The sequence below is a fragment of the Manis pentadactyla genome, chromosome 1, assembly GCF_030020395.1.
Source record: "Manis pentadactyla isolate mManPen7 chromosome 1, mManPen7.hap1, whole genome shotgun sequence".
Taxonomy (NCBI): domain Eukaryota; kingdom Metazoa; phylum Chordata; class Mammalia; order Pholidota; family Manidae; genus Manis; species Manis pentadactyla.
This window is the reverse complement of record NC_080019.1, coordinates 182,827,367-182,899,455: the sequence shown is the minus strand read 5'-3', so window position 1 is coordinate 182,899,455 and position 72,089 is coordinate 182,827,367. Positions and strand designations below refer to the sequence as shown.

At 36.6% G+C, this 72,089-nt stretch overlaps 5 protein-coding genes across 5 annotated transcripts; 4 read left to right on the top strand and 1 right to left on the bottom strand.

Annotated features, from left to right (window-relative positions):
- Positions 1-16,723: 16,723 nt before the first annotated feature.
- Positions 16,724-17,458, bottom strand: LOC118932670 (keratin-associated protein 13-1-like). The gene has a single exon (XM_036926336.2). It carries the CDS (start codon positions 17,420-17,422, stop codon positions 16,979-16,981), a length of 444 nt encoding a protein of 147 aa, XP_036782231.2. The 5' UTR covers positions 17,423-17,458; the 3' UTR covers positions 16,724-16,978.
- Positions 17,459-36,337: 18,879 nt separating this feature from the next.
- Positions 36,338-37,130, top strand: LOC118932666 (keratin-associated protein 13-1-like). The gene has a single exon (XM_036926333.2). It carries the CDS (start codon positions 36,373-36,375, stop codon positions 36,796-36,798), a length of 426 nt encoding a protein of 141 aa, XP_036782228.1. The 5' UTR covers positions 36,338-36,372; the 3' UTR covers positions 36,799-37,130.
- Positions 37,131-42,858: 5,728 nt separating this feature from the next.
- LOC118932663 (keratin-associated protein 13-2-like) lies at positions 42,859-43,709 on the top strand. Its single transcript, XM_036926329.2, has one exon. It carries the CDS (start codon positions 42,895-42,897, stop codon positions 43,420-43,422), a length of 528 nt encoding a protein of 175 aa, XP_036782224.2. The 5' UTR covers positions 42,859-42,894; the 3' UTR covers positions 43,423-43,709.
- A 15,400-nt stretch (positions 43,710-59,109) lies between these two features.
- LOC118932637 (keratin-associated protein 13-1-like) lies at positions 59,110-59,622 on the top strand. Its single transcript, XM_036926258.2, has one exon. The coding sequence runs from the start codon at positions 59,125-59,127 to the stop codon at positions 59,620-59,622; it is 498 nt and encodes a 165-aa protein (XP_036782153.1). The 5' UTR covers positions 59,110-59,124.
- A 6,956-nt stretch (positions 59,623-66,578) lies between these two features.
- Positions 66,579-67,568, top strand: LOC118932673 (keratin-associated protein 27-1). Its single transcript, XM_036926339.2, has one exon. The coding sequence runs from the start codon at positions 66,589-66,591 to the stop codon at positions 67,234-67,236; it is 648 nt and encodes a 215-aa protein (XP_036782234.2). The 5' UTR covers positions 66,579-66,588; the 3' UTR covers positions 67,237-67,568.
- The last annotated feature ends 4,521 nt before the right edge of the window (positions 67,569-72,089 follow it).

Below are 72,089 nucleotides of genomic sequence, written 5' to 3'. Positions count from 1 at the left end.
GGGGTATTGGGGGGGGACTTGATAATATGGGTAAATGTAGTAACCACATTGTTTTTTCATGTGAAACCCTCATAAGAGTGTATATCAATCATACCTTAATAAAAATTAAATAACAACAACAAAAAACAAAGTTGAGATCACATGTCAAAATTTAAGTTGCATGAAAATGAAACTTAAGAACTGAGTTCTCTCCCTAGCCTTATCATTAAACCACTGTTAGACCCAGAAACTAACTCTTCTAGGTGTCAAGTTCCACAGATATGCAATAAGCAAGTTTAGGTCAGTGATATACATAGTCACATCTCTCGTATACAATGCATTTAAGAAGAGAGTGGGACATTTTCATTTCCTTAAAGAAAGGACACTTTTGGCAAGTCTACGAATATCTGTGAGCCTCTATTTTTGCATCTGTTAAAATGCCCTCAGAATATAATGAATAAATACCTCCCAGCTCTGCTTGAGAGTATGATGAAATAATGCATAAGAAATTTCTTTAAAGATTCTTTGGCTCTATGCAAAGATATTATTTGTTTTTATGTCTAGCTCACATACAGTAATACATATTTTTTAACAACCTTCTCTTGAAATACTATATTTATTAGTGTTTAGAAAGTAGCCATTAAACAAATCAAAGCATATCCAATTTAATGATGAGATGCAACTCAAATGGACATATGAGTTGCTCTAGAAACTCATTTTCAGTAACAATGAGTTTTGTCCTTGGGAAGGCACCAAGACGGACCCCATGCCTTCTGGACCCAGGTAAGAGTCTTAGCCTTCCCCCATTCTTCCTGTCTTCAAAACAGACATCATGGGAAACTTAAGAGGAACCATACAACAAATTGGATACAGAACTACTGTTTGACAAAAGGAGAAAGTTAATAAATTTGTTTTTGGAGTATAGAATCCTCCTTATTATCATCCGCACAAATCAAACAAGCTTGTAACCTTTCTCTTCCAGCTTTTCATTAGATGTTACATTTGTATTGTAGTGAATGGTGGGGGTGTCAGTTGAAGAAAACTTTGCATGCACTCAGATACTGCTCAACCCAGCCCCATCTTTGCATTTCTTATTACTATTGCCCTGTATGTAGTCTCTATTTTTCTCTAAAGATTTTCTTTCTATCTTTGTTTTCCACCAATGAACTAATGTATCTAAATCTGTATTTTTTTGTTGTTGTTTATTCTGATTCAAGTACCCTAAGATTTTTGGATTTGTGACTTGGAGGACTTTTTTTGTTTGTTCGTTTTTGTTTTTATTGTTGTTTGCTTTTTTTTGGTCAAATGTACAAATTTTTGCGATAGTTTTTCTTTCCTTCTCTTTTTTTTCTGTCCAATATTTTTTTCTGAGACTTTTGTTCCATTGTTTTAATACTGTTTGATGTGTTTCAACAAGTTTCCAAATCTTTAGGGTTTTTTTCAATCTTTATTTCTCTGTATTGCTTACATTTGAAACAGTTTTTCTTTAAAATCCATCTCCAAGTTCATCTTTACTTCTGTTTTGTCAGATACTCTCTTCATCCTATTTTAATTTTAAATCTTTAATTTTCTGTTTGAGGATATCCATTAGGTTTTTTTAAATTTCTGTATCTCTTAAAATTCTCCATGTTAATCAATTATATTGATTGATTTTTTTCTTAAATTATTCACATATTCTATTCATCACAGTCATTTCAAAGTCCATGTCAACTATTTTTAGTATTTGTCCTAAAAGTGAACTTGCTTCTATTGTTTTTCTTTTTTACTGGGAAACTATTTATGTGGTTTTGAAATTTTTGTAATGTTTCATTGCTTTATAAAAACAACAGTAGATTTTAGAGTATAAATACTTATTTTATATAGACATATAATTGTATATATATGCACATATGATTATACAATTGATACACATGTACACACAGATATACATATGCACATATTTTGGTTTGTTATTTTCTAGAGACTGTAAGTCCTTCCTTCTGCATGTTAGAAAGGTGAAGGGCTTATTAGTAAGATTCCTCAAAGAAATTGAGTTAAGCAGGCACTGTCCCCAATTTTCATCAGCTTTATTACACCTCCAGTTTGCCTATACCCTGGCAAGATATGCTTCCACATTCTGATCTGAGCTCATTATTACATTCTGTATGTCAGCTGGGAGGAAGGACAGTCTGAGATTTTAGACTGTTTTCGTTTGCTTTTAATTTATTTAAATTTTGTTCAAGTTAGCTATTGTATCTTACAGTGTTAGCTTTTTTGTGTACATTTTTGTATATTCTAGCACTCTGTCAAAATCCTTGAATTTGTCTTTAATTTCTTAAGGGTAATAACCACAGTTATTTTACTGTACATTTCCATTTTGTCCATTATCTGGATCTCCTATAGGTTTGTTTATACTCTGGTTGTCTTATAGTTTACTCTTATCTTGCGTTTTTGTAGCACTGGTAATTTTTATTCAACTACTGTAAGTAACTTGAGCTCCAAATGGGTCTATTTCCAGAGAAATTTACTTTGAATGTGCCAAGCTGGGGTAAAATTACTAACACTCTTAAATCATCAAGACTGTTGCAATTCAGATTGGCTTCAGTTCTTATATATTCTTTGCTTGTTTACCCTTAATATTCTAATAGAGTATTTAAAAGCCAGAATGTTCCAAAAGCCTAGAAATGCTTACCTGTATTCCCACCTCCCTAAGAAGGCCCTGAATTCCATGGGCATTCTGATTCAACTCATTCATAACCACGAGCCCATTAACATTTTTGGAATTAGGACAACTCTAGGAAGAAAACAACCCAAACACCAACATTTCATTTCACTTAAAACCTGTCCTAATTTAAATCTAGCAGTTCTCAACCAGATAGTGCTCCAGTGTTTGTGCAGATTATTTTATCTAGTTTTGCTAGGATTCTTATTGATAAGAATGATTTGAACTACCCAGTATGATGCTCTTAAAGATTATATTTAGTAAATAATATCATGTTAAATTTCTGTATATAAGAATGGCTGGTAAAATATTTGTGATATATGCAAATTGATTAGCACAGACCAAAGATCTGGAGTGAAGATTGTCCCTAAAAATCTGGCTCAGTAACTTTAATAGGTGGATATGAAACCTAGGATTATTGTCATCCAAACATTTTTTAAATATACCTGGTAAATTTATATCTCTCTGCTCTGTTCATTCCATTTATCTTCTCAAACTTCCTCTATTACATCTTATACTGCTTCGATTTCTTTCTTTCCATAGTAGGCTACATTTTTCAGGAAATTGTAGACAATAATTTCTCTCTAAGACTTGGAACTTCGGCTAGACCTTGACTTACTTTGAGCCTCCACTGCGTCATGTTTAAAAGAAATGTAGCACAAAATATATTTTCCTCTGGGTGCTAAGATTCTAAAGAAATTATGACTTGAAAAACTCTTTGAACATTTATTTAGTTCAACACAAAGATAACAGCTTTTTATTATTGGATATGCCTCTTTATCAAACTGTGTCTTGACATAGCAACATATTGTCTTCTGGAATACATGGCCTATAAAAGATTAGCACACAACTATAAAATATAAAAACAAAGAGTCTCCATTTTTGCTGACATAAAAGCTGTGGTTCTCAGTCATATGTAATTTGAGGCATTGGAGAGCATAGGAGTAAATAGCCACAGGTCCTGAACCAAAATTCTTTATACCAAGAATAATCAACTTCCTCCTTACACACCATAAAGAAATGAATTCCATGGGAAAGTACTTACTGGAATTCAGGAATTTGGTCACTTTTACCAACTAACACTGCATAAACTTAATGGAAGTTATTCAAGCTTTATATTTAATATTTCCTGAAAATAAACAGCCACAAGTTAGATTTACATTTAATTCTTATTTCAAGTGTAAACCTAGCAATGTATCTAAATTTTATTCTTTCTCTCTGCATTCCATATATATCTACCAACTTTGTGCTTTTCTTCTTCTATGAAGAGAAATATATAAAAGCTACTGATTTAAATGATTAGACTTATGTAGCTATCGTGAGTTTTACTTATACAAAGGCAAAAAAGATCTAAAGACCAAAAATTTAATTTCAAATTCTTCCACCCCTTGGGTTCCAAAACTTGCTTTCTGAAGCAAATTAACATTATTCATATATAAACCCAACAAATAGTGAAAGAAATTCCTAGTCAGTAAAAAGCAAATAACAACAACAACATATATGGGTGCCAGAATAAATGTGTTTAATTACTTAAGATAATTAGATTTTCTTAAGTTTTGAAGGATATCTAATAACCGGATGATTCCCATCACCAGTGCAGCTCTATGATTTCAGGTTTAGATTTGTGAGTTTTACATTCTGCAAAAACCAATCTGTAAGCTAGGCTAGTGGCCATAGAGTGGGTGAGCAATTAGTCTTTGAAGACCCTCAAGAGAGTTGTTTCTTGAGAGAATGAAATAGTTGACATGCTGCAAAAAGATCTGGACATTCAACAAGTTAATCTGTAGAAGCCATATCCACAGATTGGCTGGTAACAAAATGACTGGAGACACGGAAAACCAAAATAGGTGGGAGGGCAGAATCTGGATCCATAGCTCTAAGTAGGGAAGCCACTGATTCCGTAAGTCAAGGGCCTGAAGCCCTGGGATCCATAGCCCAGGGAGTAGCAGTGTGTGGATCTGTAGCCCAGAGACCCACCATAAGTTGACTGGCAGGGACTGCAGAACATGGAGGTCCTTGGGTGGTAGCAGGACACCTGGCAGGGGCTGGACACCTCACAGGACGTCTGGCACCTGGTGGGCTCACAGCAGGTCATCTGAAAGCCCTTGTAGGCAGAGAAGCCCAGCTGTATATACTGACAGCGGTAGGTGTGGTAACCTACAGGGTCATCCTTTGCATATTTGTGCTCCCTCACTTATGTAACTCAGTAATCTCTGTAATTGCGGTTTCATAGTTTTCCACACATAGTTTTTATGGGTGCTATAATATTTTGTGTTATAACACAAAGCCAATGAATTACTCTCATGTTACAAATTCTATGACCGTTTTGCATTAATGACAATGCCATCATGGCCAGGAATGTGCCTCCTGTTCTTCCTGAATACACTGCTTGTGTATCTGATTCTCGCCTTGCTGGGATATGCGTTCTTTCTAAGGGTGGAGATTGAAATGACATCACCTTTCTTTTTATTTGATTAGAGGCATAGCTTCGCCCTTGCCAAAAAGCCTTCTTAAAGACTGAATCTGTTTGTGACCATTCACTCCTATTCTTATAAAGTATTGTCCAAAAATAAAGTATTAATGCAGAATATCCCATATCTAATGGAGGAGGCCCAACGATGAATGAGGAATCCTAGGCACAGAGGGAATCCTGGACAAGGGTTTGGAAGCAAGATACAAGAACATTGGCAAAGAGTAACCAATAGAGATCAGTTTTAGCCCAAGAGAACAGAATCAAACGGTAGGACTCCGTTGAGGTGACTGGAAGAAGTGAATGATGGGGGACACAGCGAACATCAGGTTTCTCCTCTGCCTTATTTTAAACTTACAATTTCTTGAATTTAAATGTTACTCACATCAAAACAGTTCAAAATGAATGAAATTTATTAATTTTTAAATATATGTTGCTGTTTTGCCATTGTGTATACATCCAGACATCTCATTCTTAGAACAGCTCCTGTCAGTCATTGCAGCCCCATCAGATCCACTCCTACATTTTTCTCCCTTATTGTAAACATCTCTTTTCCCTCTAAACAATCTCCTTAAGATTATTTCTCCAGTGCAGGACACCTGAATGTCTACTTCTAATCAGTTCTCTATGCTATATACTAAGGACTTTCTTCAAGTTCAAAGAAACTATTCTCAGAGACAAACATGGAAATGTAGGAAGAAATAAAAGGTAAATATATGGCTAAGTATAAATTACACTTGGATACAAAATTCACAAAACAAAATGTGAAATATTTAGTTTTAAAATGTACGTAGAAATTAAAATGCATGAGAACAATACCTGAAAAGAGAGCAATTGAATTTAAGGTGTTTGACGATTTAGTATTAAATGCAAAATTGTAAAATAATAACTTTTATTAAGCAGAGATAAATCAAGAGTATACATTGAAATTCCTCAGAAATTCTAAAATCAGTAAAATAATGCAATTATTACACTAAAATGGAGGAAAATGAGAATATTGAAGTTTTTTACTAATCCTAAAAAATCAGAAAAGAAATGAAAAGTAACTTAAAAGATAGAGCAAATAACAACAAAATTATAAATTGGTATGCTGTAAACTCATATATACACATATACATATATACAGATATATGTGTGTATATGGAACAGAAAAGGATGAAAGAGTCCAATATGCACTCAGAATGCCAGATTGAGTTAAAAACAGAGGAGCTACAACATTCTGCTTTCAAGACCAAGAAGTAAAAATAAAAGCGCATGTGGAATTTCTATTTCGAGTTTTATGATGGTAGTGCAGCATGGAGAATATAGCCAATGATTCTGTAACATCTTCCTATGTTGACAAAGAGTAACTGTACTAGTTGGGGTGAGGATTTAATAATGTGGGTAACTACTGAACCATTATGTTGTATACTTGAAACCAATATAATATTATATATCAACTTTATTTCAATAAAAAATAAGACAAAATAAAAACCCATAGTAATATTGAAAGAAATGTCATGTATCATTTAAAACAACCCGAAGGAAGCTAGCTTTATTAGTATCACAGAAGATTTACTAGTGATAAAGAAGGATGGTCATAATTTTTAAAAGACATGAGTCTTCCCATGACTATCACACTCACAATGCTTAGAGATGTAAAAGAAGACAAAAATTACTTAGGGTATAGAACATTTGACCAACTCATTTAAAATATTTTATCAAATCAACACATTGGATGCATTGCACTTAACAAACACAAGATTTAACAAATTTACATGATCATAATAATTCATAGTATGTTCTTTGGTCATAGAGGAAACATTAGTAGACATTAAGAAATTCTTTGATCTGAATGATATTGAAGACAAAGCACCAAAACTTATCAATTTCAGCCAATTCAGTGCTTTGAGGGAATTTTATTCATTAAGTATATAAAATTGATTCCAAAGAAGAAATATAGACTGCTAACAGGCAAATGACAAGATGTTCCACATCGCTAATAATCAGGGAAATGCAATCAAAACCACAATGAGCTATCACCCCACACAAGTTAGAATGTCCACTATCCAAAAGACAGGAAGTAACAAGTGTTGTCAAGGCTGTGGAGGAAGGACACCCTCTTACACTGTTGGTGGGAATGTAAATTGGTACAGTCACTATGGAAAGCAGTATGGAGGTCCCTCAAAAAACTAAAAATAGAAATACTATATGATACAATAATTCCACTTTTAAGAATTTGCCCAAAGAAAACAAAATCCCTGATTTGAAAAGATATATGCACCCCTATGTTTATTGCTGCATTATTTACAATAACAAATATAAATAGCCAATATATAGAAGCAACTAAAGTTTCCATTAATAGATGAATGGATAAAGAAGAGGTGGTACATATACACAATGGAATATTATTCAGCCTTAAAAAAGAAAGAAATCCTGCCATTTGTGACTACATGGATGGGCCTAAAGGGTATCATGCTAAGTGAAATATGCCAGGAAGAGAAAGACAAATACCATATGATTTCATTTATTTGTGGAATATGAAAAAGAAGCAAAATAAACAAAACAGCAGTAGACTCACAGACACTGAGAAGTGACTGGTGGTTACTATTGGGAGAGGTTGGGGCAGGTGGGTGGGGATGGCTTGGAGAATAAAGAGGAACAAAAATCTTAATCATAATATAAGTTGGTGATGAGGATGGTAGTGCAGCATGGAGAACATTGCCAATGATTCTGCAACATCTTCCTATGTTGACAGAGAGTAACTGCACTAGTCGGGGTGAGGATTTAATAATATGGGTAACTGTTGAACCATGTGTTGTATTCTTGAAACTTATATAATATTGTATATCAACTATACTTCAATAAAAATATGTACATATTTCAATAGAAGAATGGCTTTAGATCAAGAAGTTAGAATACAGAACAATAAATCAAGACAAAAGAAAATAAAAAGAAGAACCAAAGGTAAAAAACAATGTAAGAGTAAAAAAGTACTTTGTGTAAAATATAATAAAGCCTGATGTTGGTTCTTTAAAAATATTAATAAAAGTTGCATTCAAACTGAAAAGCAAACATAAATCAGGGCTCCTACAAGAAAAAGCAAAGTAAGGAAATAACTGCTCCTAATGTAAGTAACTCTCACAAATATTTTATTTACTGATAATCCCAAATAACAATTTGAATCTTATACTTTCTTGCCCATAAAGCCTGGAAAATGTTCCCCTTAGTATGATAGTCCGCATCCATCTTCCCCATTTTCTTTTTTTTGCCAAACACTTTCAAAGTGTTGAAGGAACAATGTAAGGGTTTATGAATGGAGGGCAAGGTCATTTTCAAGCAAAACCTTGAAGTTGGTGTATTTTCCTCAAGAATTCTTCCTTCTGTGGAAGGATCTTTTTCTGTACTGATCCACAAGCCCAGCAGGTTCCTCCTTTTTGTCTCCTTTTCTACTCCTTCTTTCATAGTAAGATGTAAATATCAAGTATAATTTTAATGACCATGTACCAAATGCAGCCCAGGTATTATATTTCCACAGTGTATGCCTCCATAGTTTGTTTTTCAAGTAGAATTATTTATCTTCATTTTTAAATATTAGGAGATTTCATATTAAAATGTTGGCTCTGAGCTGTGAAACTAATAGCTTCAAAACATGTATCTGTGGATTTCCATCTCTGTGTTTCCTCATTTTTTGCAGCCTGTGATTCGTGGAACCAGCAGATTCCCATTGTATATTTTAGACCATGCTTTTGCCACAGATCGAATTATTTCATGAAAGTTGCTCTTCAGCTTCTTACTAATAATCCAAAGGATTCAACTTTGATTAATCATCTTAATGAGGAGCCAGGCACTCAAAAGCCATGACTTGAAATATTAAGATTGATGCCATTAAATGACATCTTGTCTATTTTGTTATCCAGAAAAGAATTCTATTTTATTTACCTAACGTGGAGTAAGAGTCATTTGTATCCCAGAAAATGGTAACTATGTCCATTAGAGAGGCACACTGTGACCAAGAAAGGGTAACATTTTTAGTCATGAAGAATGCAGTTCATATCTTAATGTCAGACGTTTTCTTATTGGCAGGTAAAGATATTATCCTTGTCACTAACAGACAACTTTTAGTATATATTCTTTTTTAAGTCTGTTGTTGAGACATTCTCTCAATGTTTTGTTGTCTGAAATTATCTTCAATGCTGAAACACATATTTACTGAACACAGTATTTTAGTAAGGCATCTGTGTTCTTTTCAGGATTTTGACTATTTCATTCAATAATATTTATAAATAATTCATATTTCTGTTCTATTGTCACCTTTTTAAAAGGTAATCAGCTTTCTTCCTCAGGTTACTTAGAAAAGTTTCTCTGTCATTGGTGTTTATTTATTTGTGTGTAGATATGATAGTCTCCTTATTTATTATGTGTGTAGGTAAGGTATTCTCTGTATTTATCCAAATTTTAGTTTGCAGCACTTACGGACTTTGTTTCGGAAAATTCTTAATATCATCCTGAATATATTTTCTCTCCCATTCTCTGTCTTATCTATTTTAAGGATTCCAAATACAAATATGTTAACTCTTTTGACTTTGATCCATATTCTCTTAGGCTCTCTTTCTATTTTTCACCTCCTTTTCTCTCCATGCATTAGTTTAGATAAATGGTTCTCAAACCAGGAGTGATTTTACCTTCCATCCACAAGGAAATATTTGGCAATATCTGGAAGGACTATTCAGTTGTTATGGCCAGGGAAGCCTCTCACCTGCTTTAAGCATCCTTTCCTCTTGTTTAACATAACCTGAATTTTAAAAATATATCTTTGTCACAGATCTATTTGAAGGCCTAAAGAAATAATGAATAGCATATTCTTTGAAACTTGATTGCAGCACTATTCAGGGATAATGTTTTATAATTTATTTGCATTCCTTAGTATCCCACTATTTATATTAGTCTCACATGAGCTCCTTAAATTCCTGGCCTGAGAAAGCTAATAATGTTCCCAAATGAATGACACATAATGTCCCCAACTTTATGTTGAGATCCAAAGGAAATAGTCAAACCTGATGACATAAAGGGCTTCTGTTTTTGTATATGTTTAGTTTGGGATTTACAAAAGCACTGATGTGGACTCATAGGCATTCTGAAGCTACACTCTTCCTACTTAAAATCATTTCCTATGTCTTTCCATACATATGGAAAAGTAACTTATGTTGGAAACTCACCATTGGATGCATGAGTCTAGTTATTTTTACCAATAAGTATTGGGTAAACTCATTAAAATTTATTTAAGGCCCACATGTATTTTCAATTGGTCTTTTATTTAGTTTTTCTTTCCTTTAGTATCCAACCATGTAAACCTAAATGTTACTCTTATTTATAAAATTCCCAATGAATCTGTTAACTTAGTTACATTCCCTGTGTCCACATAGATAAAACCCATGTTCTTTGAAAAAATGAAAATATATCCTGATTCTGAGACTTTCATTCTTAAAATTCTAAAACTACACAACATGGATATTTTATAACTGTAGTTTAAATAAGAAAAATACCCTCAGTACAAAGAAATTAGATTAAACCCACAACTTTTTAGGCTTCCAAAAGTTACTCCCAGATGAATGTTGAGCTTTTATTTAACCTGCCAAATTTAACTCAACACAAACTCTGGTCAATAATATATAAACAATAATATAAAAGTATTTCAATACCAGAATGAATTAGCTTACTGGATTTATATTGTTTAACTTTTAATTCATTTTGGGCAGAAGATAAGTTAGCATGAGTTGCTTCAGTAATACTGGTATTACTTTTATTTTGAGGTTAAATAATCAAATTCAGAGGAATCAGGAATCAGTCTGTCAGCCTGTGCTTGATGGAAGAGATTGCACAAGGAACTGGTGATCAGAGAATAGGAAGATAGTTAACACTGGAAATAATGAGTATGATGGAACTCTGAGTTAACCTTTTGATGACTTTGCTTAAAGAGTTCTGAAACAAGCTGATTGGTAAAAGCCAGATAGATAGATAGCTTGGTAGCAAGATAGCTGGAGGCTCCTCAGAGCAAACTAAATTGAACATCAGACACTGGGTCCAGAGCCCAGGGAAGGGAAACCACAGATTCCTTAACCCAGGGGTCTGAAGTCACTGAGTCCACAGCTCAGGCAGTAGGATCCCTTAGATCCACAGTCCAAGGAGCAGCTTCTTTCTGCTGGAATCACAACCCAGAGACACAGTGTGAGTTGACCACCAGGGACTACAGAGTGTGGAGGTCCTTGGGTGGTAGCAGGACACCTGGCAGGGGCTGGATACCACATGGGACGTCTGGCACCTGGTGGGCTCACAACAGGCCTCCTGACATCCACGTAGACAAAGAAGCCCAGCTGGCAGGTGCTGGGAGAGCAGAGGTCAGGGCTGTAGACCAGGTTGCTGGGGTAGGAAAGGGCCACAGGGGGAGCCTGGCCCTTAATGCAGATGGCCCTCCAAAGGACAGTAGGAGAACTTTCCAAAGCAACAGTTGTAGGACATGTTGACAGATGTGAGTTTAGCTGAGCAGGGATGGGAAGATTCTGAGGGTTGAGTTGTCTTGTGGACAGGTTAATCCTTTCTCTCATATCATTTAGTGTGGCACAATACAGATGCAGTCCTCACATTTTCACATCCTCTTCTGCATATGTGTATTTCATTAATTTCTCTGTAATTGCAGTTGACCAGCTTCCTACCTATTAATGAGTGTTATAATTTGTTATTACAGCACAAAGCCAATGATGATTCTTATATCAGAAATTCTAGGAATATGTGTCAGTAGTCCTTATGCTATTACAGACAAGAAAGCCCCTTCTTTCTCTCTGGCCATGCATGACTCCACATATATTCCTGCTTTGCTCTGAGATTCTATCTGTCACTTTTCTATTGTGTCAAGTGATCAGTGGCATAGCTTTGTTTTTTATATAAGGCTGCTTCTAATGATTAATTTTACTTGTCATCTCTGATCACACTCTCCAAATTTATTTTCCATCTATCACGTATTATTATACAGTGCTTCTCACATCCAATGGAGGGAAGAAAAATAGCACATGATGACAAATGGCTAGAAACAGAAAGGAACCAGACACACATTTAAAGACAAAGTGACTCAAGAAGACCTGGGCTCTGGACCCAGTGTCTGATGTTCAATTTAGTTTGCTCCGAGGAGACTCAAGAAGACTGAATTGAGATGGAGTCACAGGAAGAAGTTGATTTGAGCCTTGTGGAGCGGGAGTAATTATGTTTATGTGAGTAACGGGGAAGAGGGAATAAAGGGACAAGGATTTAAGATATGTCTTCTACTTACTTCAGCCTGGGGATCTTTTCATTTACGTCATCCACATTTTAAATCCTGGGGTGTGCACCCTACGACAACTCAGGCTTTCTACAGCTCAGACTGTGAATGAGCCTTATGCATTTTTCAGTCAGTTCCTTTCCTACAAAAATATATAAAATACCTTCTTTTATCACCCTTATTCTTCCCTTTATTTTTCCTTTGAATAATATAATAACTGAGTGTTACGTTCCAAAGGGCTCCTTATGTCAGATAAATTTTCCCTGCAATACATTCTTTAGGCTGAAGGAAAATAACCTTAGAAGGAAATACTAAATTCCAAGAAAGAAAAGAGAGAACATTTTCCAGTTGGATTTTCTAGGAGACAGGCACTGAGACAGGGAAAGAATAAAATATTTGTAAGAGAGTAACACCTGTGAAAGAAAAAAGCAGTTTTACCAGTTTGTTCAGTCACTGACCAGGAGCTTCCAGAGAAAACTTGACCTTGGCTTCAAAGCTGAGGCAGACCCCAAAGCAGCCACGGGAGAGAGGCTCTCAGCTAACTTTACTCATCACAGCTGGACAGTTCTTCCTTTTTTGAAGCCATGTGACCTGAGTTCCAGTGCTTACCTGGAGTTGGCCCAGTCCACTGCTTGCACCTTGGGGACCAACTTGTCAGGGAGAGCTTCTCTGTGGCTCTGGTAGGCCTCTCTTCCTGCAACATGGTTCCTGCCCCTGCATTTGATCTGGGAGCTGCAGTTGGTGCTCATCATCTCCCTCTTTCACGGTCCATTATAAATGTACCTCATCTTCAGTGACCACCTTTATTGGTGTTGGTGGATTACTTGGTGGTACACCTAAGCTCTCATTCCTGAGAAGAATGAACCCTGATGTCAACACCAATACAGAGGAGCTGTATTTGACAAATCATATCCACCACTGCTCAGGAGGTTCCAAGAGCCATCCCAATAGATCAGGGGAGCGTCACTCATTTACCCCACTGCTCTCATGGTGTAACAATAACTCTACCGCTTTGTACTAATCAGTCATCCACCCTTGGGTAGATGGTAATTTTGTTTATTTGGCCTTCTTGTTCATGAGTCAAAGCAACCCACAGTGCTCAGGTAGCTGTTACAGCTGTAGTTCAGTGAGACCTTTGCTCTGTCCCTTAGCAAGTCTGCCCTTAAGGAGCAGGTCTCTATGTTTGCAAATTCCAGCTGCAGAAACAGGAAGCACAAAGTTCTTAAGTAGGTCATTGGGAGTGAGAGTAAGTGTATATTTGGCTCCAAATTTTTGAGAGCATTGCCTCAAGCTAACAACTCAACTTTGCTGTCTGTAGGTTAATCCGATGCACTATCAGACTTCAGTACGGTGTGGTTTTGATAAAACCTATAGAAACACTTCGCATTGTCTCTACTGTTCTGGACCCTTTTCACACCATCTCTTCTGAGAGGAGGTTTTCCTGATTGGATGCTGCCCTGTGAGGAATTTCATGCGGGAGGCCTAGGCCATGTTCAACTGGCAACCAAGTAATCAGGTGGTCTTGTTGAAGAATAATGTCATACTGGGAGCTTAGTATTAGTCTCTTTTGCTGACAGATTGGGCATTCACAGGTGGCATTAATTATATCAGCCTTGTGAGTAGCAGCTTATGCTGTTGGACCCTCTCACAGCCTCTGTAGTCACTTTGCCCACTTGCTCGTCTTGCCAGCATTGCAGAGATCGCTGACAAAGGTGGGCTAGCATCCACTTTCAGAGTCATTCTTTCTACCAACTGTCTATTTTCCCTTCAGTGTTGGAAGTATTCTGTGGGCATTAAGAAGAAATACAAAGATCTTCGCACTTTGCGCTCACCTACATATGTCCATCCACATGTCTCTACAACAGATTTCCTTGCATCAGTATTTTAATATTCGCCCTTTCAGGTCCCTAACTAGCTGGTCAGGTCAGTTGCTGCCATCCAAGAATCTAGATGTACTATCAACTAGGGCCACTTTTTCCTTCTACACACAGGGCATAACCAGGTACAAGACAAAGTTGTGCCCACAGAGGAGATATTTTCCTCCTCCTATGTGGTGTTTAAAAACATCCACATAATGATTAATCCATCTACAAACCTAGCTACGGCTTTTCCCTCCTCCTTCAGCTGCCCTTTGAGGCACCCACCCAACATGATCTGAGGAAAGGGTGGTGGTGCAGTCCTTATCAGCGCCATGGAGGTCTGGGTTTCTGTTCAGCAGACTGCTGTCTTGCTCTGTTATGCTCAGTCCTGTTTGAACTTTTCCATTTTTACAGTGGATTACTACTGAGACTATCTGACTTTATGGCTTGAAGGGCTCAGCAGGACCCAGCTCATGATGGACAGCTATAGTCATATAGTCATTTGTCCCACAGTCTAGTTTTGTGTTGTAATGAGGGCCAAATAATATCCAAGAAGCCGATTATCCAAAGATATGTTAATTCCACTTCAGAGTACAAGGCCTTGTTCTATAATTTTGTTTGCCTGTATTGTGATTCTCCCGTAAGAACTTGCCACAAAGTCCACACTGCAGGTTATTTTTGTTTGTTTTTTGTACCACAGATGCCACCAACAGCATATGTCTGCCAGATTGTTATTACTTTCATCACGACTAATAGGGCTGCTTACATCTGAACCTAGACCTGCAGAATCCTTTCCTGCTCCTGGCCTAACTTAAACTGGGTATAAAGGCCAGTTAGTATTTCTAGGTGTGGATGCATTCATTCCAGAACCCAAAAGGCCTGTCAGGTGATGTTCTACTTCTGTTTAATATATATCTTCTATTATATTAAATTGTGTATTTAACATGAATATGTTTATGTAAAATAAATAAATATAACAATATATTATTTTTACATGAAAATGGGCAAAAGCTTTACTGTTTAAAGTATTTAAGAATGTTTAGGGAGGTAAGAAAATAGAGTGAGAGCAACCAAGAAGAAAGCTGTCTTCACAATATGAAGAAGAGATGCAGTCTAAGATTAATGTGATACAAAACTCTAGATATCCGAACAATAAAGTGATAGATACCATGATATATCTCTACCCTGATTTTCCACTGTTATGCTATATAAATTGTAATGTGATTTCCCATAATTCCCTGAACACAAGTACTTTTATGCCTCTCTGCTTCTTTGTTCATTTTATTGTGTCTTCTCAAAATTCTCCTTATTCTCTCCCACACTGCTTGTGTCTTTGCTTCTTATGTTAGTCCCCATCAGTCATGAAATCTTGGATCTTGGTTTCCCTACAGAGCCAGGACCTGTAGTGAACCCAGGATCCACACTGAGTCTTCATTTCCTTAAGTATAGAATAACTGGAGTTTCTAAAATCTGAGTTTCTCATGATTCTTGTAGGGATCTGAAAATTAATGGATAGGAAAATTCTTTGAACATTATTCTTTACCTCTGTACAGAGACACTATCTTTTTGTTACTAACTTTAGACCTTATCAACAAGCTACCTATCTTCATGCTTTATTATTTTCTTGAATATTTGGCCTATAAAATGTCATAGTGGGCAACACAAAACATAAAAACAAGTGGTCTGCAAGTGTATTCTGATCTATGAATGAAATAATAGTTTCTGATTACATGAAAGGTTTTTTTTTTTCCCCAGCCATGTTTAGTTTGAATCTTGGATACAAAAAGGTGAAACCCCACATCTCAAGGATCTAATTAATTCTCACCAGGGGTAATTGGCTTTCTCCTTACACATGTAAAGAATTAATTACATAAAAAGTACTCAGTGAGATGAAGGGATATGATTCTCTTCACCACCCAACACTGACTGAATCAAAGAAAGCTATTTAAGCTAATGTGCAAAACTTTCCATATAAACTAATTTTCCCCCCACTCAGTTATATATTCCAAGTGCCTATTGTTTTTTTCATTTTGTCAGCAAATATCAAGGTCCTACATCCTTTGAGGGGAATATGTTCTATAATTCCTCCTGATATATAAAGTCAATGAATGTAATGTAAGGATACTAGAAAATAGCAGCTTTGAAGAAGGAAATATTTAAAGCCCAAAACAAATTAGTTCAAATCCATTAATCTAATAGGTTTTCAAAGTTTTCTCCCAGAGGCATAGTCAAGTTTAACCTAAATATCTCCTAATAAAGCCAACTTAGCCAATAAAACTAATAATAAAATTAACAGCATATCTGGAAGCCAGAATGGAAAAGTTTATTAGATTATATTTATTTTTGTCTCTTGTGAATAAAATGCATGAACAAAAAAACATTAATTCATTAACATTAATTCATATTCATTAACATGAATTCCATTAATTGATTTAGTAGTTTATTTCATTAATTCCACTAATTTCAGTAATTCATCCAATAGAATTGATCATTAAGTTGAATACATACTAGAGACAGTTTTTTGGACAGCACATTGCAGCTAATCAGCAAATTTTTTCTGAAGCTCATGAAGATGGTAAACTCTGTTTAGTGGTTGGATACATTGCTCAAAAGGATCTGGAGCCTCAACAAGTTAATCTATAGAAACAAGATCCATAGGTTGGCCTGTAACACAATGATTAGCAGAACATGGGGGCAAAGTAGGTTGGGCGGCACAATCTGGATCCGTGGCTCAGAGAAGGGAAACCACAGACTCCATAACCCAGGGGTCTGAAGGCACTGGGTCCACAGCCCTGGGAGCAGAAGCTGCTGGACCCACAGCCCAGAGACCCAGAGTAAGTTGACAGGGAGGGACTGCAGAGCATGGAGGTCCTCGGGCGGTAGCAGGACACCTGGCAGGGGCTGGACACCACACGGGACGTCTGGCACCTGGCGGGCTCACAGCGGGTCTTCTGACAGCCCCTGTAGACAGAGGAGCCCAGCTGGCAGGGTCTGGGAGAGCAGAGGTCGGTGCTGTAGACCAGGCTGCTGGGGTAGGAAGAGCCACAGGAGGAGCCTGGGTAGCGCAGGTAGCCCCTGAGGGAGCAGGAGGAGAAGTTTCTGGAGCAGCAGTTGTAGGACATGTTGACAGGAGATGTGAGTTCAGCTGAGTGACAAGGAGATGCTCTGAGTTTCAATATCATGGTCTGGATTCCAAGGTATATATACTCTTACACCTGGGTGTGTCACCATCCAGAAGCTCTCTCTTCCTTCCTACAATTTTATACAAGAATGTGCCTCTAGGTTATTGCTTAGCTCTAATTTATTACACATTCACACACTTTATTGTATTTTAATCACTCTAGTCCATTTAAGAAGAAGCCACTCAGTTCTTTCCCCAGGAATTCTCTGTGGTTTGAACTTCAAAGTTGTAAGTCATCAAATTTCCAAATATCCTCCCCTTTACCATTCACGTGTACTGTGAGTCCTTGTCCTACCATACAGAATTACATAAACCTTTTCTTCACTTCCAGTAAGTCATCAGGAGCATCAGGAGCTACTCTTCCAAATAGTTTGTCTTTTTCTTCACAAGCATGTTACAATGGATTTCCAAATATTAACTACATTTGGAAGTCTCAACAGTCTATCAGTTGAACCTTTTATTCCTTTTGTATTTGAAGTAATCCATGTAATTCCCAATATCCATTAATTCAGTTAAATTGTGGATTTATTTGCAAAACATTCAGCTTGCCTTTTCTGTGCTGTGCTCGGCTTTCTTATTTCTTGAGTTCGTGATCAGAATAAAGGGGTGCAAGACATCATCCTTGGTGTTTGCGCCAGTGGACTTTCTAAAAGGGAATGGAAGTCTAAACCATTTCCTTGGAGGATGTTCTTTTAAGAAACAATAAACGCAACCCTTCGAGTGAGACTTGTAATTATTTAAAAATTTTTTATTGGAATAGAGTTGATATGCAATGTTATATTGGTTTCAAGTATACCCTACAGTGACATGATAATTATATACATTACTGGATGGTTTCCACAGTTAAGTGTAGTTCCCCCTGTTACTATACCAAGATATTATAATATTATTGGTTTTATTATCTCTGTTGAACTTCCATTGCTATGAATTACTTTATAATTTGAAATTTGTACCTCTTTATTCCTTTCAACTTCTTCACCCAACCCCTAAGCCCTCTCCCTCTGGTAACCAACAATCTGTTGTTCATATTTATGGGTCTATTTCTTTTTTTTTGTTTGCTTGTTTTGTTTTTTAGATTCCACATATAAGTGAAATTGTATGATATTTGTCTTTTTCTGCCTGGCTTATTTCACTTAGCTTAATACCCTTTAGATCCATCCATGTTGTCACAAATAGAAATATTAAAAATAAAAATACCATACAACCCATCAATTCTACTTGTGGGAATTTACCCAAAGTAAGCAAAATCACTAATCTGAAATGATATATGCACACCTGTGTTCACTGCAGCACTATTTATAATAGCCAAATATGGAAGCAACCCAAATTTCCATTGATAGGTGAATGGATAAAGAAGATGTGGTACATATACACAATGTAATATTACTCAGCCATAAAAAAGAAGGAAATCTTGCCATTTGAGTGAGACTTTAAATAGGAGTGTTTGGTAGAACTGAGTTTCTCCATTTATTTTCTGGTGAACCTGTCTTAAAGTAGGCATTATTCTCTGCTTATGCTCTAGGTCATCTCCTAATTTTTTGTTTTGTTTTATTTCTTGGTGGAAGGACATATTCTTAGGTACAATTATTAATTTATACCTAAATATTTTTGGAATGGTTAACATTTTCTGAGGCAACTAACTTGAAGTATTAGAGCTACATGGGTCTTTAATGTCCTCTAGTCAATCCACACATAGAAACATTATGTCTCAAAGAGGTTCAATAAATTCCTCCTAATTGCTTAGTAAGACAGAAGTGAAATTGAAGCTTGCACTATGGTCTTCTTGTGCAGAGTCAAGATTCAAATATTCTGCAAGGATAAAAGCAAATTCAACTTCAACTAGTCTCAGGAAAGAATCTATTAAACTTATTTATACTGAGATATAAAAGCCTCATAAAGCCTTATTTACCTTGTCTAAGAATACTTGCATTGAGTAGTGTTCAGTAGAATTCCATGCATCTCTGATCTTTATACATTTAAGTGTATTTTGCTTTCTAGCCCAAGAAAGGGAAAATCATCTGGATAACCCATATGTAGATTAATGAGAAAACAAAACAAGGAGAAGAAAAAAAGGCTTATTCTTATCTGGTTTGTGCCCATTTGTCTTCTTTTGCATCCGACATTTTACTTGGCATAAGTAAGGGAAATGGCATTCACAGTTGTCATTGAAAGGAGAATTCCTTAACTATCTGAAAATTAACTTGCTGTATTCCAAAACACGCTGCTTCAACACTCTTAGTTACTTTGTTTTATGATTATCTCTCCCATGCAGAATCCAAAGTGTGGCATGCATCAAATGAAGTGCCCTTGTGCAACACTTAAACCGTCACTCTGATTCACTGAAGTAAAATAAGCTAGGCTTTATGAATGGACATCTATTAAATTTACTAAGGAAGTATGTGCTATCACCAACATATGGGATTCTTTGTAACGCCAGCCTTTAGCTCCTAGCATAATATTTCTTTCTTCCTATTAATAGTTGATCGTGATTAAAAAACAAACAAACAGGCTTTCTAATATCCAGAAGTTCTTCCTCTCCAAGCTAGAAACCTTTGACTGGGAATTAGTTTTAAAATAGCTTGGGAATAAGTAAATTCCAATTAGCACTCCCCTGACCTGCCCATGCCTAATTAAGTTAGCACTTTTCATTAGTCATCTGGGCACTTTGTACAAATGCCAGAGAATAACTCATAAATGCTAGTAAGTATGTTCCTCTTAAAGAAGTTAAAGCAAAATGAAACTTGAGTAGCTTTTATAGCTCAGGAGTGGATCCTGGAAAGAATAAAATACTCTCTGTGCTCTCTATACACAGGCAGTGTTTAAGAAAAAAAAAATCACTCTCTGGATACATCAGAAGAAAAATGTGATATTCGAAATCCTTTCTTTTTTTTTAAGAAATGGAGGAATACCAATACTACATAGAATAAAACAAGCTTTAGAATACCCAGTAGCCACAGGTAGTTTTAAGATGTGAATTATTTGAGCAGTGAGTGTTTTTCCAGGTCATCGTATTATCACCATATTAATGTAACTCAGTCTTCAAGTTGGCAATCTTCTTTTGCAAGGTTTTCAGACATTCTTGAATGCCTTTTAAATTAGGCACATGTTAAGTAGTAGTAGAAATAGTAGAAATCTGTATGCTCCAGCCCATACCTTTTTTCCTTCCCTGCTCACTTTTCTCTTATATCATGAAAACTGTCATCTCCAGACCTACAAGGGCCTTTTATTGACTTGTCCCCAAAAGGACTTCTACATAACAACTATCCCTCACTGAGATTTTACTTTCCAAAATTCTCACCCAAGGGTGGGGATCTATGTATTAAATGTCATTGGTATGCATGGGCTGAAAGAGCCATTTCTGGGTAAAGGACTTGAGGAGAACCCCCGCAACCCCTCTGCTCTGGGCTCTCTTCCAGGGGTCCAGGGCAGCTCAGCCAGGCTGCTGCTTTCCTTTGGCCATCCTGCCTCCTGTCAGAGATTCTTCTCGGCCCTGGGAGCTCCTCTTGTGTCACTGCAGCTTTGTCCTGCTTCAAACTGACCTATTTTATGTCTTCAGAAATGCACCATCCATAACTTTTACTTTAAATGAAAAGGCCAGTATAGCTGATTTCCAAAGGATCTCTCTTACAGGCCTCACTGATCTGACACTTGCGTTTACCCAATTTATTTCAAAAATGGAAAAAGTAAGGAAAATGGCATAGAGGTAAAACAAATTCTAAAGTAGTTTCTGGAATGCCTTAATTCACAATCGTTACCATTTTATTATATTTATTTTTCCTTTTTTTCCCTTTCTCTCTTTCCTCCTCTCTCTTTCTCTCTCAAAATAAACACTGCAGATATAATCCTTTTGTGGAACAACTTAGTCTGATTTTCCTTCCCATCTTTCCAAAATCATTCCATTAATACATTCAGTTTTGTCCAGTCTTCTAAGGAGTTTTTTTACATACATTTATGTTTCTACAGTTTATTATTTTTTTGTTGTTGTTGTAAGTTATAAAGCAATCTTATTGAACATATTTTATTTTTATATTAAAATTATTTTTAAAATACAGTCATGTTGATTTATATATACATATGTGTCTATTTTATTGAGGCATACTTGAAGTACAATATTATATTGGTTTCAAGTATACAACACAATAGATTTTTATTTATTTGTGTTTTGAGTTTTTTTAATCATCATTTCAGTAGCACTTTTAAGTGCCAGGCACTGTTGTTAGCACTTTAATACAAATATTAATTCATTGAATCTTCAAAATAATCCTCTTTAGTACATACTGTTATTATTATCTGATAGATGATGCAGCTGAGATACAAAAAGTTGAGTTACTTGCCCATGGTCACTCATGTAGCAAGTAGCAGAAACGGGATTTGAACTCAAATATTGAAACCATTGTCAGAGTTGTACAAATAACCATTTGATTATGATATAATGACCTGTTTTCTTCTTTGTGAATACTTTATAGAATTCTCCTGTGTAAAAAAAAGGAGTTTTATTTATATATTTCCTTACTATTTTTGATTTTCCACTATCACAAATCACATGACAAGGAATATACGTGCACTAATGACTAGATCCAGGGCTTCTGTGAGGTGTACATTGAGAGATGGAATTGCTAGGTATGTGCAACTTCAGTTTTAGAAAGTAAGTAGGGTCATGGCCCTTGGATTCAGTCTGGTTGGGTTTGAATCCTGACTTCATCACTTACTCATTATGTAACCTGGACTCATTCAAGTTTATTCTTTTATAATTATCTCTTACCTATTAGCCTATAGAGCAATTTCTCCTTCTAAGTTTATATTTAGGAGTTCTTTGTGTATTCTTTATTTCAAGATTTTGCTTTCCATATACTGCAGCTGTAGTTCTCCAGTTGTTTGTTATGTGAGTTTTTAGGTCATCTCTATTGAGCTATAATTTACATATAATGAAATTCACCCCTTTTAGACGTACAGTTAGATGAACATACAGAATCATGTAAGCACCAAAACAACTGAGATGCAGAACATTTCCATTATCACCCAAAGTTTCCTTGTGCAACTTTGTGTCAGTTTCTACCACCTCATATCTGATTTCTATCCCTATAGTCTTTCCTTTTCTGAAATGCACTGTAATTGGAATTGTATATTATATAACTTTTTATGTCAAGTTTCCTTTATAGAGCATACTGCTTTTGAGATTCATCCATGCTTTTGTAGTATATTTCAACATTGCGTTCTTTTTTATTGCTAAGCGGTATTTCACTGTATGTATGTGATTCATTCACCAGGTAATAGACATTTAGGTGATTTCCAGTTTGGGGTTATCATAGATAAAGCTCCCATAAACATGTACATGCGAGTCTTTTTGTGGACATATGTTTTCATTTTTCTTAGATAAATACTTGTGAGTGAGTTTGCTGGTTCATATAGAAACTTCATGGTTAGCTTTATAATAAACTGCTAAACTGTTTACCACAGTGGTTGTACCACTTTTTATTCTCAACTGCAATGTATAAAAATTCCAGTTGTTCCACATTCTTAAAAGCACTGTGCATATTAGTATCAGTATTTAGCCTACTCTTGTAGGCATGTGCTGGTGTCCTATGTGATTCTAATTTTCGTTTCCCTAATGATTAGTATTATTGGACATCTTTCCATGTGCTATTTACCTTCTATATCTCTCCTTCAGGGATATCTGTACAAGTCTTTTGACAATTTTTGAATTGTGCTCCTTTTAGTAATTGAGTTGTATGAGTCCTTTGTAGATCCCAGATCCAAATCCTCTATTTAATACGTTTTTTGCAAATATTGTCTCCAAGTTTGTGGCTTCTAACTTCATTTTCCTATTAAAGTTTTTTGAAGAGCAGATGCTTTTACTTTTGATTAAGTCCAATTTATCAAAGAAAATTTAGTATACAGTGCAATGTTTGAGTCAAAGATTTTTTTTTTTTGGCATATAGATGTCCAATTATCTCAGTACTGTTTATTGAAAAGACGGCCCTTTCCCTGAATCACCACGACACCTTTGTCAAAAGTCAATTAATCATGTATATACCGACCTATTTCTGGAGTCAGTCTTCTGTTCCATTAATATATATCTCTTTCCTTAGGACAATACCACAGTGTCTTAATTATTATAACTTTATAATAAAGCTTGAAATCACATTATAAAACCTCAAACTTTGTTCTTTATTTTCAATATCATTTGCCTGAGTTCCTTGGTATGTCCATATAAATTTTAAAATGAGTTTTCCAGTTTCTACAAAACCTTTTGATTGATGTTACAATGAATCTACATTCAGTCTGGGGAGAACTGTCATCTTAACAGTACTGAACTTCTGTTCTGTGAATATGATGGAGCATTTAAATATTCCTTAATATCTTTCAGCAAAATACTGCAGTTTTCATTATACAAATCCCGCATATGTTTTGCTAGATTTATAGTTAGCATTTTGTGTGTTTTGGTACTATTTTAAATGGTATTTTAAAATTTCAATTTCTATTGTTCATCACTGTTTACACAGAATTACATTTGTTTTTCTGTATGTGACTTTGTATCCTGTAATCTTCGTAAATTTATTTATGGGTCCTCGTAAATTTTTATTATAAATTAGTTCAGATAGTTTGTCTGTTGGCTATCATGTCACCTGCAAATAAAGGCAATATTTTTACTTCATTTAAAATATGTACGACTGTTTTCTTTTGGCTTCATTGTACTGGGTAAGAATCTCTAGGACAGTGCTGGATGGAAGTGGCCAAAGCAGATAGCCTTACCCTGCTCCTGCTATTAGTGGGAAGGAGCATTTAGACTTTACTATGATGCTACTTGTATGGTTTTGTAGATGCTAATTATCAGGCTGAAGAAGTTATCTTCTAAACCTTGTTTGCTGAGAGTTTTTACCATGACTGCATGTATGTTGATTTTTTCCAAATGCTTTTTATGCATTTATTGAGATGATTGTATAATTGGGTTTTTTCTATACTGTTGATATGATCAATTGTACTGAGTGATTGAATATTGAACCAACTTTACCTTCCCGGGAAAAACATCCTTGATCATGATGTATTATATTTTTAATACATTACTGGATTAGATTCAGTGATGTTCTCTAAGTCTTATTCTTTATGCCTATGTTGATGAGAGATATTGATTTGTTACTTTCTTATAACATGTATTGTCTTTGTCTTAATTTCTCTCAGGGTAATGTTGACCTTTTGAAATTTGTTGGAAAGTATTTATACTTGTTTTTTCTGAAATATACTATGTAGAATTGATTTGTTTCCAAATATTTTGAATAATTATCCAGGAAACCATGACCGTTTGGAATTTTCTCTATTGGAAGGGGTTTTTTATTGTCAATTTAATTTCTTTTATAGGTATTGGGCAATCCAGGCTGTCTAATAATTCTTGATTGAACTGTTAGCTTGTATCTCTCAAGGAATTTTTCTATTTCATGCATTGTGTCCTTGTAAGTGACCTCAGAATACAGCACAGTGGTCTTATGAATGTGCTTGAGCTGTAGAAAAGGCAGAAATCACAACAACCTGTCTCATGCCCACAGGGCAGCATAAATCATTGATTGCTAGGGCCATTCTGGCCAGAAAAAAGGAAGGCAAATTCAATGACACAGGTTGGAGCAAAAACTGACTCTGAAAGAAATGAAACCCACAATCTTATATTTATTATCACACCTTATTTTATTTTGTTTTCATGTTAATCTCATGTACCATGCTACTCATAAACCTGTCCTCTCTCAAGTGTTCATTCAAATGAAATTTCATTCTTTATCTTTATTTAAAGTATTTTTAAGAAACCAGGTATCTTTTGAATGCTACTGAACTTGATTGCCTCCAAATGGAATGCATGAACAGATGGCTCAGTTCCTTTCTCACCATCATTCTTCATGGACATGCATGGCCAATTTTCTACCTTCCTCCCCCTCAGCACCTCACTGGGCAGTGTGTTACTAAGGTGACAGAATATAGTGATAGGTTTTACCATGCATTTGAGGGAGGATCATTCACTGGGTACTGGATGGATCGTTTGCCTGGTGGAGGCCAGTGTAATTCCTCAAGCTTCAGTTCACTTGTCACTTGGTAAACATTGCTGGTTCTTCTATGAGAATTAGGAAATACCCACTTCCTCTTCTTTTTCCATGTATTTATGATAGTATATACGTGAGTCTGTGTATGTACAGCAGAGACAGTGTATAATCCAGCTCCAATACTCATCTTGAAAATTTTCAAAGATGTGTATAATCTAAGGAAAAAAAATTTAGGGGGCCAGAAAGGGAGTCCAATATTATGTTCAAATCCCATGTTCCTTATTGTTGTGTTTGTCTGAATTCAGCACTGAAGACAAAACCAGAACACAGCTTAACTAGGGATTGAATGAAGCACAGGCGTATTTCACAGAATTAGGTATTACTAGCCCTACCAAGGAAAGGCTAGTGTGTGAAAGTATGGATTACAATATCTGATTTCTTACACTGATAAAGATGAACTTTTGTGTGTTATGATGGAAACAACACTGAATTATAGCAGTTTACTTTAGTCTATTACATATATCAGAGACAGGAGTAGGTGCCTGCTGAAGGCCCTGACAATTGCAAAATTCTATGAATTCTAAGGTAGAATTCACTCCTGAGAATTCAGTTTCCACTATGAGTTTCCATATGACCACATTCTGTTATGAAGAAAAAGGTATATTTCCTCCCTAGTGAAGTTCAAGCAAGATTCAAGAAGCACATGATCAATTTAGTTAGAAAGGATTCTGATAGCAAACAGTAAGGAAACCATCTATTTCTTGGAGTGTATTAGAGTTCTCCAGAAAAGCATAAGCAATTATATATATATATAGGGGATATATATATAATTGTATACACACACACATATACATATACATCCAGTAATATATCTATCTATACATACATGAAATATATAAAACATATATTTATATAAGATATGTTTGTATATACATATATACACACATAATATATACATATATATGATAGTATGTATGTGAGTATATGTGTGTACAGCAGAGACAGAGAGAGATTTATTTTTTAAAATTGGCTCATGTTGTGGAGGCTGGCAAACCTGGAATCTACAAAACAGGCCAACAGGCTGGAAATCCATGCTGATGTGGCAATCTTGAATCTGAATTCCATAGAACAGCAGGCTGGAAACTCAGGTAAGGTTTCTGCGTTGCAGTTTTGAGAATTCCTTCTTCTTTAAGAAACCTCAGTCTTTGCTATTAAGGTCTTCAATTGACTGGATGAAGTTCACTCACATTGCAGAAGGTAATCTGCTTTATTCAAAATCTACTGATTTATATGGTAATCTCAGCAACATTCAGATTAGTGTTTGAGAAACAAATGGACCCCATAGCCTAATCTGGTGGAAACACTAAAGTTAACCATTACAGATGGTTATTAATTCATTAAACATTATCAGCAAATTAGGCATTACCAGGCCTTTAACACTGTTAGCAAACAATTCTGTCATGGAAAAATATAATTATTTGTCATTCTATTTGCTTCTTTGGTTTATTAATCATTTCTTCTTTTGTTTCAATAATATTAATAGTATGGAACTTGTGGATGTCTCCGTATCTTTGAGTCATTTTGGTCTAAGTTATATTTAAAGTCACAAGCTTTTATGTTTCAACAGCACTAAAAGGAAAAAAGGAAGAAGAAGCCCTTGACATAATTATTTGAAAAAGTAAAGTCATCTGGAAAACATTAGTCTTGTTTATACATATAAGAAAGAATGTTCAAAAATATTCACAAATCATTGCTATTAAATGTAAACTAAGCCTATGTATACTCTATACCTCATCATAATAATGAGGTTCTATGTATTTATTTACCATACTATATATTTATGTACAAACTGCATTCCTAAAATACTGAAATGTTTATTATAATAGCTTTAAGAAGCTTGACTTTGAAATCTGAGACTATGAATCCTGGTTATAGGAAGCCACATTTGTAAAGAAGTATTTGTTCACTTAAAATTGTAAACTGTGTGTGATTTGATGTTGTAGAACATGAATTTTCACTCACTGTACTTGTATAATTATCTTTACTATACCTGTGATTGTTATCTTGACTATAACATCACTGATTTAGCTATCATTAACTCACTCGAGAAGTGTGAAAGTCCTGAAGAGTTTTTGAAACTAGAAACATTGCCTAAAAGCATTCTTAGCTCTTAAAAATTTGCAGGTAAGACAGATTAGAGAGTCTAATGATTGACTTTGAAAGGTGTTGCAGAAACTCAACTTTCTTAATAAAATAATAGTGGATAATATTTAATAAACATTTTACATGGAGCAGACATGCTAGACATTATACATGGTATTTAAGTTATCCTATTTAACTCATAGTAGTTCAACAGTGATTTCTATTCTCTTAGAGATGAGCTACAACATAGCAGAGACTATGTGACACCATAGCTGTATCTGAGTCTATACTGTTTAATGCCTCAGTAATAGGGAAGATGGATAAGCATGGTGGGAAAGTAAGAGAGTGAGAGATTGGACACAGGGTAAGGAATGAAGAAGTATTAGGAGAAAAAGTGATAAATACTGGAATAATTAGGGTTGGAGCATGCACAGGATCTGTCTTTGGCCACAGTTACCCAATTCTGTTGCAAGTAAAATTTAATTAGACTTTTGTCTAAGCATTATTAATTAAAACCAGAAAAATCAATGCTTAAGATTTATCACAACTTCATGGCACCGCCCTTCAATGATACAAAAATGTTCCATATCCCCTAAAGGGAAAAACAAATCTTCATCCTGATTCTCTAACCCTTTACAAATCTTTGGATCTTTCCTGAATATCTCCCCCTTTTGATTCAACTCAACTCCAGAGAGTTGAACTTTAGATTCACTTCAACTAGTAGTTCCTATGAAGCCTTTTCTAGCTTTTCACTGAGAAGATCCCCTTGGTTCAAATATATTCATCAACTTCACACTTTTTTGTGAGTGGACCCTGAAAATGACTTCATTTTAATTTCTAATTTACATGCCATAGACCATGTGCATACGAAGTCATGAAAAGACAGGACTACTAATAATTAAAAGCAAACTTTTTTGGAGAAAGCATGGACACAAATTCTAAGAAGCTGGGAAAGTTTCATCCAAAATCTTCCTGAGTAAAAAGAGATTTCCTGGAAGAGTGATCAGAACAAAGGGAAATGGAGTAACATAGACATTGGATGGAAAGGAAAAACAGTGAGATCAATATGTATTTTTTAAAAACCAGGAATATATGTAAACCAGGTATTTTACATATGCAAACTAATTTAATTATCCTAAGAAATATATGCCATTATTATTCACATTTTCCAGATGTGGAAGCAGAGGCAAATAAAACCTTTGTAAGGTCACATCTCATAAGTAATGGCATTAAGATTCAGATTCAAAATTTGTCTTACTCCAAATTCCATTCTTTTCATTCATTTACTTATTCATTCTATTCATTTTCTCTCATAACTATGAGTGTCCTTCACATTTATTAATTTGAAACAGAAGAGTTGATGTAGAGATACATACATGAATGACCAAATGAATAGTCTACGAGGTCACTACTGTCTGAATTATTAGTACAAAATCCATTGCCAGATTCTCCTAAATTCTGACTCTGTTTGAAGCTTGAAATATGATTCAGGATGACAAGAACTGTATTCTGGCCTTAGGTTGAATTTGAATTCTGCTTCTTTGGGATAACGCTTAGGTCTCAAATGGAACAGCTAGCACAAAAGAAGATCTTTTCTCAGGCACATTTTTTTAAGTTGTACTCTTTGCTTTATCTCATGAGGGGTGGGGAGAACATAAATACTGTTTAGACTTTTTTAAAAAAAATCTTGCTTGGGGATCCAAGTTTAAATAGAGACCAAGAGTAGAAAAAAAAGAGGAAAAGAGGACATAATAAAGACTCCAACTATAGCAATGACTTCATTAACTGGGGCACCTGGCTTTGTCAATTCTCTAGAAACTACACTTTGCGGTTAAACAGTGTTCCTTTGGGGAAGTAGGGCCAATGCATTTTCATGCCAAAGAAAACTGACTAAAGACACACAAAACACACTGAACTAAATAAGTAAAACCTGAGCCTGATTTCTATGTTAAGTTAAGCAAATTATTGTAGAATAAACTCACATCTTTCAATTCCTTTGTGATATACTAGAAAGAGATGACTCAGAAAGTAGGTAAAATAAAATGTGCTCTAAGAAAGGGAGAAGAAGAGAGGGGAGGAATGGGGTGGGGAGGAGAAAAAGGGAGATAATTTCAGAAGAAACATTGGTAGATTTCTAGCTGTAGCATAAGTTATTGAATTAAAAATGTGTAGTTAATGATAGAAGATGATTTTGAAGTTTTCATTTCTTGAAAATTGATAGGCAGCCCCTGAATTAACGGGTATAGAATTTCCTTAGTAACAAAGTTATAAAAAAATGAGTTGTTTTGAGATTGCAGAAATGCAGCATGCAGATTTGAGACCTCTGAACACATATTGGTTGGGAATAAGGGCGACTGACCTCTCCTGGAGGGACGATGGGAGTGTCAAAAAAGCCCAGTCTATCAAGAGAGTTGGGGAAGATCCCAGATTCACAGCTCAAGGACTGGAAAGCAGAGTCCACAGTGCCAAGCTCACAATCTCACCCTCTGGATAGACTGATGAGGGAGGGTGCTCATGCATGGGCACAAGATGTGTGTAACATTCCCTGGTGGTCAGCAGAAACTTGGTACACACTGGGCAAGTGAAATCACTGTAGTCACGAAGTTCCTAGGAAGGGGGACTTTCCTTTGACAGAGGATGTATTTATTTTCTAGGACTTCTATGACAAAGTACCACAGCTGGGTGGCTTAAAAAACAAAAATACGTTGTCTCATGGTTCTGGAGGCTGGAAGTCCCAGTCAAGGGGTCAGTAGGGTTGGTTCCTTCTGAGGGCTGTGAGGCAAGGGTCTCTCCATGGCTTGTAGATGGCCATCTTCTCACTGTATCTTTCAATACCTCCTTCCTTCTGTGCATGTCTGTCTCTTTGCTCAAATTTTCCCTTTTTATGACACCAGTCATATATGATTAGAGTTCATCATAATGAACTCACTGTTACCTGATTAACTCTGTAAAGATCCTATCTCCCAATAAAGGCACATTCTGAGGTACTGTGGTTTAGGACTTCAGCATATAAATTTGGAGGTGACACAATTCAACTTATTTAGAGTGGAAAAAGAGGCACTTTTGAATCTTAGGTAGATATTGCCTCCCAACTTCAGTTCCTTTGGGCTTAATTAGGAATTGGCGTGAATTTTCTCCTAAAGAACTTTATACAACCTTGCCATTGGATATGGTGTATGCTGAAAACATCCTGGTAGAGTCCTCTGGGCCTTCACTAATCAGTGATCTAATTAAAATGAAATTGGTTTTCTCCCGCCCAAACAGGGCTGAATATATTTTATTCATTTGCTTGAGAGACACATCTCATCTATAGGATTAGGTGGCTATTTTCATGACCAGTAATCCAGTAATCACCATGCAACAGTGCAGGGCCCCTGCCACCCCCGACTCCCTGCCATCTCATCCTGTCCATCATGCTCTTTGATTTCTGTTTCCTGAAGAACTAAGCAGAAAAACTGCAATGCACAGAGCAACAATCTCGTATGTTCAGTTGTCAAAAATAAAAACAATAAAGTCAATACTCAGAGAGTGCCTGTATTTTTCTTTTTAAGAAACATTACTGCAAGTCCATTGTAAACCAGTAAGCAGGAAAGGATGCCATACTTTCTAGGTCCTTTTAATCTGGTAGATTAATGAGATATACAAAACTGGGGATTCTTAAAGCACTTTGTAGGAACATCAGACTAAGATCTAGGCAGGCCACACTACACAGTTGTGAATGTTTCATCAAAGGCGCAGTAGCAGATCATCTTGAAATGGTTTGCCCTTGGGAATATTCTATTACAAAGGCATTATGATATTGGGATTTCAAAATTTAAAACGTGAACTGGGAACTTTACATTCAGTGGTGTCTAATCAAAAATTAAATAAAATGCCAATAAAAGTAATTCAATTTCAAGCATTTAAAGAGAAATGAGTAGAAACGCTTAATTATTCTTGAAAATAAACATAGAGGAGAGTCAACTTTAATCAATGATACAAATAGAAACATTTCCTTAGCTTGAGAAGATTATCCATTTAGAAAGGTAGCCAAGATGAATGGTGCATGAAATAAATATAAAGAACAGGGAAAAGGAAAGAAGGAAAAAGGGAGAAAGTAAAGGATGGATGGAAATAAGAAAGGGAAATTAGAGAAGCAGGGTAAGAGAAGAAAGAGTGTATGAACACATTTAGTCATTAAGTTGGGAGATCATTTATTACTAGTTTTGAAATGCTGGTTAGTCCCATAAAGGTTTAAACAGTGTTTTTGATATGGGGTTGCAGTTGCTCTTACTGTTAAACAAGTGTGTTTTGGACATCTCAACTTTCTTATTTACTTATAAACATTTTGCTATTTTGGCAAGGAATGACTCAGGCAATAAAAATATATTCAAAATACTTACAGCAGTGATTCTCAAATTCGATAACTCAGAGTCACTTAGAAAGTATTTTCTTTGTTTATTTGAGCAAAGATTAACATATATTCCTTACTAATTGCCAGGCAGTACTCTGGGTGTTTTACAGATATTATCTCATTTAATTCTCATAATAAACCAATGAAAGAGGTATTATTATACTCGTGTCACAGAGGAGAAAAGTGAGGCACAGAGAGCTCAAGTCAGTGGCACAAGATCACTGTGCTGGAAAAGGTAGTGCCAGGGTCTGCCTCTCAGGCATTCTCATTAGCCTTTATGGTACATTGCCCCTCAGTGGGAACGGCGGGCCCCTTCCCTCAGCTACTCACTGTGGTGGTGGGATTCTGACATCTATATTTTAATAGGCACTACTTAAACTCACCAGAGTTTAAGATCCTGGATGAGCAAAACAGCCCATTCCACAAGGCTAGATTACCTTATTTATTTGCTTTAAATTCTAGGTCTTAAAAAATAAAAATCAAACCCTGGTATTAGGATAAGTTAAAAAGTCAATATCAAGAATGGTAACAGGAAAGAAAGAAGGAATCCTATGCACAACACTCGCCAGGAACAGACCCGCTGAACTATGTCTCATGGCTCCTTAACGGCGCCCACCCAAACCTTAGTCTACTTTGACTGGGACAGACCTCTCAAAGGAATTACTCTCTGGGCACCATGGATGTTGCCAAGTCATATTTTAACATCATAGAATTTGATAACTGGAATGGGAAAAGAAGAACACGGAGTTAAGCAGTGTGCACTGTTAGTAAATGACACCAAAACAAGGACCCTAGATGACAGGTGTCCCAGATGTTGGGGCTCTCACCAGGTGTCTCCAACAGACACTGGGATATCATCACCTCTGCTCTTCCTGTTCTTCCAATTGTCCACTCACCACTGTGCTTGGCCAACTATACAATACTAAACAAGGGCCACTCCAGGAAAAATCAGGTTCTATTCCTCTTTAGGGCTCCTGCTTAATTCCAAGGGACAGCGAGCCTAGGAAACAAAGAAACCTCAAGTACCCTCTGCTTTTAAGCTTTTGAAAATGCAAAAGTACCTTGTAATAACCTCTTCCTCTTTAGCTTTCTTTTTCCCCCTCTCCTCTCTCCAGCATCCTCACCCATGCCCTGCACTCTGCCCCTCCATGAGGAGACTTCCTGAACAGAAAACTCACCCAGTTCTCCTTTACCTTTCAGAAGCCAGATGAGTAAATGCCGTCTTACGGAGTGAACTTCTGCAGGGTACTCAGTGTGCTTTTGGTCAGCAAAACTTTAGAAAGAACAAAATAGGGCCATGGATGGTGACACCCTAGGATCAGGAAGAGGCCAGACCTCCTCATAGTGGGAGGAGAGGAAAGGTGTTCACACACATGTACACACACACACACACACACACACACACACACACACACACACATACATCTTCTAGCATGTGCACTTTCCCCTTTACTCACTACTTTCCACTAAGCCAGGACATGATACCTGCTGGAAAAATGTAAACCCAACTTTATCTGACCAATGACTTCTGGAAAAGTTTCCAAATCTGTTAATAGATAGAATCAACCTTTGCTCACTTACCCTATCAAAGAAAGAACAAAAAGTAGTCCATATTAACATAACCTTCTTACATGCCCCATGTCATTTCAGACCTCTACTATCTAAGTTCCCTTTTCATTCAATCAACATATATCTGTGGATTGCCTTCTATGTGCCATGGACCTATATGTAGCATTTCAATTCCACTAGTATGTTCACTATACCATTCCTCTGATTCCTAATTCTAAAACCTTTTTTATTCTGCTTTCTAATTTTAGCTACCATGGTCTGTCAAAATTGCTAGTCCTCTCTCCCGTATTTATAGTGAGTCATTACTAGTCATCATGAGGCCATCTGCAGTGCACTCAGTAGTGACACGCAGCCCTTGTTCAAACCATAAGATGCTGCATCTTGCAGGATGGACATTAATGTTACTAAACATTAAACATTCATAACAGCTACTATATCCGTGCAGGAGCAAGAAGAGGGAGTGAGGGATAATGTTAGTAGGAACTTACCATTACAATAGAATTATAATGTTATAGACAGAAAATAGATCTCCTTTTCTCTCTTATTAATGCTGTACTTTATATTCTTGGGATGACAATCCTTGCACAGAGGTGGTTACAGTTGTCAGGAATGTAGTATGATTTCATGCACTGTGAACATTGCTGGCAAGCTCTTGCTAACCTTTTAATTTAAGGGAGGGATCTGTACAATCGTGGTACATCAGAATCACAGGTGGAGCAGCCTGTGGGGGGCGCGGTCAAATACCTGGGTTTAAAAAAAATTTTATTTATTTTCTGGTTGATTTGTATGCTCTATAACGATCCATTGTTAGTTCTGTTGCATGTTTAGAAACAAAACACCACTGGTTTAAGCCTTTGCCCAATGTATAAAACCAACTCAAATTCTGATGTTCCGTGAAGTATTTTAAGTCAGAGGATCATAAACATACATGAGGTGGTACAGTTGACCTGTAACGTTTCATGATTGATGTTGTATATTCCAGTCTGTCAACACAGACACATTATATATTCTATAAAACATAGAAGAAGAGCCTTCCAGTGCACAAGAGGGTTTGCTTTCACATCATGTCTTAAAACTCAAAGCCCCCAATTCATCTCTCACTCCCACATTTGTGATAGAGTCATTAACTAACAGAACAAAATAATAGCAGAGGCTTGATGGCTAATGGCAACTGAAATCTGGCCTCAGAGTTGGGAAAAAAGAGGAGTAGTTGGCGTTGTAGGGACTTATAGGAAGCATACTCCATGGCCTGTATTCAGTTCTAGGCAAGTGCATGAAAGGGAGCCTAGTTAGCAAGATTTTCAGAATTTTTAAAGGAAGTCAGGAATCTATATTTTATGTGAGTCCTTTTGATTTTTAAATACTGGCCACCAATTTGAAGCTGGGATCCTACAGTTGTGCAATAAACAAACCTATGGTGTGGGCTGGATTTGACAGAGACCCTGAAAGTGTGTGTTCTATCATTTCAACTGGAATCATTCACTCCGCATTGCTGTCGGGAGGGTTAGACACATACAGGAAGAGAAGGGCATCACTGAGGGCGGGGAGGGCAGCCAGGAGGCTGAGCCAGTGTAGACAGGTTGCTGACTTTATTCTTTGATTAACACTGGTTCTGCCTCTAGTCATCAAAAAGTTACTCTTACTTGTGAGAAGACTACTATTTTCAAGAAGTTCTTTGGAAAACACAGATTTGAGAAAGGCCTAGTCTTCATAGCACTGCGTGGACTAGGGTTTTTATCCCAATGGCTAGAAGCCCATAGGAAAAATAAATTCAGAAACTTAAATTACAGTAAGATAAGTTTTCAATAATTAGCTTTTCAATAATTAGTTTGATGTGAGGTCAACTACTTCAACATTCCTTTGACTTATAAAAGTCCTATATTGGGCTTCCTTTTCCAGAGTTACAATTAAACATACTTTTACATTGAGGAAAAGTTGATTATTTCAGCAAATACAGTACCTGACTGTATTAAGACCAGCCAGGTTGTCTGGGGGCTAAAAAGACAGTCTTGCCCTTCTCTCTACTACTGGGCCTGGTTTCTTCACCTCATCTCAATAGTGCCCCCACTTTATTTTTCTTCACATGTGTGCATATTGGTTTCTTTTTGCTTTAGATTTGATCTCATTCTTCTAAAGACTAAACTTTTAAAATACACTGGTTCAGGATTACGCCATTCCTCATCATCTCTCTCAATCCCTTTTATATGGCACTGAGATAGTCAGTGTTGCTAATAGTAAACATAAGATGGAAAATTGTATTAGAGAATGTGAATCATTAGTTTGATGCAGACACAGTCTTTAGGTTCCTCATCAAGATCATACTGTTGCTTCTCAGCCACTGACATAAAAGGGAGATGACGGCACTGCAACCCATACCCCAGGAAGAAAGCGTCCCGCAGCCACAACAGGAGCACATACACAAATAGTCATGGCCAGAAAAAATCAGAGGGGCTTTTCTTGTCATGATGGGGTAGGCATTAACTACACATCATCATAGCATTTAGATGAAAGTCATTGACATGGAGCTATAAAAACAAAATGAGTTCACACTTAAATATAAGATGAAGAGAGTTAGTTAACTGCAATTACAAAGAGGATTACTGGTGACGTGTATGCCAGTGAGGAACTCCAAGAGTGGGAAAGATGACACTCTAAGGCACCACACCCACTGCTGAGAGTGTATAAATGCCACAGCCCAAGAGCAACATTCAAACTCAAGAGTCTTTTCCCTGTAACTCAGCTGAACTCACGTCACCTGTCAACATGTCCTACAACTGCTGCTCCAGAAACTTCTCCTCCTGCTCCCTCGGGGGCTACCTGCGCTACCCAGGCTCCTCCTGTGGCTCTTCCTACCCCAGCAGCCTGGTCTACAGCACCAACCTCTGCTCTCCCAGACCCTGCCAGCTGGGCTCCTCTGTCTACAGGGGCTGTCAGACGACCCGCTGTGAGCCTGCCAGGTGCCAGACGTCCCGTGTGGTCTCCAGCCCCTGCCAGGTGTCCTGCTACCGCCCGAGGACCTCCACGCTCTGCAGTCCCTCCCTGTCAACTTACTCTGGGTCTCTGGGCTGTGGGTCCAGCAGAGGCTACTCCCTGGGCTGTGGATCCCTCGGCTTCAGAACCCTGGCTTGCGGAGTCCGTGGTTTCCCTTCTCTGAGCTATGGCTCTCGATTCTGCCTTCCATCCTACTAGATTTCCAAGACCTTCCAGTCTTCTTGCTACAGATCAACCTGTGGATCTGGCTTCTACTGATCATAGTAAATTTTTAATCTTGTCCGATATCATCAATGTCTCTCCTCATCATTATCTGCAGAAAGGATTACTCTCTTATTCTCTGATTATCAAATTCTTACCTTGTCTCTGGCCCCAAATACTGGCTGAAAGACTATCTGAAAAATTATGTAATTCATGTAGTAATTCAAACAAAGTCTGAAGTCTGAATTGGAGATGGAATTCATGTTATTGGATTTTTTTTTCCAAAATTGTATCAAAAATCAAATCACTAATAAATTTATTGGTTCTGATATCCAGCTTTGTTTGTTGTTCTTATATTGACCAGGGTTTTGATTATCATAAGTAAAAGATACAGTATGAAAAAGATAATTATGCACATGGAAATAGGTTTTGAAATCCTAAGAAATTAGCAATTTGAACTAGTTTCTAGGGACCTCAGATATTTTTCTTACCCAAATTATAGGTAGTGGAAGACTATTGTTTGAATATATAGACTTCTATAAATTAAAATCTCATAATCAGGAATTTAACTGATTCCCTGGTAAGATGCAGATCCTCATGTGAACAGCAACAGGTATAAGGTAGCAGACTAGTTAATAGGATGCAGAGAACAAAAATAATATTTAGATTTATATGGCTAGGGTTATATATGAAAGAAAAATTGAATAGAAGACAAATGAAAATGATTGTGTGTGAATTTTAAGTAACTTTGAAATCATTTGTTGGTAAAAGTGATCAAATATATGCATCTCACTGATGAGTATTCAATATGATCTTCTTACGTGTAGTGAGCAATACCATGAAATTTGAATGAAGAATCTAAAACCATAAGGTTGATTTCCACCTTAGTGTTTAAGTGTTTAATCATGCTTCAAACTAAATGATAATAAGCATTTGAAATCATCAGAAGTGATGATTTAATGTGTATCTTAGCAAAAAAATGTTATTTCTATTTTTCATGGTAATATTCTCTGCTTTTTCTCAAAGTTTTTCCAGAAATAGTAAAATGACAAGATAGGTAGCTTTTGATAAGGAACCTAAAACTGAGAAGGCAGAGCTAAAACATGTTCAGTAAATACTTCCATCCCTTATCTCTTAAGGCAATAGGATAGCCCTTAGAGAAAGATTCTCATTTTAAATTTGTTGTAGTAAAGGTAAGAAAATGGAGAAACAAAGAGAATTAAGAACTTATAAGCAAAACCTGTCCCATGACATCTCAAAAGATGGAACCTACTTGGAATTGCAAAGACACAGTAGTATTGGAGGGAGCAAAGGAGATGTCTAGGAAGATAAAATGGGATAAACCAGGCAGAGAAGATGGAAAATGCCTCGTATATTCAAGGAATGATTGGAAACATTGCTAACTTACCATTTAAGAAGTGTTTATATGGAATGGCAATGACAAATATGATAAAAAATAGTTGATGAGTAACCACCACTCTACCATCTAGAGGTATTACATTTTAGATTGCACTAATTCATGTTTTCATCCCTTCCCATTCAAACCACTAAAAATAGTTTTGTGATTGGACACTCTTACTCCATTTCTCTCCTACTATAATCACTTTTTCATATTTTATAAAATAAGTCTTCCATCTAATGATTAGTTATGAATTTTAAGTTTATTTCGAAGGGAGAATAAGGTAAAAATCAATATGCTTACAAATGAAAAAAATATATTTGGAACCAATGTCTTGTTTAGAAAATCTAGACAAAGAAAACTATGTGAAAATGTCCATAGATTACCAGAGCCAAAATGTCAGGGAGGTCTTAACAACTACAACAAAAAGTCATAATATTTGTGACTACTTTTAGATTAGGAATGTGGTTGAGTCCAAAAGAGAGGCTGATGAGATTCATGAGCTGAGGTAAACAAAATTGAAGGTTAGAAATTTCCAATGATTTGGGCCAAAATTGTCTAGTACTCTTAACAATACCTTTGGAATAGGGTGAAGCATAAGTATTTACCCCTTCCTTTGAAATAAAATTCAGGTCCAAACTTTACATTTCCCTGTATGGCCCTGGAAGATGACTGGTTAGCCAGAGACGGGTAAGATTCCTCAAGGGAGGAACAACCTAAGACAGGCACAGTCACAGGGGGGCCATCAGGTGAGAAATTGGGGATCAACAGAGGTGAGGCTTAGAACCTCACCCCCCCTGTTTTGAGAGAAATCTTCTGCATCCGTGGATGTTTTGTTGCCCTTATCTAGCTTGGATTAATACTTAGTCTATAGGCACACACCTGATCATCTACATTTGCCCTCTTACAGCACTAAACTATGTTTTCTACCTTTATCTTGCATCTACCTACCACTTCAGCATTTTATTAAAATAATAATAATAGTAATAATAATAATAATAAGGGAGAAATGTGGAAAAAAATAAAAATAAAAAATAAAAATGTAAAGTGTTTAGCACACTGCCAGATCACCTGTAAATTGTAGCTGCAGTATTAAATTAAGCAAAGTGGAAAAAAAAAAATTCAGGTCCAACTCTTCAATACTTGATTAGTTTAACATGGTAGATGGATGAGCCTTAATTTACTTCTTTATATATACATGCATACATATATATATATGTGTGTGTGTGTGTGTGTGAATGCAGATACTAATTTATAGATAGCTATAGGTATAATTGTAGATGTAGTTTTCTATAGACACAGATGAATATACAGTTTATATAAATATACAGCTATAAACAACTATAGAGATGAGATAGACATAGACATAATAGAGATATAGTTGTAAGGTCTGATATACCAGGAAAATTAACCAGACTTCAAGAAGTTAAGAAATGACTAAATATATATATATATATACACACACATACACACACACACACACACACACACACACACATATATATATATATACATACATATACATGCCATATTTTTGAAACAGACTCACAAGAGATTCAGTAAATGGAAATATTGGATTGCACATAGATGTTAAAATAACTGCAACTGATACGCTTATGAAATAAAAGCAGAGATTTAAAATTTTGACAGAGCACTGAAGCATATTTAGAGGACCATGTAGATTTCACCCTGAAAAACACAATAAATTAAATGTAGATTTAAAATTAAAAGGGATTAAAAAGAAGTTGGACACAGCTGGAGAGAGAACTAGAGATTTTTCAGTAGAATATATTTAAATTAACAAAAAAGAAAAATATAAAAATATTGTTCTATATTCAGAGAATATGGAGCATGGAGACTATGGAAAGGTTTAACATACTGTAACTGAAGTCTTAGAACAAGACTGTGTGTGTGTGTGTGTGTGTGTGTGTCTGTGTCTATGTATGTATATAATAGCAGTCAATGAAAAATTAACAGCTATTGACCAGTCAAGATATCACCTAATTCCAAGAGAAGTAACATGCAATAGAAAAAATCCAGGCAGAATTTTCCAAATAGCAAAACACTATCAATTCACAAGTTCCAAAAATATTACAAACCCCATGCATGGTAACCCATGAGAACACCAAGGTATATTGGAGTCAAACTGATGAAGAAAAAGAAAAAGAAAAAGAAAAAAGTTAAAGCAATGAGAGGGACAAAAGTGCCAGTTGCCTTCAAAAAAGCAACAATAAGATTGACAATTAAATTCTAAACAGAAAAAAATAAGGAAGGAAAGCAATGACATTTCCTCAAGCTTTTGAAAAAAGAAAACTTTTTAGCTAGAATGCTTGACTCGTTGGTATCTGTTGCAAAAATGGAGGGGAAGTAGAGACATTTTCAGATAAAAACATAGAGAATTTGTCACTAGCGTTCCAGAATTAAAATATATAGGAAAAATTATATATAGTCAAAAACAAAGTGATCCCAAAGTATACCGAAAAGATGTAAGAAGGAATGAAGAATAAAGAAAAGCTATATATTGGGTAAATTTAAGGAAATATTGCCCATAAATACATGGAGGGAAATTCTTATCAATATATATAAGCATAACATGAAATTAAACTACAGAAAATCCTAACATAGTAGGACATAAATTGGGTTAAGTATAACTGGTTAAGATTTCTAACATTCTTGCATGGTATAGGAACAGGAAAAAAATTAACATTGTTAATTTATATTAACCAATTAAGGATGCATGGTGTGGTCTCAAAAGCAGTACTGTCCCACAGAACTTTCTAAGATGCTGAAACTCTTTTTATCTGCACTTTCTAATATATGCCATCCAAAAGCCACACATACCTATTGGGCATCTTGGCATGTGGTTAATATAACTGAGTAACTGAATTTTTAACTTAATTCTAATTAATGTTAATTGAACTTTGTGTATGTGGCAAGTGGCTATTCTATTGGATGGTGTGGCTTTAAGTAACTTCTAAATGAATATCAACCAAACATGTATCATTTTAGAAGGCTGGCAGAATGATTATTGAGAAATATCTTGCTTTACATCTAATAAAGATGCTTTAGATCTCATCATATAGCAAACTTTAAGTTAATAAAGCAGAACTAGCCTTTTTTGTTTGTTTGTTTCTTTGGCCTGATACATCTTTTTACTTTCCCTTCTCTGTTTCCTTATATTTAAGACAATCTATTTTAAGTAGAAAATAGTTTTGATTTTTAGTCCAGCCTGATACTTTCTTATATGGCTTATTTAGTCATTATGTTTATTTTAATTGTTTGCACTTTCAGACTTTTATCTATATTTTTATTATTTTGTAATTTGCTTCATCTTCTATGTTCCTTATCTCCTTTCATGCCTTTTAGGGGAGAGTAATAAAATAGTTTAATGCTACAACTTTGCCCTTTTAAGTTATAAATTTTTTCTAACCTTTTAATTTTTTAGTAATTTCTTAAAGAGATTTTGATGATCATTCTTAATTATTACTGTTTACTTCTACCTATATATTAAGAACCACAAACCATTTTATTAGTGTTGAGCATAATGAGCATTTCGACCTAAGTTACTTATATTTCAGACCCTCTTATTCTTCCCTGCAATTCCAAGTTTCCCTCTGAAATTATTTTCCTTCTAACTGGAGAAAATGCCTCAACATTCATTTTAATACAGGTTTGCCTGACATGCAGAGCTCTATAAAAGAAAATAGGTAGATATTTTACAATGGAAAAATAATCTTAAAGAAGTAAAGTAGGGAAAAATACGTTTTACAATGAAGGAAAATATCGTAAGAGAGGATATGAAGTAAAAACATCTACATGGTACTGTCTGACGTAAGGTGTTCTAGAAGATCAGGATCCCTGAACAAACTGTAACTTTAGATGACAAAAGGGACGATGCATACATGAGAACCATGAATTATATTGATAGAGAACCTTTTTTTATCGGAATTACAACTATAGATAAAATAGTGGTAATACCATTTAGACAGTTGGAAAAACTCATAGAGGTACCCTCATCACAAAAGAATGTGAATATTTGAGTCTTTTCACACATGCACAAATTGGTATCCACTGAGACTGTTTCAGTTAATCTCCTCAGTCATTTTGCCTCTAAACACTTGTCCTGGTTTACCTCTGTGACCTATCATGTTTCTCAATCAATTTCTTTTTTCCCCTTTCCAATGGATGTGAGAAGCAATATGTAATATAGGGGAAAAATTCTTAGATAATGAAACAATTTAGGGAAAAAAATTCATTGTTGACAAACAGAGTGTGTCTATTCCACTGAGATGGAAAAAAAGTGACTTCATCTCAACCCTTGCCCTTAAAGCTAAGCATCCCCCAGCCAATAAAGACAAATGCATAATGAGTCTTAGGGGCTTTCCTCATCATGATTAGATGGCATTAATGGCATATAGTCATAGCATTTCTGACATTGAAATAGTTAATTGGCTTAGTACTATAACAACACCAGGAATTCACCCATGAATATGAGATGGAAGGAATTATTCATCTGCAATTACAGAAAATATCACTGAATTACACATACGGAAATGAGAGATTTCAAGTGTGGGAAAGGTGACTGTTAAGAATGCCACACCCTTGGTTAAGAGTATATAATGCCTCAGTCCAGGAGGAGACATTAAACTTCAGAATCTTGTCATCCTCACTCAACTGAACTCACATTTGTCAACATGTCCTACAACTGCTGCTCCAGAAACTTCTCCTCCTGCTCCCTCGGGAGCTACCTGCGCTACCCAGGCTCCTCCTGTGGCTCTTCCTACCCCAGCAGCCTGGTCTACAGCACCAACCTCTGCTCTCCCAGACCCTGCCAGCTGGGCTCCTCTGTCTACAGGGGCTGTCAGACGACCCGCTGTGAGCCTGCCAGGTGCCAGACGTGCCGTGTGGTGTCCAGCCCCTGCCAGGTGTCCTGCTACCGCCCGAGGACCTCCACACTCTGCAGTCCCTCCCTGTCAACTTATTCTGGATCTGTGGGCTGTGGGTCCAATAGAGGCTACTCCCTCGGCTGTGGATCTAGAAGCTTCTGCTCCCTGGGCTGTGGAACCAGTGGCTTCAAACCTCTGGGTTATGGAGTCTGTGGCTTCCCTTCCCTGAGATATGGGTCTAGATTCTGCTGCCCAACCTACTTGGCTTCTAAGACCTTCCAGTCTTCTTGTTACAGGCCAACCTATAGATCAGCCTTCTGTAGGTCAACTTGTTGAGTTTCCACTTTTTGAGTAAAATGTTTCAGTCTTTACTCAGAGTTGCTGTTGTAGGATTTTTTCGGTAATATTAGCTAACCCTGCTTATCACCAACTCTTTGCCTTCTGGCATCAAACACTGGCTGACAGACTAGTTATTTCAGAAGTGAAATTAATGCATGACAAAAATATTGAGGTCAGTATTTGTAATTTGGAAGCAATTGATTCAGAATTTATAATTCTTCTTACAAAATGTGCTGAAATTCAGTTTTGTTTGTCCTAATAAACTCATTCACTCTTGCATCTGATTTGTTCTCATTGTTCTTTATTGTTTCTCAAAGTTTTGATTTTCGATCTATCTTTGGGCCTAGACAATAAGAATACATTCCCCAGGAGATGAGTTTGGATTTCCTTAGGAAATGATTTCAGACTTGGTGTATGGGAAAATTCTCTAGACACTCCAGTGCCTAAGAGCTAATGAGTGTGCATGTGTTCCACTGTCAAAGCTGGTAGGATTGTACTAAGGGTACACCCCAATAGAAACATTCTCATCATGTTTTCAATGAGGACACCTTATGCTAACAACTATACTTTGCCTTGAGTTTACATTTCCAAACCAATATTGAATTTGAGTTTGTCCAGAGATGTCAACTAGGTGAAGTTTATAAAACATAAAATATTTGCATAAATCTGGTATATTGACATGAAAAGGAAAATGATGAGGTGTTGGGTTTGGAGGGCATTAATCTTGTCTCTAAGTATATTGAAAATGTGTTATTTGAGGTGTGTGTGTGTGTGTGTGTGCACACACATATGTGTGTGTGTATGGTTGGCTGTAAGAGAGAAGAAGAAAGAGGAGATAGATAGTCTTAAAGTTTAAAACTGTAAGGAAAAGAAAGATTTACAGGGAGGAATATTTTGGTTTATTATAAGTAGATATATATTTATGAATCACAAATTATTACAACCTGGATACTTTTCTTTGAAGTTATTGAGTCTCTCAACTAACAGAAGATGAATTACCCCCACCCTTTCTTTAGTGACATGTGCACTGAATTGAGGGTAAGATTAGGTTACTTTCAATGTTCTGAATCTTATAATCTGCCTGGGTCTCCTTGGGATCCATTGCTCAGGTGTGATAGTGAAAACAAAATCACCCTTTTACTTAGATCTGAAACAGGAGATCCCCTTTGCATCTTTTTTTTTTTTTGAGCAAGTTATTTGTCTCAGAGGCTAAATGTAGTGACACACTTTCCCATCACATATTTAATAATAACTCACCATGAGTGGTAGAATAACAAAGATTACTCTTTGCTCCAATTATGTTTCATGAGCATTTATTGGTTTGTCTTCCCTGAAACCTTTTCCTCAAGTTTTTTCTAGTTGAATCTGAGAAAAGAGGGCCTAATAATGGGCTAAGCATGGATGTGTGGGAATAAGGTCTGTGCAGAAAAGCCTGCCCAAGGCAGAAAATAGAAGACTAGAGAAGAGGGATGTAGAATTTCCTGGTGGTACCAGAGCTTCTGGTTCCCATCACCCTTTATGCCAGATTTACTAGTCCTTCATGCACTTTGACTATATGGGCCAATAAAGTCTCCTCTTGGTTTAAACTAATTAAAGCAATTAAAATAAGATTTCTGTCACTCTCATCCAAAGAGTAATAATTGATAAGAAATGTGTCATCTCGGTTCAGAGTTACTCACTGACTTTGGTGTTAATAGGCATTGAATATTTTATGAGTAAGGCAAAAGATCCTGTAAGCCTGAATTATTGCCATTAACAGGGAAGGCAGACTGCTAATTCTTCTTAAAATAATGTGGAATGAGTAAAATGTGGGAGAAACTATTTTGGAGAATGAACTCAAAGTGGTGGCAGTAGTGTGACAGGGAGAATGTCCTGGGAGTGCATTCAGTGAATCTAACAGAACTAGAAGCTTCTACCAAGGAAGGCACCAGGCCCAAAAGGCAGTGATGAGTACAGACAATTGTTTAAACCTAAGAACAATCCCAAGATGGGAAGAAAGGGTATCCAGTAAACTAGAAGATCTGGTTCTAGAGGAACTTGGAGGTTTTCCCCCTTTATAATGGAATCTTTGAGGTGAGAGGCTAAAAATTAAAACAGGGAGGCCAAGGATAAGAGAGGTAATGCATACATCAGAAAAGTTTTAATATTTAAACTTTTCCAAGTATAATGTGCAGATTCAGAATTCAGGGATCAGAAAAGGTGAATATCCTTTGCATGGTTAATTCCCTGCACAGTAATAATCTTTTCTTAGTATCTTATCAATCTGATTCCCATCTATTTTTTTCTCTCACCTCTCTGCTTTTCTTCTCCCCCTTTTCTCTCTCTTTCCTTCTCTCTGTGATTTTTCACCTCTTTTGTACATTCTGTTCTTCTCTACGTTCACCCTCTAGTGCCCGATTGAGTTCAGGCACCAGGTAACACTGGATCCGTGACTGGCAACATGATGGTGACGGAGCAGGCAGTGGAAGGCTGGGCTCTATCGGTGGCTAAGAAAAAGCCAAGAGTGAAGAGGGTCGCTTGCCTTTCAGTTCTATCTGCTCATCCATAACCACCCTAACTCTAACGCCCTCAATACACTGGTGACATCAGCAATTTGTGCGGAATTCAGCTCAGTAGATATATTTTGAACTTTAACTTTACTTTAGAAGTCTTCTGTGACGAATGCTGAGAACTTAGAAAAGACCATGACCACTGCCTTGAAAGAGTTAGTTCATGTTAGTGAGAGAGACAAATCTCCCATTATCTTGGTGTGAAGGGAACTTGAGGAAGTGGTCGCTGCAGAAACAATGGCACAATTGTTTGGAAGGATATGGTGTGGGTTTGGGGAGGAAAACTGCAAGTTATGTTTTATTAAACGGTGATATCTGGGCAGCAAGAGATCAGAAATTATGTAATAATAAAAAGAAAATAATATGTAAAAGTTAAAATTAATTACAGAATAATGAATTAATAAATCGAGATTGACCAACCCTGCAGGCCCAGAAATAGAGACAGAAGCAACACAGATGCTCATGAAAGCCTGAGCTTTGCGTCTGGAGTGACAAGATGTCAATGATAAAAATAACGTTCGTATTTAGTATGTGGGAATAGTTCTTTGGGTTCATGTTATTTTTGGGTAGCAAAATTAATATGCTTATTTATGTGACTGGGGACTCATTTGGTTGCAATTAACAGTCTAATAAAATGCTAACACACAGGACAGAGTTCAGGGATGCAGACCATAGCTTGAGAGGCACTGCACTCTGAATTCAGGAAATGTGAGTTATTGTTCAAATTCAAATACTCTGTGCATCTATCCAACAGAAAATCCTACGTCTCACCATGCCTGACATACTGCTGCTCTGGAAATTTCCCTTTACTGTGCCCTTAGGGGTTTTCTGATTTCCTAGTGTCCTGCTATGATTGTTCTCATCCCATCAATTTGGTTTACTGCAGCGTCTCATTCTTAAGGGAACACTCATATTAGAGTTGTACAGGGGATTGCCTCCTTAAACATCACACCCTAGGCTCCCCACTCACCTCGCCCAAGCCCTGGTCCTATCCTGCACATCCTCTTCTATTTAATTATTGCCTTATGTTGACTGTCACATGCATGTCACCCAGGAACTGCACCTTCTGCTGTCCCCACAAACTGCCTCTGGTTCAGGGACACAACAGGTGCCACTTCTGGGTTGCAGACCCTATTTCTGCCACCCAACCTACTTTCCTCTGTAAATTTTGCCAACCAGTCTGTGTGTGGGGGTCACACATCCAACTGCTGCATGATCTAATTTTTAATGCAAAAACTGCACAATCTTCTAGTGATGGTGATTCCTCTTTCCACAACCAATTATTGTCAGAGTTAAATATTCATTTATTGGACAATGGTCTGTCCCCAGATCAACTGTAGGGGCTTTGAGATACCCCTTATGACAGGACAGGTAAACATCTATTTAGAGAAAAGTAACCTTTGTCCGTTAACCCTTCTGTTTGATTAATCCATTAAAAAATTATTGAATCTTTGTAATGTTCCATTTCAAGGCTTACCCTTTGTAATGAAGTAGATCCTTAAAAGCAAGTAGAAAAAACTGAGAAAAAATGAGATTGTGGAGATTTAACTTACTGGTACAAAAACTGTGCACATAGTATTTCACAAGTGTGTGTTTTTGTTCCAGTGTATCTTACAGATGCAATACGTTTTAAATAACTATTTTCCTGTTAAATATACACTAAATTTTCAACTTCAAGGAATATTGCTGTATATAGGATTACTATAGGCAGATTAGAGTTTCAAAGTCTTGATTTTCTTTTCCTTTCATGGCACCATATAAAGGGAAATAGAGGAAGTAAAGAATATGTTAGGACCCTGGTTCTATTCCTGGTTTTCTTGTTAATTAGATTTTGATCTTATATTCATTGCTTCACACTCGTGAAATATGTATGTGCAGTGATGGTCCTTGATAATCTGAGAACTCTAAGTCTTCTTTCAGCATCAGCAACCTATCCATATTATATGATCTCAGTAGCATGTTGTGGAGGTGTGTTTATGATCCAATTACAGTTTAAATTCTCCATATGGGCTGGGGTGTCAGGAACAGAAGATGAATGTTTACAATGTGATGCAATATAAAACCTAATAGTGTTGAGATAATTTTCCCAAATGGTAAAGTCATGATTCTCAAACAAACAAAAAACACATTTGAAATATTTTATTTTACTTGTTAACAAATGAAGGGATCATTAAGAAGCAACCACTGGTTCAAAGGAGAATGCAAAGAAGACATTTATATAGGCTGTCAGAGATGCTGAAATGAATTTACAAATATGGCTGTAAAGGGGTCACCAGACACAGAGTAAAAACCAATGGCATTGCACTGCACAGAAATCATTTTCATTTCTACGGACAAGAATCATTTGCATTATTATCAATTCTCTACAATGAATCAAACGCAGTGAAAAGTGGAAATACCCTGAATGAACTAGAAAGGCCACATAGTAATTCATTCTCATGTTTCCTGTTACAAAGTCTATCACAAATTTTTTTCTGACATTATATGTAATACAGTCATACCTATACTGCAACCGTGTGAACAACGGTCTTTCTCTTAATATAGAAACTAAGAAGAAAAAGAAATTCTGCACACCATGTTATAGAAAGAGCTACTCTATTTTCCAACTCTGCTTTTCTAATAGTCTGTTTTGACTTGGATAAAAGGATATTGGTACATAATGATGTGATATTATGACTTGGTTTTTCTTCCTGCCCTACCTCACCTCTTAGCTGCTGCACTGCTGTTGAACAGCGTGGCTTAGGAAAAACAAGCTTCACTCTTCTTTAAAAGCTCAGCTTTAATTAAATAACATTATGTAAATATAAAAGAACAAAGTAGGTGGTTCATATTTTTGATTCATTACCTTTTAATTTTTCTAACATTAAACAGTTAACCTTGAGAGAACAGTTCTTCATCTTTGTGGCAATGGTTACACAAATCTATAGATGGAATAATATTGCATACAACTGTATACATACACACATACACACAAATGAGTACAGGTTTAAACCGGTAAAGTGGAATAAGATCCGTAGTCTGGCCAACAGTATTGCACCAATGAGTGTTTCCTGGCTTTGACATTACAGTGCAGTTACATAAGATGTCACTATTAGGGGAATTTGGGTGAGGATCCCAGGACTCTGTATTATTTTGCAACTTGCTGTGAGTTTATACTTATTTAAAAAAAGAGCTTAATGAAAGTTAGCCATATGTTGAGAGCATGAGTAGATTATTGAGATTATTGACTGGTAAGATGTGATACAAGATTCATAAAGGGCATTTCTGGGAGATTCACTTGACATGCTAAAGTCTGTCAGTTAAAGCGACAAGGTTCAGTTATCATCCATGCATAGAAGCTCTTCATCTGCTAAGGGTGATATGAGGGGTGTGACTAAGTCAAAGGATTAGAAATCACCCAAAGTTTTTCTTTTCCTCCATGTTCACCACGTGTCTATTCAGAATTTGTAAGATTTCTCTTCAATCTCCATTTTGTTTCCTGGTGGGGTCAGTAAATTCCCTCGATTCTAAATCCCAAATGACTAAAGCCTCATTTCCCAAGGTTTATCTCTTGGACACTGGTCATAAGGTATATTAATAGATTAGATACAAAATGTACATTCACATGAGGAGTACTCTACTAATCACTTTAATCAGTTTTGCTTTCTTTCCCTTTAAGAGGTTTTTTAATGCTTATGCATATTGTAAATTACAAAAAAGAGAGAAGCCAATTATTGTCCCAAACCCCTCACCTACCTGTTCTCTGTGCTAGAGTTGACAGAAACACTGCATTTTCCCCAAGCTCTTTGGACCAGATATGATTGTAATTTTTAGTCAAAATCAAGTTAAGTCAAAATTCATTCTCCAGGTAATGAGTTATTACCCTAATCTCAGGAAATTTCTGCAAAGGGATAATACATAAATTTTTCTTCTATATATACTGTCTATTTGGTACTTTACCAGATAAATAACCCCAGACATGTAGTTGAAGAGGAAGCTCTTATCACACTCATAATCATAAAAAGAGTGAATAGTGGCTGATTCTGTGTTTTAACAGCTTACTCTTCCTGCTGGGCACATGACCAGAGAGGTTAATGTCTTGACTATAAAATTGATTCCAGGGGACTTCATTTTCTGTGTCCTATAGATATTGCACCACTATGATGAAGAAGCACCACTGATTGTTCATTTGCCTCAGCTTATAAACCAAAGCTGAAAAAAGCTTTAGCTTCAACAATTTTAGGGTGATTTTTCATGGCCTATTATTGCACTAGATAAGGCAAGAAAAACAAACAGACCACATTTAGCACATCCTTGAGAGCTCTTTAGCTCTCAAACTTCATTCTGGGCGGATGATGCAGCAACATTCTCTTAATCGATTATCAACCCTTGGAGGGGGAATGCTCTGTACAGCGAGCCTACACTTACTGAAGTCATGAGATGGAATTCGCTCAGCAAGTTTTTCATTTCCAAATTCTAGATGGGAAAAGAATATGGTCCTGGATTCTAAAATGACTTTGCTTTTCCTTTCCTGTTTTATACCTTCTGTTCTGTGGTTTAGCACTCTGCCTGGGATTTGCTCCTCTCCCCTCCATTTTCATCTTATCTTCTGAGAGGTTTTATGTGCTAAAGAGCTTAGTGATAGAATTTCACCTCATCTGCATCGTGAATTTGGTCCTCAGCATTTGTAGCTTTATATTGTGTCTTAACAAAGACAGAAGACAGGGCTGGGTAGTGAAATATCTGGAGACAGAGAGACCTAGTCTAACTTTCTGTCTTTATAATGTTTTATTAAAATACTTCTTGATGGATTATTTGATATATCACTATATCTTTTTGTCCAAAAAATGAAAATAATATTAGTTAATTCACAGGGCTATTATGAGTAATATATATGAGAATTATGTAATACAGAATAGGAGATTTTAAATTTTGAATTTATTGAGGATGCTGTGCCTCAGATATCTTTGTTCTTCTTAGCACATTTCCCTTGATACATGATGTGACTACCATATATAATTAGTGTTCACATTATTCATCTCTTTTTAGAAAGTAGGAGGAGTATAGAATAGGCTTTGATCTGCATTACTGAGACCTCAAAATGTATACAGAAGGCATCACTATTTCAAGCAGATGCAAAATAACTTGCTTTTTCAGAAATGGTGAAAAATAATATTTTGTGTTCCAAAGCTTACTTGTAACTAATATAATACATTTCCTTGCCTAAATCTTCACTGATTATTAAGTCAGGTCAGAGTACAACAGGAAAAAAGAAAAAAAGTGTGCAGAGATGCGGGTCCACCCCTAGAAATCACTGCAGCCTATGATGAAAGCCAATTAGAAGTTCAGAAAGCATGACCATGGACACAAAGCGCCACCTGGCGCCCATGATGCCATCCTTAGAGGTAACATTCTCAATCAACACTGTCAAGGTTCTGTTGAGAATGCCAAACAGAGAAATGCTTCCTAATAATCTTGAAACTCCACATGTGTGAGCAACATAAGTTATAACCTCTGCCTGTTGAACTCTGAAGTCTTGCCAATATGGGCAGGGAATGAAGGCACATCGCTTACAGGCTGCTGAATCCAAGTGGTGCTGTTACTGATACTGTTTGTTATCTTGCTCATTAGTTTGTCTGCTATACAAGTGATGTCATTTAAACTGTTTAAACATGGACTCCTGAAGAAACATTATGTGTATTTGAATCCTGGACTCTAACACTCAGGGGCTACTTGTATATATCATAGAACCTCTCAAAAATTCAATTTCCTTCAATGGAAAAGAGAGATGATGATAGTATTTATATCATAGGGTTATGATGGGGAGCCAATGATAAGATATGGAAAGCAAGTAGAAGAGTTCCTGAATGTGGAAAGCAGTCTGTAAATTAACTATTATTGGGCTATAAATGTATGCAACTCTTGTCCAAAAAATAAATGCTTATGAGTCCCTTGACCTAACTCTGGTTGCATGAACCATAAACATCCTATTCGTTTCTATAGCCTAAAACTAAATATTTAGCCTCTCAATCCTGAACATTTAAAATACCCACTAAAGTATACAATAGTGTATTTCATTCCCTCCCAAACACCATAAATATGGAAATAAACAAGTTTTAATCCACTTCCTTTGTAATGTATACATATTTTTATACTGGGTGTTATATAATTCAGAATTTCTTCATAATTTTCTTCCTATCTGTCTTTTTTTCAAGTTTTCTTTTATATTGTGATCCTTCTGGGAAGTCTTATCTCTCTGCCTTTAACTCCTGGTTTTCACCAGTGTCTGCACTGCAAGCCACTACATGCCTATTATCTACGTTAACTGAGGATCTTAAGACGGACTGCCCACCCTCACATGATATGGAAATGTGACTATCTGTAACATTGCTTTAGAACTTGGTTATTTAAATGTTTAGCAATTTTCAATGTGCTTGAAGAAAATAATTTGTTATTTGCTTTACTGCTTATAAATACTGCCCCTAGGGGACATTAAAAATTTACACACTATAAATTTGATAGTAGATTGCTTTTTAGAAGTATTTGGGCTGAAATTTCCATCTTCTTAGCTAATATAATTTAAGTCCACTTACATGAAGCACTACCATATTCATCCAGCTGGTAAAGAGAGCCAAACAAAATTGTTTTTCCATAAAACTCATTTGATTCTTATGGGATATCATGATCATGCAATATTATCTTTGTCTTTTATGCACCATTTATATCACACATATCAGTTGTTACTGAATATAAGCACATGCTTTATAATATGGCAAGCCACATTAAGAATGACTGAAAAAAGAATCACAACAAAATATAATACTGTAAGCAGGGAGGAAAGAAGAGTTGTATCTCAGCATCCTGTAAATGACCCCCTGAGTCACAGATTAAATGAACAATGATGGCCAACTATTCTGAGTACAGAGTAATCATCTGAAGCCCAAGGCAAGATTGTAAACTGGCGTTTAGCTTTAAAATGCAAGTAAGCGTGTTTATGATGGTGTAATCAATTTGACTGAAGTTAGCACACTACTATGTTTTTATGTAAGCTGCAGTGTAGAAGGATATTGAAGTTGGCAGTCAAGAACATCTCACCCGCAGGGTGAGCACATAAGGCCTCTAGGCCAGGAGGGAACACTGAGGCACTCTCTGACATGATGACAAATGAATTAGATACAGTGCTATCATGTGATAGCTGCTAGGCTGGAAACTTCACTTCCTGCTCTCTCACAGAATTCTGGGTCTGCCCAGCCTTTTTCCTGTAGCTCCTCTACCTCAGCCACTTGTCCACACCCTGATCTCTGTTCTCCCTGTCTCCACCAAGAGGGCTCTCTGTCGTGACTCTCAAGACAGCTACTGTAAGCTCAAGAGCAGCCAGAAACTATCCTTTTTCCAGAGATGATGACTTCAATAGCTGCCAGTCTTAAACTGCAGATCATGTGATTCCTCAGACCTGAATTACCATCCCAGCTTCTGCCATAAAAAACTCTTCTCTACTAAGGATGTCCTGTTAACTTAATGCATACCAGCCTACAGAACTGGCTTCTATAAATCAGCTTAATCAACGCCTCTTTGTCCTTCTACAGGAAATGCTGCTTTCTGTTATATTTATTTACTACCACCCCTTGCTTCAGGAATTGACTGACTACCAACTATTTGTCTCAGAGATACACGCTCTATTGTCATTATACAATCAGAGAATAGTCAAAGTTAGGAAACTGTCTTAGAATTTTAAATGTCAGATAATAAGAGAAGTTATAGTCAAGAGAAATTAAGAGGTTATTTCATGTGTTCTTGTTCTACAATGTGACAGGTATATGCTTATTTAATTAACTAACATTTTATGGGATTCAAACACAACCATGTTTTCCGTCATTTTGGAGGAATTATTGTTTTACTAGGGTTGCATTTTGTACGTGACAGACTACTATTTGGATACCTTTGGCTGTTGACTTTGTAAGAAGCAATCTATAAATCAGAACAAGGGCAGCCCATTTGTATAGGCAGGAAAATCCTGTAGTCTAAAATGACTTCTAATTAGAGAATTTCTACTTTCTACATAAAACATAAACAGAACTCAAAATAATTCACAGTATATGCAAATGCAGAGGGCAAACGACTTTATTCAGCTTTATATAGTAGCTGAGGAGTTTTAAAGATGAGCACTTAATTGCCTGTAACACACTTAGAAGTCAGTTATCTTTTCTTTACATATTTCTACTCATTTTCCCAAGGCAGATGAAGCCATACCTCCTTTGAAGGGGGTCATTTCTTAGTTCCTCCTCATCCTTACCTCCCACAACAGCATTTTATGCCTCAATGGATGCTTACTGAATTGACTTGAATTAATCTTTCTAGACTTTAAATTTCATGATAATATATTAAAAACTTTGGGCAAAATGGTTCAGTTTAAGTGTTTATTTAGCATCCACTATGTACCAGCAACTGTTGAAATTGTGGCCCTTTCCAAAGTAACAGAAAACACAAACGAAAATAAAACAAGCAAATATATATATATATATATAGTTTCTGACAGTGAGGTGCCTAACTTCCAGGAGGGTCATCTCACTGGCCTTCCTTCAACATTAGATACTTTGGACTACATTCCTCTATTTGCAACATGTTTTTAACTTGACTTTGTTGCACTCCCAGTTTTCCTTTGACTTCCCTGGCTATTCCTTCTCAGTCCTTTGTGGATTTCTGTTTGTTAGTTCTTTAAATATAAGGTTTTCTCAGGCTGCCACCCTAGTCACCATTCTCATCTCATTTTACACATGTTTCTGGGCTTTAATAACCATTTTCATGAGAGGCAGTCTTAACCACTGTGGTTAAGAATATAGGCTATTGAATCATACTGCCAGGGCCTGAGTCCTGGTGCCCACTCTTACTCCTGTGCAACGTTCCAGTCCATTCCTCACACCGCAGCCAGATACCTCTCTGTAAGAGGCAAATTTGATCTAGTTATATCCTTATCTATAACCTATCAATGGCTTCTCATTGCTACAGATCCATATTCCCTTGTCTAAGCCAGTGGGGACAGAGGAGTTTTGGAATCCAGAGTTTTTCAGATTTTAGAAAGATATTAGAATGAATAAAAAGCATATGTAATCTCTAATACCCCAGGTAGTATGTGGGCAACACCCCAAAGTCAAACATATTGATTTATTTCTGAGATACATAAGACATTGACATTAAGAAGGAGGAAAAAGAAACTATGCTTCATTTCCATTCATTTGAGTCATGTGATTCCATCTAAAGGGAACAGATCATATCATCTTTCACCTCCAAAATAGTTCTAAAAAAAGTTTTTAATTTTCAGAGAATTTTGGACTTTTGAAGAATGTCCAGCCCCCGCCATGACTTACCGAGTGCCTTGTAATCTAGCTGTAATCTTCTATCTGACATTCCTTGTTGATGCTGAGCTTCTCAAAACAAGACCCTTTTGCCTGACTGACTCCTTTTCTGCCTTCATTTTTGGTTGAGCTGAAATGATCTAGTATCTTTTGAAGATAAAATTACATAGAAACACCAGATGTGAGATAATTGAGGGTTGGATCATAGGATGGTTTGCATATAATACTAGGGAAAATGAATTCGAGTCTGTAAGGCCAACGTAGACTTTTAGGAAAAAAGAATTCAGAGAAATGCCTCACTACAGTTGAGATAGGCAAGAACAGAGGCTGGGGGCCCCCTGAGGACCACCTGCAATAACAAAGGCCAAATACTGAGTTACAGCAAAATAGGAAGGCAAAAGATTCTAACATGTTTTCGAGATAAAAAAATAACAAGACATGCTGCTCCGAAATTGGACATGGAAAGTGAGGAAGTAAGACAGTGAGAAAGATACCTCCCAGGGATCTTGTTTTTAGAATTGCATAGATGGAATACTGTAACTAAGACCGGGTGCACAAGAATAGAAGCAGGTCTGCACAAAAAGATGGTTTATGGGAACAGCTCAACCTCTGCCGGGTTTTCTGTTTTTGTGAAACACCCAAGGGATATGTGCATCAGGCAAAAGTCTAGAGGTCCAGAGATTGGATAAAATAGAAGATATTTAGGTGATGATAAAACCATTAATTTTCCAATTTATCCAGTAAATAAGTTTTTACTGAGCAACAACTGTATAACTTTGACTATTCTTGAGCTGAAGATTCAGCTTTGAATAAGAAAGAGTACAGTCATTGCTTACTCTCCACCCTTTCACCCCCACCCCAAGATTATAGTCAGAGATATGCTACTCAGAGTGGGTCATAGACCAGGGTAAATCAGTGATGCTATCAAACCTATGATTTGGTTAAGCTGACATTTTTATCATGCAAGACTTCTTAATGAAGGAGGTGATGAAGATTTTCTTTTTGATATACACTTTAAGTAGTTCTGTGCTAGTCTAAAGGATAGTTTGAAAAATAAGTATGTTACACAAATGAAAGAATTAAGTACAGGGCTGACAGATAACAAAACATGGGGAAACTAATTTATTGTGGGATATGGTGGTTTGATAATGAGGAAAAGATTAATTATCTTAATTATCCAGATGAAGAAAGAACATTCAAGGCAGAGAAAATAGCATGTCCCTATGGTAGAAAAACTTGAGATATTTTAATTGTGTAGCAGAGGCAGTGTACTTGTGAGAAGGGAGTGTGGTGTGAAGATGAGTTTAGAGACACAGGCAGGGACCCAGCGACACAGCCTTGCAATTATGTAGAGCTTTTGTGTTTTATCATATGTGTATTTGAAAGCAATGAGGGAGTTTTAATCAGGAGAGTGATATGACCAGCTCTTTGTTTCAAGATCAATCATGCAGGGATAAAAAAGATTGGATGAGACAATTTTGGACAATAAAACAGGCCTGTTGTGGTTCAGCAGTTCCCCCAAGAAAGGAGACCACTTGGAACTACAACGGGGCTTGTCCACCAGAACTGCTTTTGTCCCCAAAGAAGGAACCCAATTAAGAGTAACAGAGAATTAGATGAAAGATAGAAGACGAGGCATATGATATCATGGAAGTACGTACATGAACATATTTCAAGACCAAAGGCACAGTCACATGTATTAGATGTGGTTAAACATTCACATAGGATCACCCTTAAACCATCCATTGCACTCAGCAGCATAGAGCCACCGCTGACCACGTCAGTGAAACTTCAGGAGAGTGTTAAACCGGTTAGAAACAACACGGTCATGAAGAGAGAATAAGAAGTGAGATAGTTGACAAATGGATTACACAACTCTTTAGAGAATTCTGCCTTCAAAAATAAGAAAAACTATGTAATCATGGAGGAAATGACACCATTTTAAATTAGGGTTTGAAGAAGGTTGACCATGTTTATAAAGCTGAGAAAACAGAACCATTAGACTGGGTGAAGATAAAGATGGTGGAAAGAGAAACAAATCATAACGGATCAAGGCCCCAAAGGCAGCTTTGCTTAGGATCAGGGTGGGGGACAGATATTTAGCTTCAAGCACTAAACTTGTTACAATTAATTTGAGGGTTATATTTAATTATGAAAGAGATATTTATATTCACTTCCCATTTTATTAAGGGAACTTTTAAAAGAAAAAACAATCCACATGCGTATATTAATTTTGGATAAATATAAAACTAAAAGGTAATGATTTGATAATCTTCCTTCATTTCATAAAGTATTCGGAGCATCTATTGTGTGCCAGGTGCTGGACCAAAGAAAACTTAGCTCTTTGCTGACCCTGAGGTACTTTCCACACAAGGGACTGTCCTGTACATTCAAACAACTAAAATCTTACTCTTTCTGCATAACCCATTTCAGAAGACATCCTTTGCAATTTCTCCACAATGTGTGTGTGTGTGTGTTCACCCCAATGGACCAGCTTGTAGATGCTAAGATCCTTATAGCAGAAGAGTTAAGGCTTAGTTGAGATGAACACCGGTCAGATATGAGGAATTTGATTTTGGTTTTAATGAATGAGGATTTGGAGAACTGAGGAATACATTTAATAGAAATTTGTAAGCAAACAACAGGCAGACCATTCCTTTGGTACCAGACAAGCAAGTTCTATATGGGGATTAGAGAAAACAATCATCTGTGAAACAAATAGAAAAGATCAAATTGCAAAAATAGCTTTTTGCCTTCCAATTTCTAAAAGATGCTTTAAAGAAGAAGTCAGACACTATAATAAATGAAAAAAAGACATCTCTAATTCCAGGACTTTTCTTTATCCCACTGATTTTTTTCAAGTAATAGGGATAATTTTAGCTACTTAATATGAAGGTAAGTTTTATGCTGTTTTGTCTTTCTAGAACGATGAGCAGAAAAGAAGCTCAGCAGGGAGTGAAATCAATCACTCTCCAAGGCGTCTCATTTCTCACTCCCAACTGAGTTGGCAAAGATTATAGCACACTATTAAAATTCAAGTTTTTGCAAATGTATTTCATTGGCAGTCAACTCACTCAAGGTATACCCATTTTGCTCCAATTATTCTCAATGATAGTCTAAGTTTGCCAAAAACTTCTCTCCCTCACATGGAAAAAGAATCCACTGACTCCATGCTGGATAAAACATGAGGTGCTTGGTGATAAGCTAAATGAGAGCACAAATAGAAGACAGCTTGAAAAATGATGGTCTCCATGGCAAATTTGAATAAACACACCAGGGTTACTAAATTGATGACAATTCCTATCTCATAAGGTGTTGCAAGGATTAAATGACAGCACAATTTTCAATGTTGTACATATAGTAAATGCTCACTAAAACATACAGAAAATAATGATAAGGAGGTGACTGTTAGAAGTACATTATTGGTAGCAATTTGCACTTTCGTGCTCAAAATCCTCATGGTCAAACTCAGTGAAGAAGGGAGGGAACTAGGTGCATCATGACCAAAGTCTTTGAAGGCAAACCACACCTTATTTCTGAAAGAAAAATTAAAAAGGACAGAGATTGAGAGAGAGAGAAGCAGAGTGGCTTCTATAAACCAAAATAATTAAACAGCAGTTAAGAACTTGTGAATGTGTTCAGTTATAATTATAGCCTAGGTTAATTAGTTATGTTCATGACAAGACAGGCTCAAGAATGGGGAGGATCTGCATCACATGTAGCATAGAGAAGGTTTATATGTATAAACATGGCTGAGAGATGGCAAAGATACCAGAACATCTCCCTGTAACTCAGCTGAACTTACGTCGCCTGTCAACATGTCCTACAACTGCTGCTCCAGAAACTTCTCCTGCTCCCTCTGGGGCAACCTGCGCTACCCAGGCTCTTCCTACCCCAGCAACCTGGTCTACAGCACTGACCTATGCTTTCCCCGCCCCTGCCAGCTGGGCTCCTCTGTCTACAGGGGCTGTCAGGAGGCCTGCGGTGAGCCTGCCAGATGCCAGACGTCCCATGCGGTGTCCAGCCCCTGCCAGGTGTCCTGCTACTGCCTGAGGACCTCCATGCTCTGCAGTCCCTCCCTGTCAACTTATTCTGGATCTCTGGGCTGTGGGTCCACTAGAGGCTACTCCCTGGGCTGTGGATCTAGAAGCTTCTGCTCCCTGGGCTGTGGAACCAGTGGCTTCAGACCCCTAGGTTATGGAGTCTGCAGCTTCCCTTCCCTGGGCTATAAATCTGGATTCTGCTGCCCAACCTACTTGGTTTCTAGGAGTTACCAAACTTCTTGTTACAAAGCCACCTGTATATCTGACTTCTAAAACTGATCAACTTGTTAAGGTTTATAGACTGCAACCTCACAGTTAGCTCCTTCGCAGTCAGTTTTAGCTATTACCTAGCTAAAGGCTGTATTGTGGCGCCTAGAAGAGTGACAAATAGAAATACTATTCATATTAATTTTACTTATCTCATTGAATACCCACTCTATTTTCCTTCTATTTTCTTCTATTTTCCCTCTTATTTCTCTAGTTAAAGATAGAGCAAGAGGTCTTTTTCTTTTCCTTTCTAATAAACTAATTTAATCTGATATCAGAGCATGTTTTACTGTTACTGTTTTTTTTTTGTTGTTGTTATTTGAGAATTCCAAACCTACTTGGAAATTCTTTCAACAAAGAAAAACTTGATTTAAGGAGTAGTTTCCCTCGTAGGAGAATTCTCTGACAACACAGAGCTAGTTCCCTGGAATTTTTGGCAAGTAGAATCAGCACATGGGTAGGAGAATATCCTAAACCCCTATGTGCATGGCCATTTCAACCTTATCAGGACACCTTATACTTTGGTTAAATAACTAATGGGTCTGATGCAAGAACACAGCAGTGATGCTTCAGCAAATACTAGCTTGGCTGTTTCAGAGCAGAACAATTGTCAAAATACTCTTCCTAAGCCCCTTTCACAGACTTATTTTTGCAATCCAAAATGGCTTTCTGAGGTCATGATATTAACTGACTGCAGTAACTGATGTAATGAAATAAACATCATGAGTGTGGATGAAATTAATCTTGTATTCATTTTATTATAATAAAATGAATACAATTTCTAAGAGTTATTTCTTAGGTTGGTACCTACCTTCTCTTACTATTTGGTCACTTAATTATTTTTGTAGAAGTCACCAGAGAGAAGTCCTGGAAACACCGACTGTATCATGAGGAGGTAATACTGACAGGGAGGACATTGCCTCATGATATCTTGAGCTTAGAACTGGATGGGATACTAGATAGTTTACAAAATTCTCTTGGTTTGGGGAATGCAGTCACCTACATTTCAAAATAGACTATATAGCAGGAAGAAAATGTAAGAGGATGTCAGTAGCCCATATTTCATTGCCCTCACAGGTGTTTTCCTTCCCACTCTTCCTCCCATGAGAATAGGATTAGCCTGTGTATCCCTCCTTATCTACACCTAGTTCTTTACCATGGTTTTGGCATCAAATCTGGCTGGTCTCAGGGTACACGAATTCCTACTGAAAGCCATTGGCTCAGGATGGAACATGTGATCTGATTTAAACCAATGAAAAACGAGAAGCGATGTGGAGCAGTGTTTCTGGTCAAGTTCTTCCTGTGGAGTTTTTTGAAGTAACCATTTCCTACTCTGGACTTCGTCATATATGTGGAATATTGCCGCCATCTGGCACGTGTCCTGGAAATGTGCAAACCATCATGTGGAAGAGGGAAAAAGCCAAGAGAAATGCCAAGGAACAGAGCCCAGACCGTCTTATTTTTGGAGTCTGGTAAATGTGAGATAATAAATTTCCTTCTTACCTAGGCCATTTTGAATTACAATTTGTTATTGGCAACTAATGCATACCGAAATGAGACTCTCATTTAAAACTTGAAACAATCTCCATTCCCAATAAAGGCCCTTTAATGTAATATTACAGACAATTTGCAGCCCACCACTGTCCTCTCCCAGTCCCCAGGAACATACCCTCCACCAACATGCACCTGTAAATCCTACCTACTCATTTCTTTGAACACATTGTACAAGATTCAGCTCTTATACAGTCTAGTACCACTACAAGGAATGTCATATTTGTCTTACCCTTCCAAACCCACAGAATATTCTCTCCTCTCATTCCTTTGAACTAGACTCCACAATCAACAGACTTGATTATTCCTTGTGCAATGTTACCATTATATATCCTTATGTTTTTGTTAATTACAAAGTCACTATTTTTAATATTTCATTTAAAGTATTGTTTTATTTAATTAACACTGCTTGATTTGTGTATTTGTTTGTCCTTGCTACATCCTCAATGAATACAGTAGAATCTTGTCTAACAGAATCTGACAAGTGGTAAATATTCAGTAAAAGTTAAATGAATAGATGATTGAAAGAAATGGAACTAACATGACAATCTCCAGGATTTATTATGTCAATGACATGAAACAAGCATTCACTTTTGCTGGTTGAACTCTATTTAGATAAGCTAGTTGTCATCAATATCATCAGTCTCTGGTGATCATTATCAGCAAAAATGATTTAGCACCATCATAACAGCACATTATCGCAACCGCAGTACCCACCGAGGACATGGGAGAACTCAAAAACAAATTCACATTTCTAGATCACACAAAGGCAGAAAAATAACTCTGCTAAAAGCTAAGTGCAGAGGCAGGCCACAGTAAGTGCATCTGGGGAAAGGAACAAAAGCAAGTATAATTACTGTAATAAACCATGATATTCTCACATTGAAGACATAATGGAACAAGGAGAAAATATGGGAGTTGGCGCTCAAATGGCCAAGATACTGTGGTTCATTCTTATTTCCAATTACACGTTAAGGGCTACATAGACACTGTGTAATCCTCTAACTTTTCTTTACTTTTTAAAATTTTTTGGTTGTTTGAATCACAGTCTGATATAATTGAATTGCAAATGACCTAGGATTATCCTAAAAAGCAAAATTATTTAGAGATAGTTTCAGAGAAAAAAATGATATCAAATGTGAATCTTTTTATTATCATATTAAAAGAGAATCTATTTATCATCAGAAACAGAGAAAGCTGGCAGGAGATCATTTCCATATTCCATATGAGATCACTATTATGGTCATAGTGCCATTATCTTGAGTATTCCAGGGAACAAACATTTATGTATTATAAGTGTCCTAAAAGGGTTATTGATGCTTGACTTATTTTACAGGACTGCTATATCTAAAGTTAGTTACTCATTCCCCCTCGACACACTCCTGTGTTCTTGGCCAGGAAAACACACTTTTTTATGTATTTTCACAGTTACTTTCAAGTGCAATAGGATTATTGACTTAAAATTGGGATTTCTACCAGCATGCATGAGAACTAATAGTCTACTGACTTCAGTTTTTCATGTCTCGTTACAAATTTCACAAGTAATCTTAGGAAGATTAGATGGCTTACATGGAAGTGTGGATATCATTCAGTAGGTAGATTTGACAAGATGCCATTTAATATCCTTTTCATCCCTAAGAGATTAAGTTTCTGATAGACAATCATAGACTGTGACAGATGGAAAGGACCTTAGAGATCTTCTCATCTAAACTCATTATCTTATAAGATACTCAGAGAGGCAGAATGACTTGTCCAGACTCATGCAGTGAATTAATAGAAACAGCAGGGCTAAAATTCAAATTTCTTGACACTTAGCCTAGTATTCCTCCATTGCTAAGTACTGTATATTTATGAGTGACTTCTGGTTGAAGAAGAGGAATGGATGTAAATTAACTTAGGTGATTTGGCATCAGTTTGTTTGGTGAGAAAAAACCAAGGCAAGAATAGAGGAGATAAATTATGAGGGAACTAAGGTGAATTATATTACTTAAGAATGACTCCATTTTCTTTTTACTTTAAAACAGTTAAATAAATGATTAGAAGTCCAGCATAGCCACATAATCAAATATAAAAACAATATAAACTATTCAACTTTATAACCACCAAGTGTCAAGCTCTTGAGAGATGGAGACAGGCCAACTAGATCTTTAATGGGATGATGAATACAATACAGCTCTTAAAAGAATGGAACGTGCAACATTTACAAATACAAACAACATAATCTCAAACACAAAAAAATGATACCATGTTTATTCTACTTTACAGTTTTATATCAATCCCAGATTGATACTGCCATAAGAACATGGAGATCCTTAATTTGATAAAAAAATAATTATGACTTTCATCCATTTATCACTAAATATGTGACTAGCAATCTGGTCTCTTATATATAACATCTCATTTAATCAGTAAAACTAGCTCATGAGATCAATACTCTCATAATTTTCATTTTAAAAATGCAGAAATCAAAGCATTTAAGGGAAACATTCAAGATTATACTCTGTGACTAGATTTTGGCTTAGATTCCTGACTGTGGAACCCTTAGGATTTAATCGCTTCTCCACAGAAAATGTTGATATTCCACCCTCTGGTGGCTAGGCAGTGCCACTGCAGTTGCAATCACAGCATACTTCAAGACCAGAAGAGACCAAGGAATTGTTCAACCATTTAGTATCAAAATATCCAGTCATCAGAAGGAATGGGTAACTATTTCTTCCTATTTCACAAGAATTCTAGGAGATAGGTTACATAATTATCATTGTTCAAGTGATTACAAAGTTAATAGTTTTTGGTAGGTTGCAAGAAAACAATTGCAAGGCGACCAGTTGTCCTAGTCTATGTCATTTTGTCGTAATAAGCAAGGTCACTCTCTCCATAAATTCAGCACCAGCCAAAATCTGTGTTTACTCATTAAATCAAGATTGCATGCTGAAACACCAATTAATTCTGCATTCAATTAAATAGAATGTGCAAGTTAATGTTTCAGCCCAAAGAGAAAAGAACTCACGGAGTGGCTTTATTCACAAATGACAGACCTGAAGTCACTATTTGACATTTGGAGATTTGGAACTGCACAAGTATTCATTGATTTACTACACATTGTGAGGTTAATAGGAAGGCTGTCTGCTAAAGACGACTGTGTGAATGCTGGCCTGGGTGAAGTTTTGCCTTTGCCCGTCAGAATTTGGCTGCAGAACTGAAAAATGGTGCTCTTTTTCATGGTAAAAAGCTTTTAAAAGCATGCCTGGGTACAATCAAACATTATTTTATAATAATTGACTCAGCTTGTGTCATGCTAACAAGTGGCTTCCTTAATGATTTTGTTCTTATTTCAGAAAGGGGTAACTGAAAGGTAAGGATGGTTATTATTATCTTTTTCTTTAAGCTCTGTACCCTTACCAATTCTTGGAAATCTTGGGTACGTCAAGGTTTCAGAACTGTATCCCTTTAGATATTTAGCTGTAATTTGAAAAATTTTTTGTTTAACATCTTCTATTATTTACCTTCTATTCATTATTTTCAAAATACATTTATGGGGCTCTTATTAAAGCCAGCTAGGCATCGTGCTCACTGTTGGGGATCAATAGAAAGAAAGATATACATATTTCTTGCCTTAATGGAACTCACACTGTAGTGACAAAGGCACAATGAAAAAATAACTAAAGTTGTTACATACTGCGGTAAGTTCTATGAAAGAAAAATTAGATCCTGAGAATGAAAGTTTTTTAAAGTGATAGATGCAAGCCACTATCACAGGTAACTCTTAAGCTGAGACATGAAAGATAAGAAGAGGAGATGCATATAGAGTAAAAGAGGGCAAATGAAGGGATGAAACGGACAGTATTTTGTACATGCAGGAAAGGCTTGACATGCTCAAGGAGCTGAACAGAGGTCTGTGAAAAAGGAACATATTGGGTGAAAGGAAATGATAAGATTTGGAAATAGAAAAACAGGCAGCAACCAGGTCTTGCAAAATGCTGTAGGCCAGGCTAAGGAAAATGGATCTTATTCTAAAGGCCATAAGAATCCATTTACTACTTGCAAACAGGAGAGTCACCAGCTACAGTGGAAGCCTCTGTGCAATGAAAAATACAAATATGTGTAAGAATTAAATGGGCTGTGGTCAGTTCACATGAAGGGCATAATGGGATCTTGCATCACACAGAAGTGGTCATTCCAAGTCGTAAATAACTTACACGTGTTCCAAAGGTATATTATATACGTTGAGTGTACAGCTTGTCAAGCTGAATGTATTTGGATGTGTCCTTTTATATATATAATATCCCAGTCCATCACATAACCAGGGGGAATTTGTGCAGGAGTTGTTCCAAATTCCTAGTGGTTTTAGCTTTCTTCAGACCTAAGAAAGGGAGACCAGAGGGCTGTGCTAAGAGTGTACTTCTTTTGTTTCACTGTCCTAAGCTGAGCTAAGTAAATAGAATGTGTCCTAGAAATTGTGTTGGTGGATCCTGTGCTACGAGTATGAATCTGTTCTAAGTACAGCCTGCTAATGTGATAAATGTAGGAACTGATCATCATTCTGCAGTCAAAAAACAGAACTGAGTAAACAAAAGTGACCAGCATATCTGAAACAGCTTTGTTAGAAGGGCAAATTATCAACTTTGTGAAGCACAAACAGAAGTAAACACACTACTAGGTGTAAAATACAATCATAATAAAGAATATGTCAAAACCCACTGGTAATTCAGAGGAAGAAGTAATAACTTCTAAATAGAAAGATCAGAGAAAAACTTCATAAAGAGGTAATATTTAAATTTGGTCCTGAATAAGATGAGGGGAACAAAATGTTAGAAAAAGGCAAATATGTTCATAGCATAAAAGCAAAGGGGACATCCAATACTTTGGGTGAACAGTAAGAAAGTATTTCATTGTAGAGTCCTTTTCTCAAATCTTAATCAACTGGACAGACCAAGAGCTGAGTCGAATGAGGTTGGGCCCAAAAGGATGTGCTTCTAACTAAAAATGTCTTAATCATATTATCATATTGGGTCAAGGGGACAGCTCTCAAAACTCCAGTCCTGAATATTCATCAGTATTCAATTGGCTGCTTCCACATACATTTCTTACTATCCAATGTGGGTAGAGTTATGGTGACTACAGAAAAAAAAATGACAGCTAGGTTGGCATGTTGGGACTCATATTTGACAAACGCCACCCTCATGAGTCAACTTTGGGGCTAACATGAAAGACATTTTGAAGATTCTAAATGCACTGGCTTCTTCGTTAATAAGATGTCATTCCATTTATAACTAAACAAAGTGCTAATGAGATGTTACCCTTTAAATTATATTAAGCAATGAGGTGTAAAGGAGTCTTGAGAGGAAGCCAACACCCAGTTCTCCTAGTATATAGCCTCCCTAGCAGAGAATCTAATCTTCAGATCTGGCCTGTTGTGTCCTTATGATGAACTTCAATCAAGGTTTCAACAGTATGTCCCAGAGCCACTGCCACTCTCTCAGTAATGTCTACAGTGTCGCTCCACTCTCTGCCATCGTGCATGCGTCTAATCTCAGAAGTTTTGAGGATGGATTATTTTTACCCAGCAGCTGCCATGGGAGGACTTGGTTCCTAGACAACTTTCAAGAAAGCTGCAGTGAAACTACCAGCTTCAGAGTGCCCAGCTGTGAGCAAGAACTGTGCACAAAAGAGAGCTGTGTGCAAAGTGCCTGCCTGCCCAGAGTGGTCCAAACGACTTGCTTTAATTCCAAGCCCTATGAAAGGACAGCATGCCAATCAGGAAGATCCTCAGCAGTGTTGGAGCATGTTTCCCAGCCTTGCCCGTCAGGGAGCCGCCAGCAAATGGGTTTTATAGACCAGAGCTGCCAACTTGAGGGTTATGTGGCAAAGAGTTGTCCACCCAAAACCTTTGTTTCCCAGAGTTGCCAAATTCTGGAATATGAATCTAGCCAATGCCAACTTCAGAGCCCTGAGCCCAGAGTCTGTAGGCCTCTGGTCTATGTCCCTCCCAGGCCACAACTCTTGGAATCTTCTTACACTTATGAGCCAACCTGCTGTGTTACTGGTGGTTTGTATTTGCCTAGTAAGTGAAGAATTTGTAGAACATGTAGGGAAGATAACATATTCTAATTTAGAGTAATTGATTCTTGAGATATCTGGGAACTTTTATGTCTCTAAATAAAAATTATTGTGCTTATATTCATGAGTGAATGGAAATATCTTCTGTCTACAAAGACAATAATTTTATTTTGCTTTTTTTTTCTTCTCTTTTGGGCATTTCTGGTGGAAAGCTGGGTTGGGAAAACATGTTAACTATTTTAGGTCACAAGGATGCTATTTGTTAATAGAGCAATCAGAGTTGCAACCAGGGACTCACTAGGAACACTAAAAGAAGTCAACATTACATTTGGGCTACTGGTTATTACTAGTGGAAACACTTAGCACTGAATCTAGCATATTATTAATATAATATATAATATAATATAATAAAATTAATATAATATAATTAATATAATGTAATATAATATAATATAATAATATATTAATATATATAAATACAATGTGTTACTGATATCAGATACCCATATAATACTGAAGTTTAAAAGAAAGTTTAAGGCCCATCTAGGCCCATATAGTCAATGACATCAGGACTACAACTCAAGCCTGTGCCCATTCATCGTCCATCCACCATTTCATCTGCTCTCACAACACTCTTCTAGTTAACTGTGAGATTGAACGTATTGCTTGAAAAGTGCAAAAGCATTTTGAATTTTACCTTCTTGATTTCATAACTACATAGTACCCAGGGACCTTTGAATATGATGAGTTCGACTATGGAATATTCACTCAGTTTCTGCTATTCTTCTTCCTCTTTTCACTATTTCTTAAGTGTTCTTTTTTCTTGAGTTGGGAAAATGTTCTTTGTGTTAAATAAATTAACTTCATTTGGAATTACAAACTTAATTGTCGCACTATTATATTTGTTCAATGCTTTGGAGGGTTTAATGTTATAGGTTTGTTTTTCCTCCCACTGGATGAAAATGTTGTAAGTATTTGGAAGATGTTCCCTTATCATTATATGTATTGTATGAAGCAGAATAAAAGATCACCTTTATGGTGTCAGTAGAAGATAGGCAACATGCTCAACATGAAGATCATAAAATCATGGAGTGGGAAGGAGTGAAGATACATGAATTTTATTTAGAACAGCTTGGCTAATATGAAACTATGGGTGTGCTTTTAAATGGATCTCTCATTTTTATTTTTTAGGGTGATGTAAGGTAGTGGGTAAGAGGATGACTCTGACATCAGATCTCCTTGAGTCTGAATCTTAGCTGTGCTGGGTGAAGGTTGTTTGAATCCCAGCTGTGTGACTATGTGCAAGTTATTTAACCACTCTCCACATCAGTTTTCTCAACTTCAAAACTGATAAATAATGATAAGACCACTGTGAGACTTAATAAGTTAGTAATTTGAAAGTGCTCAGCACATGACCTTGCATATAAAAAAATGCCTAGTAAGATTTAGCATCATCATTAGCTAGCTCAGAGACTCAATATGAAGGACCAAGACAGGGATCTGTAGTTAAATCCAGAAATCCAAGACAGATTAGGAAAACTAGTCACCCCAAAACTGAGACACTAACTGTTTTGTATCTTGAAAGATGCAAGTAGCACCTCCTACTAAGGGAGATGTTTAAGAAACATACGCCATGGCTTGTTGAAGTAGACTGGCAAGTATCTCTGAGTCAGTGGCAAAGCTAACATTGATTTACCTGTCAACTCTATGGGTGGGTTAGACACAGGTCATCCCTAAGAGGAGATTTATGTCTAAAATCTATAAACAACCATGTACACAGGTGCTCCTGTAAAGGGGTGGAGTTGAGAGGCTGCTAAGGCAGGTCTGAGAGAGGCTGAACACTGTTGGATGTCATCAATAGTAACAGAGCATGTGGCAGCCACAACCCCAGAGCATCCCGGCAGCAAGGGACATGGATGGAGAGCTCTGGCCATGACAGTGGTGGTAGCAGTCCAGCACGGGCAGTGTGCGGGGAAGACGCCATCTGCCCGGCAGCCCCTCAGGATTCCAGTCACAGCCAAGCGGGTGAACGTGGATGAAATTCATTCACAACAAAGATTGTAACTAGTGCATCAAAAATGAGTGTCTGGGGAATATAGTCAATGACTCTGTAACACCTTCCTGTGTTGAGAGAGAGTACCCGCACTAGAGGGGGAGAGGATGTAATAATAACTGTTGAACCCTGTGCTGTGTATTTGAAACCAATATAAGATTGTATATTAACAATACTTCAATTAAAAAAAATGAGTGTCTGGGAAGAGTTCATCTAGTTTGGGCCACTGTTTTTGAGGACAAGAGGGAAAACACTGCCATTTTATTTGCCTTCCAAGTATACGTTGTTTTACTGGGTGTAGCTTGTTGGGAAGATTAGCTTCACGACATTGGTGAATAGTAGCTATGGTTGGTGTGTACATGTGGGGGAGTGAAGAGGGGACATACGGCAGGAGAGAGGAACAACAGCATTAAACAAAGTTTCCATTTTCTAATCTACTCTATTCATCGTTGTAGATCTTAACTCATTCTTTTCAGAATGAGCATGATTACTACCCTAAGAAGTTAGCTGAAGAAAGCATCAATATCTAATATAACCAAACATGGAAGTCTTTGGAGCTCTTTATACATGCTTCTAGAACCCAAGCATAGTGAATTTTTAAGAATATCTCAGTGGCTATGCATTACTGTGCCAAGAGCCACAAAATAGGTCTTATTAATTTGGTTCTAATTATTTACCAAGAACTGTGCTTGTACTTCACAATTTTAAACTCAAATAACCCAGTTGGATAAGTACATTTTTTAAACCCCCATTTTTCCAGTGAGAATTAAGATACAGATAAATTAACTAGGTTGTCCAAGATAACAAAGACAGCAAATTGGTAGAGCTTGAATTTTAATCTAGTGAGTTGGACTTCATAGTTTGAGCTCTAAATCCTGACTACTTGATTTTATCACACTTTTGGTCACTAGAGCAGCTCAAATGTGGGGAAAAATCTTTGTCATATGTAGGGTCTGTACAAACAATTTAAAAATTCTTGGTCTAGCTGTAGTGAGTCTGTAGGGAAGACAGAGAACTAAGATTAGTTGATTGGATGGTGCTCAGGAATAAATGTGAGGAATTAGGCATATTTAATTGGAGTTTATAAAATACTACAGATTTCCAAATCTTAGGAAAGAATATTAACTTCAGATCATGTGAAATTCACACAATCTTGGTACCAAGGAAGGTATTTTTATGAGATAGAGTCAGATTCTTCTGCAATATGATCGTGATTGTGTTATGTTGTTTGTAATTCTGTTTTTCGTACCATCAGTCCCTTTTTAGTTAAATGATCCTTTTGCATATTTTGAGCTTGTTGTAGACTAATGGTTTTAGGAAAAAAAAATTTTGTTTCACGTTGCACCAGAGTCTCAAACACCTTTCTTGAAGCCAAAATATCCTCCTCTAGTTCTGTTTCCCATTCCTTCAGAGAGTCCCTCTTACTACCTCAGCTTGAAATGCTTTCATTTCAGGAATTGTTCTGAATTCTTCCCCTGGGATGCAAATGGAAATGACAATTGAGTGGAAAAAGAACTAAGAAAGGAACAACTGAACAGAGCAAGCACATTGTACTTTCTTAGACAATTGATAATTCACTGCTACAAGTTGTATCACAGCTATGACTTTGAGAAGCCATAACATATACCATAGGCAGATAGTACAAATAAACACCTGAAAGTTATATTAAATTTTAAATTTAAAAACATCTTTCTGTGTTTGCATCATATGAAGTCATTTGCCTGATTTTTTGTATAACTTTCTCTGGCTTTATGGAAACAAATTCACTAATGGGATTCAAAGAAAGTTGTTCCTTGGAGCACAGAGACAAAACTGGTGTGGTTGCATCCAGACCCACAGGCAAAGAAATCTCAAAAGTGAATATGGAGAACAGTTAATTCCTCACTCTTCCATTGTTCACTATGGTGTTGCTTCAGTACAGGGCTAGTGCCCTTGCAGGAATTCAGGAACTGCTAATTGACAAAGATAATAACGAAAGAAGACTAAATATCAAAGAAAAAGCTAAGAATAACACCTCTTTTAGCAGTTGCCTGCCTTATCACTATTGCTTCATAGAGAGTTGTATGCTATTTATTTAAATTGAATGTGCAGAGTGTAACACCTGGATTAAAAGCCCTCTTCCTCCATAAACCCTGTCAAACTTTCAGTAGGGTTATTAACTGTTGTTCTTTTTTCTCTTGGAATGAGCTACATTCACTCTGACACTGTATATGTTAAGAAACTGATGTAATTATGCATGTTGAAATTCTTAAGAACAGAGTATCTTCCTTGAGACTTCATATTTTATTAAATAAATTGCAAGAGAGAGTGAAATAAATAAACTTAGAATTATAGCTTCATTGGTATTCACAAGTGCTATAATGTATTTATTTAATGATCAGATTTTTAGTAAATCATAGTCAAGGTTTGTAATGATCACGTGTACTTACCAGATTCAAGTTAGACCATGAACATCTATTACTACTGAGAGAATTGCTTTTCAGAAATCTCTCTCAGAAAACAGAAGCAGGCATCATTGTAGTTCCATCATTTTTCAAGTCTATATTTGTTCAGCAGGTCACTAAAGTGGCCCTGCTCCCCCTTTCCTATCTCCCTGGGGCTGCTGCTGATGGTGGCTTGGTCCCCAGGAGTCTGGTTTAATTTCCTGCAGTGAATTACTATAGCAATCAAAGCACTGATCTTGAGATGGTCCTGGGGGGGCCTCCTAATGGAAGGCCAGCACTCTGGGGCCCCCAGGCTACAAATGGAATGTTAGACAATCAAAAACCAATATTCTACTCTCTGGCCCACTGAGCTTTCCTCTGGAGGACAA

What these genes read in the sequence shown, in the direction of transcription:
- LOC118932666 (XM_036926333.2), top strand. Translation starts at nt 36,373, where the DNA reads ATGTCCTACAACTGCTGCTCCAGAAACTTCTCCTCCTGCTCCCTCGGG.
- LOC118932670 (XM_036926336.2), bottom strand. Translation starts at nt 17,422, where the DNA reads ATGTCCTACAACTGCTGCTCCAGAAACTTCTCCTCCTGCTCCCTCAGG.
- LOC118932673 (XM_036926339.2), top strand. Translation starts at nt 66,589, where the DNA reads ATGATGAACTTCAATCAAGGTTTCAACAGTATGTCCCAGAGCCACTGC.
- LOC118932663 (XM_036926329.2), top strand. Translation starts at nt 42,895, where the DNA reads ATGTCCTACAACTGCTGCTCCAGAAACTTCTCCTCCTGCTCCCTCGGG.
- LOC118932637 (XM_036926258.2), top strand. Translation starts at nt 59,125, where the DNA reads ATGTCCTACAACTGCTGCTCCAGAAACTTCTCCTGCTCCCTCTGGGGC.